General features: G+C 38.8%; 1 protein-coding gene across 2 annotated transcripts; it reads left to right on the top strand.

Annotated features, from left to right (window-relative positions):
• Positions 1–11,351: 11,351 nt before the first annotated feature.
• Positions 11,352–61,499, top strand: XRCC5 (X-ray repair cross complementing 5; the record flags this gene model as incomplete). Of its 2 annotated transcripts, XM_082285078.1 has the most annotated exons (21): positions 11,352–11,425; positions 13,753–13,866; positions 14,407–14,590; positions 16,282–16,330; positions 17,877–17,999; positions 20,711–20,899; positions 23,757–23,871; positions 25,513–25,651; positions 27,725–27,837; positions 31,314–31,376; positions 32,050–32,187; positions 32,839–32,929; positions 34,170–34,297; positions 38,340–38,536; positions 42,852–42,942; positions 44,815–44,884; positions 51,663–51,772; positions 52,281–52,377; positions 54,412–54,479; positions 59,209–59,280; positions 60,011–61,499. In XM_082285078.1, the coding sequence occupies exons 1-21, from the start codon at positions 11,408–11,410 to the stop codon at positions 60,023–60,025; spliced, it is 2,184 nt and encodes a 727-aa protein (XP_082141204.1). In that variant the 5' UTR covers positions 11,352–11,407. The 2 variants fall into 2 exon arrangements, with proteins under 2 accessions (XP_082141204.1, XP_082141203.1); XM_082285077.1 differs by lacking the exon at positions 60,011–61,499 and having other exon boundaries at positions 59,209–59,325.
• Positions 61,500–69,571: the final 8,072 nt, after the last annotated feature.

Raw genomic sequence — 69,571 nt, 5'->3', positions numbered from 1 at the left:
GGTGTCTGTTTAGCTTTAGTCACAAGGATCTATAGGAGGGGACACACTTCCATACCAAAACAAGAAGTACTTTTAACTCCACAAACATGGTTTTTGTGTCTGTGACTTGGAGCTGCTATTTACAGCTGTGTTGGGAAGACTTCTTACAGCCCCTGGGTACTTCAGGCATGTCTCTGATAAGTCAAAGGAGAATCCACCACTACAGTTCTTCAAGGTGTCTAAGTATTAAATGACACCTTTGGTTCTCTCCCACACAGTCTTATTACAGTCCTACCCTCTTGCTGGCACAGGGAAAACACTTGAGATCTTCTTTCTTCTAAGAAGGAGAGATGGATCTTTGGAAAACCCAAATGAAATTCCTGAGGCCTAGCACAGCTTCAGTGTAACAGCTCTTTGAGCCAAAAAGCTGCCTGCAGGTGATTCCCTCAAACTGGAAGTGCAACAGCTGGAAATAGCAGGAAGGTGCTTTTGGTTTAATGCCTACTGCAAACACGGCCAAGGGAACAGAATTCCCTGTGTGGCAGATGCATGTTGAGGACTTGCCGCCTCCAGTGAAGAACATAGGGGACACTCAGCTCCCTGGTGTGACAGGGTGAGATGGAGGTAGTGCACCCAGGGAATTAGCTCACTAGCCTTTGCAGTTCTCACTTCTGAGGTGCAAGGTAATCATTTTATAAGATAATGGTTAACAGTGTGAGAGACTCCAATTGAAGACCTTTGCACCAGGGAAAACACACCTGTATGACTGAACCATGTATCTCGCCAGGGGGAGAGAAGCTAATTCTGCCTACTGACTTAGAGAAGGTGCTAATTCTGCCTACTGACTTACCCACCCCATTCAGTTTCTTTGAGGACTGAAACAATCACAGCATGAGTGTGCTTTTATCCACAGTAAATCCCTCGAATTCACCCTTCTAATCCCTCCGGCCAGTGCTTTCAATCCTAAGGCCAGGATCCTGCAATTCCTTGCTAAGATTATCAGCAGAGGTTGCACCATGGATCCTTGTAACCACCCACCATGGGTACCTTTTAGAAGCTGCAACCACTAGTTAAGAAAAGCCATTCCAACCTGCTCTTGCACACTGAAGCATGCAATTACAGTAGCATTACAGAGAGAAAGAAAATAAGGATGCACAGCCCACAGTTCTGCACCTGTGATGGACACAATTTTACTCAAAATTTATGCAACCCCTTTTTGTCCCAGGCAGTGAATTATCTGTGGGATCAGTGCCCTTCCTGCTTCTTTCCAAACACTTGGTAGTGTGAGGCAGTTGTATTAATGTGTTTTCATTCCTAGATTAGATGCATATTTATTCCTTGAACAGAAAAGGGAACTCACAAAAAAAGAGAGAGAGAGTTTCAATCAAATTCAGGAGGCTAATCCACTTGGAAACACAACTTTTCAATTAATTTGGTGAATTAGAAGGGACATTGTGTTTGCTTAACTATTAAAGCATGATTTCTCTTCCAGCAGGCAGCCATGTAATAATGAGAGAGGGGTAGTGGTTCTGTGTTCGGTCCAGGTAAATTACCAGAGAGTTCAAAAAGCCCCCTAAGCATCCTTTCACATAACAGGTGAAGTGTGATTGCATGAAAACAAGCAGTCCAGAGAAACAAGGCTTGAGGGTCTCTCATGTATCCCCATTGGTCACCCAGTTCCATTAACTTTCAGTTCTCCTAATTTCATGTCATTACACGGTAACTGGAGTCTGTCAGAATGCATTAAAATACAGAGAATGCCTGAGTCAGGCCAACAATGCATTTTTTTCCCTGTGTTAAAAAAATGCCCTCACTTGAGTGCGCTAAAACATAAAACCTTACTCCCAGAGTACAGCAGCTAAAATACAGTTTGGTTTGTATCCATTGAAATTAGGTATGCCATGGATGAACTTGACCTGGAGCCCCTAAGATACACATTTTACACATGATCTCCTTGTCTTAGGGCTCCTTTTCTCAGCCATTTCTTCCAGGTGGAAACTTAGCTTCACAAGATAAAAAAAAGTGTAACTACTGATTTTGATAGTATGTTCCGCCTGCAAATAGGATAAATCCCCCACCTCCCAGGGAACATGTTCCCCCAGAGCTTGGTTTATTACAAGTTCCCCCATCAGTAATGTGCATTAAGACCAATATATTTGAAGGTGCCTTTGACTATCTTCATATATACACCAAATCCTTTCTGATCCAACAGTGATAAGGTAAGAGAATCAATCATTTCTACTACAAAATACCAGAAAACCAGTTCATTAGGATATAACACAAATATAGCTTAATTAATCTAGCCTGATTATCTGAATAACTTGCAGCTGTGATCCAAACACCCCAAATATCATATATAAACTGAATGGCTTTTACAGTGTCAGTGCTGGGCATGAATCCAACAGCTCCTGGGGTAGTCAGCCTAAGGAAAGCATGCCTTTTATTCAGTCTTTCTTTCTAAAAGACATTACTTGTCCTGAAGTATGGAAGTGGCAGTTTCTAATGATGTACTTAAATGTATCTGTAGTGAGATGCCTGTATAATTACAGGCAATTACTAGAATATCCTTCCATCATAATGGAGATTTTCCTTAACATTTTAACCATGTAAAAGTGGCATGCAGAATTAATAAACACAAGCAATTTTAACCTTCATTAATTTATTCAAATGAGCTCCTCTGTGACTTAAGAAAGAAGCAGAAATAATTCCTAGTATCTGCATGTAGTAAAGAAAAAAAGTGAAATATTTAATATAATGAGCAGTATCATCCCAGGGCACACATAGTGTCATTGCTAAATGACATCTCAGTTCTCCCCAAATACGTGTTGGTAGAGCTGCCTTCAGTGACTCACAGTGATTATAGCACTGGCTCCTCTCTAATGGAATTAAACACCGCTGGAGTGACGGACTCTAATAACGAAACAGGCTCCAAGGAAAAAGTTTCACGTCATGGTGGTGACTTCAGCCAGCCCCATGATTACAGCAGGATTGCTCTGAGGCTCCAATTCCACACTAAAACCAAGTCTCTTTTGATGGCTAAATTTGCCATTTATTTCAATAGAAAGTTATAAAAATTTTAATGTCTGTCTTGAATGTCTAGTACAGAAAAACTGCAGAAATCATTGTCTTCTTGATGACTCCCTTCCAAGGAGTTTCTGCATAAAATAACTGACAGGGAAAACTTGAAATTATTCTTCCCCTGCCTCTACATCTGACACTGCTGCATATCTGCTAGTGTAATGGGTTAGCATCAATTTACACAAATAGAAACCAAACCTAATCCCTTCTTTCCTCTCAAATATAAACTCCCTCCTTCACATTTGTGTGTTTTCCCCCAAAGCTGTACAAACTGGAAACTCACAAGAATGAAAAGATTTAAATCATGACGTCCCATCCTCCATGCTACAATGCTCCATTTTGAAAGTGCAATTAAAGCCAGTATTTTTCAAAAAATCTGAAATTTCATTCTTTCAGTCTGGTTTCAATGTGCTTCCAGGTGCAGACAAACAGATAAAAATTTAAGATGGGATCCTCTCAGCTCAGAAAGAGCCTTGTTTGGCAGCTGAAGACTCATCCCTTCCCACCGTTGAGTGGATAAGGAACAGAATCCTGTGCTGTGAGGATTAAATTAGATTATTAGCCAGCGCGTGTGCGTGTGTGCATGCGAACGTGCACAATGCTGGTGGGGGCAGGATGAAACTAAAGGGGAGGATACTAAAGGCTTATCCTTGTGCATTTGCAAAGCAAATCCTTCACGCAGTGAGTTATCCCAGCTAGCTTGTCCTGAACAATCCACTGCATGAAAGCGCTTTCCAGAGCCCCTGCAAACACAGCTGGATTGCTAATGGCTGCCAGCAAAGACACTGCACAGGCAGCGGTGTGATAACTGCTGCGAAACAAAGGGCACGTGGAGAACAAGATGGATGAGATTCTCCTTCTGCAGTAACGCCATCCGAAACAGCAGCAATCACTTGGTACTTACCACTTCTTCTTAAAACACTGGCTTTAACTTTTTTCCAAACGCTATTTGATACTCTTTTGGCTGGGCTGTTGCTTTCCCCAAAGCAAATATACCTGACGTGATCTCTCTGGTCTTCTCCAGGAACCCAGGTGCGCTGGAGTTCAGTTGAGCCCAACTATTTCTATTTGTTTGAAAGAAAATCAGATCCTACACGGCAGATCGTCCTATAAAATGTAATAAACAAAAAATTTGTTGTAACAGATTTAACAACTAATCCAGAAAACTCTGCCAGAGTTGTTTCCAGTGCAGAAATATGTCTGGGGCTTTTCAGTTACTTAGCAGTGGGAAATAGTTCGCCTCTCGTGATACCAGGCTGAGCGGCCCTTGCATCACTGCCTGCAGAAATCCTTTGGCTAATCCACGGATTTAGAACTCGTGAAGCAATCCCAGACAAAAACACAGATTTTAGATGTAGGGAAAAAAAATTTAAATCTACCTCCCCAAAAAGTAAAATGTAAGAGCACATGTGTTTTGGTGCTGTTATTGCCTGTTTTCTGCCAGAGCCACGTGCAGAAATTCCTCTGCAGTTCGGCAGTGCTTGCTGGGTGACGCTCCCTACTCCTGCGGGCTGCAGAGCTGCCTCTGCCTGGTGACTGGGATCACGTTGCCCTCCAGTGGCTGAACTGAAAAACGGGAATAAAAGGCCACTGCGGTATTTTTTTTTTTCTGCTTTAGAAATGCATCCAGAGAGGTCTACACACCATGAAATTGCAATGGAAATGCTAAGAAGTTATGTCATGCTAATTTTTAATATATGAATATAAAATTAATCCTTCCTTCTCTCCCTGTTCCTTGTAGGTATGCAATCTGGAACAATCCTCATCCACAGGAGTTCATGCTACTCTTTTTCTGGCTTGCCAGGCTTATATAGTGGGGTATTGGAGAATATTTAATGAGAAGCAAATACAGCATTTAGCTTGTCCTTATATTTGAAAGTGTAGTCAAACCCCATTTGCACAGGTTGTGCAAAGCAATCTCTCAAAAATACATGCCACTGTAACACGTAAGTTCTTCTCAAAAATACCTCTGGGGTTTTTTTTCCAATAGCATGTGATATAAATGCTGATAAACTAATCTGTGGCAACAAAGGCACAATATTTTAAAAGATACAAAAGCATAAGAAAGCTTAGTGCCCTTCTGAGATGCCTTACAGCTGATTTCTTTTTGAACATTTAGCATAATGAGGCATTTTGTTTTGAAAGTGAAGCTCCATTCAAAAACATCTGTGAGTGCTCAACACTTACACACATCTGAAGATCTGACTTATCTCAAACTGAGCACTAAGAAAATGTGATTCACACAACCAGTGCTTACTGGTGAGAGACTTGGTTCAAGTGATATGTAAATCAGATTACAAGCAACCTGTTGAACAAAACCACAGTTTAATTCTTAAAACACCATTTAGTTATCCTAATCATAAGAATTTGCTCTTTCACTCTCTTTCTCCCAATTTTTGTAACAAATGAGGCAAGAGTCTCATTACTCCTTTAGTGCACAACCCTAACTTTATCCCAATATGTATTGAAATAGACTATGATACTGCAGGACAAAAAGTACTGGGTCCTGTTGTTTAACCTGTATCACAGCATAGAGAAATACTCAGTTAAGGTTGCAAAAGAAACTTTAATGTCAGAAATTCCTGTTATTTTGGAGCTGAACTTCTGTAACTTTAAGGTTCTCTTTCCTTCTTACAGGAGAACATATTAAATAAATAAAGAAAATGAAATTACATTATATAGACTCCTCCTGACAGTTACATGAGATTCAGCTGGGATGAAACCTTTGGACCCACAGCATAAGCTTCTGCCTTTTGAGCTAATTAAATAATTGACAGCTGTGGAAGACTTATCAATTTACAAAGGTCATCTGCAATCAGGCAGCAGCACAATTAACATCAGCAGCAAGACCTGATTAGAGATAAAACAGGAAATGTCAGAGCGTGCTTAAACAGTGGAGATGTTTTTAAACCAGCTGAGCCAGGTGAATTCCATCCAAAGCAAATATAAAACTGTCCAAAGCAAGCTTTAATGATTTTCCTTGAAAATCATGTGTGTGATTACAAATATAGCCTCTACTTTGAAAAGGGATGAGAGAGGGCAAAGATGTCAGGGAGTTACAGACTCTGTGTTCCATATAGTGGAAAGCAGTATAGCAAATAATTAAGCCTTTAATAAGAGCTCAGGAGATAATAAGTAAAAGGAAAACCAGGGTGGGGGTTTAAGGACAAATGTTGTTAAATCATCTTCCCACCTCCTTTATTTTCTTTTTATTCTTTAGTAAGGCTTTGATGCTGTTTTAAATTACATTCTTCTGTGCAGGCTGGGAAGTGTTGTGTATTTTGGTGTATGACAAAATAGCTGCAAAAGCAGGTAGAGTGATATATCTAGAGCTGTGTCTAGTGATTATTCCCAGGACTGGCCACCTTGGGCCTTTCATGACCTGACTGAAGACAAAATGGTGCTTATGAAATCTGGAAATGTCACCAAAATGAGGGGGATGGCAAACACCATGGCTGAGAAGATTAGAGCTAAAAATAATTATCATTGCAATTTCATAAATGGATGGAAGGAGGAAAGAAACCAGGATTCAACTTGTTAGACAAATGTGCCATTCAGTTAATTGGGAATAGCAAACAGCAGGTGGAAGAACAACTGGATGGGCAGCAATTCTTCAGGACAGTACATGCAGGCTATAGAAGAGTGTGATTCTCAAATGTGACTCCATGATTGTGTGGAAAAGGTGAAAAACACATGGAGGAAAGGGGCTGTAACCATAGTTGGCCTGTGATTTCATGCTTTCCCTTTCTGTGGCACTTGATAAGGCCTCTGCTGGTGTATGATAGCCAGTGAAAGGGGAGTTTTTTCTGCCTGAGAAATGTGTAATCACTGCATAATCTGGAGAAGGGAAAGGGACGGGAAAGAGGAAGCTGTAAATTCAGCAGCTGGGGTGGGGGACAGTGAGGAGGAAAAGCAACAGTGACACTCTTGTAGAAGAGGAACTGCAAACATGGATCCTCTGTCTCTCATCTCCATGCAGAAAGATTTGAGGAGCTATTTCTCCTCTGCAGTGGTATGGGATAAGAGTTCTGAGTGTTCTGCTTTGAAGTAGTTTATCAGATGTGATCTGCCCATTTGCCACTATTCAGGAGCCCCTGAGCTGGAACGTGCCTGGCAGGACACACCCCAAGTCAATACACTCTCCTTACTCATTACCTCTCCTTCTTGTGTTTTTTCTTTTGTGTTTTCAGGCAAGGTTGGATGGTGTGGTATAATCATTCCTATTTTGCTTTCTAATTTTCCTACTGCAGTAATTTCTTTGTTTCCTAAGAGGTTCATTTCTTTGCATTGCATGAACTAAACTGAATATGGACAGAGCAGATAGACCAACAGATGAAAAACGTTAAATCCCCCAAAGGATTTTTTAAAAGTTATTTTTCAGTTTATTAAAGGCACAGTTTTGTAATGTGCCAAGTATTTATGAATCACAGACAGAGAACAAGCCCTGTGGACTTAGAGCTGCACCTCAAAGCTAAAGACCATTTTTGCTTTAGAGAGTGGATCTTTAAGATCTTTTTCCTGCAGGTGTATTCCACAGAAGCAACTAAAAAAAAAGACTGTGAGTTAAGCTTGCATCCCTTGGGAGGGGCCATCAGAAATCACTAAACAGACATAATAAATACTAGTGTTAGTCTGCACCACAGTTTTGGCATGTGCTTCCAAGCAGGTGTTTGGAAAGACCTCTTGGGAGAAGACAACTGTGCACCTCACAAAGCCCAGCGTGGGAGGATGCTAACAGATGTGCTTCCAAGCTCAGCTTTGTTTTGGGTGCCAATTTCCCATCTGCTTTGTCTTCCAGCTTGCTGCCAAGCTTGTAATGGTGGAAATACAAAGCTGATTGGTGTCACAGTGTGTTTGCCCTGCTTTGTTCATCTTTAGAAAATTCAGTTCATAATTCCTCAGTTCGCAGTTAGCTCCCACTTTTATGTATCAACCCAGGTAAAGAATAGGTAATGATTGCAAAGTTAATTCTATTTTTCTGTAGGAAGTTCTGCTTCATGTATCCATTTCAACAAAACTATTGGGCTAGATCTCAGATGGCTACGGTATCCATCTTTCCACCAGGCATTTATCCAAAGTTTTACCCTGTGGGTGAAGAGGGAGAAAGGCCAAGTCATCTTGCTACTTTTATATTGAAGCCATTTACATTTTCTCAGAGATGCCATAAGCAGCTGGGTCTCAGCTGTAACTCTCTGGGTAATACATTCCTTCCTGTAAAAAAACAGGGAAGCCATTTTCCTTGCTGCCTTGTAAAGGCATTGAATGAAGTTAAGCACAAGGCAGACCATTCATTTCTACTTCCCAAGAGTGTGCTTATTTAATCCAGGCTTGGCTTTTGGGGGGAATTAACCAAAAAAGGAATGAGCAGAGCAATGAATGAGAACCTCACTGACACTGAAGTGGGACTCACTTTGGTGTGAATGAGATTACAGTTGATCACCCTGGATCCTGAGTCCTCTGAGATGTCACATATTTATTATTTATACCCAGAGACCAACATTCTGTAAAACAGAAATGGACAATTAATCACAGGCAGTTTTTTCCAAGCTTTTACAAGCAAAGATCATCAAATCTTCATCCAGGCTAACAAGGCCCCAGTGCCCCCAGATGGAGTTGATTAGTCAGATCTGATGATTGCCTATAAAGGAGCTCTGTTCAGACTTGCAAAGGAAAAAGGAAATGTGGATTAAGGAACATGTTCCAGGAATGATAAGCCAGTTGTCCTTTGAAAGGTGGAAACACCTCTGAGGAAATCTGGCAGCATGGAGGTGCAAAGTGGAAATGTTTGGGTTTATTGTTTGTGTATTTTGCCAGAGAGCTAAAAGCCCCCATTTATGTCAGACTGAGAGCTGAAGGATAGGAATATCACAGATGGAGTTTCATGGTTATAGGTGTCTTTAGTTTTACTCAGACTTTGTAAGGAAATAGGGTGGGTAGTGCCTGGGCTGGGCATACAAACCTCCTGTAATCAGAGGTTCCCAGTCCTGGCCCAGATTTGGTTTTCCTGAGTAGTGTTTGCAATTACAGCTCTAGCTGCAAGAGCTTGGACCAAAGCCTGGGATTCAGCTTTCATGTAAAATCTAGGATTTAGAGAGAAGGGGCTTATGTCAATAAAACTGCTCTGTTCCAGCAGTCAGGGCTGGGGTTTTACTTTCCAACCCCAGCATAAAAATAAAATGTTCACTGATCATGATGCCTTGCAAAATGCTTTTCTGCTGGTGAGTGAAAAGCTATTGCTGATGAAATTGATGAGTTCTTGTCTCTCTGTTCTTCTCTCATGTGTGTGCACATCTCCTGTCTTGTGCCTAGAACTCAAGCTATGTTGGAAATCAGCTGGAGCGGAGTTTGCCTAGTCATGAGCCCAAGGGGGGGCTTTTGGACTAAGATAACATCAGGAATAATAATAATAGTAGTAAGCAGCCTGATTTCCTTGGCTGATTAATCTGAAATCTCCTTAGAGATATTCAGGAAGACAATGCAAGATTTTCTCTGGCAGTAGCTGACTGGGGTGTTTTGTCTACCGGTTTCCCCTAAAATGTTTGTCACATTGCCAAGCTGCTCTGTTCCTTTGATATGCAAAGTGCTGTGAAGAGAGAATCCCTCAATTATCAGTATTCCCAAAGCATGGCAATGTAGTAAGGAGGGAAAGGGGATTTTTGTCTTCAGACATCACTCAGTATAAAAAGGAAACACTTGTGTTTTTAGGGTCGTCTTCTGGTACGAGATTTTTCAAGTGTTTGTGTGGGATTTACTCTTTTGTAGCTATACTAGTATCGTCCCTTCAAGCTCTGTTTAGAGAATAATTATACATAATATGTGGGTTTTGAGATATACCTAGAAGTGAAAGAACACTGGTAATGATATTTTCAAAGGATACAGAGAAGGAAGTGAAGAACAAGAAGTACTCAGTACATGTGATCAAATACCATTCTCAAAAATCTCTGGTTATTTAATATCCAATGGGCACTAAGATATACCTGATATAGCATCTATTTAACCTGGACTTTTTAAAATCAGCGGGTTCCAGTTTTATCAAACAGCCTATATGTAGTGTGGTTCAGAAATTCTCTCTGTTGTTAATGGTGGGAGAAAGCTAGTGTTGTGCCAGCGTTTAATAAAACAATCCTGATCCACTGGCGATTCATGGGCAGAATGCAAGTTACCAGATCCTTCAGACAGCCCAAATCCCTGTCCTAGCGGTGAAGGGGAATGGCTGCTCCCCAGCAAGCTGTATCCTGTGGGATTCTGGGGTGCCGGGAAAAGGAGGCTGGAGAGCCCTAGGGACTGGCCCTCTGGGGTGGTGCGGTGGGTTTGGGCGGGATAATTTTCTTCACAGCAGTTGGTATGGGGCTGTGTTTTGGGTTTGTGCTGAACACATGGTTGATAATATAGAGGTATTTTTGTTATTGCTGAGCAGGGCTTACAGAGCCAAGGCCTTTTCTGCTTTTGGTATGGCCATGTTGGCAAAAGAGTTGGGGGTGACACAGCTGTAACAGGTGATCCCAGCTGACCAAAGGGATATTCCAGGCCATATAACATCACAGTGTATAAAGTGGGGAGAAGGAGGAAGGGGCGGTATTTGGAGTGGTGGAGTTTGTCTTCTCAAGTCACCATTACACGTGATGGGGCCCTGATTGACAGGAGATGCAGAACACCTGCCTGCCCTGGGGAAGCAGCGAATTAATGCCTTGGTTTGCTTTGCTTGTGTGCATGGCTTTTGCTTTTCTTATTAAACTGTCTTTATCTCAACCCACGAGTTTTCCAGTTTTTCCCCTTCTGATTGTCTCTGCAATCCCGCTGGTGGGGGATAAATTGAGCAGCTGTGTGGGGCTGGGCTGATGGCCGGGGTTACATCACGACGGGTGAGGGATGGGGGAACCAGGAGGTGCTCTAGGACAGGGCAGAAGAGCCTCTGACACTTGCCCTGCCACCGCCTCTCCTCAGGGACCCCAGTCCACTCACCCCAGGCTTGCCCTTGGCTACGCTCTGCTCCGCACTATGGCCAAAATGACAGCCACGCCTGCGAGATGCGGCACTTTGACGTGGGGGGAGACCCGAGGAGAAAGATGCGGGGGCCACCCGACATCTCCCTTGCCTCTCCGTAGCCCGGCCGTAGCCAGCGCAGCTTCCCCCGCAGCCCGTCCCGAAGCGGCCCCAGCCCAAGCGCGGGGCCCGGCCCGGGGCAGAGCCGGCAGCGGCCCCGCCCGCGCCCCGCCCGCCGCTAGGCGGCGCTGCCCCCGCCGCGGAACGCGAGGCGCCGCCGCCGTGTTCCCGGAGGGACGCGGGGCGGGCGGGGCGCGGTGCCGGACGGAGCGCTGAGCGCGGCGCACCGCGTCCCGGCACGAGCGCGATGGCGCCCAGCGGCAAGGTGAGGGCGGGGGGTGCGGGGGTCCCGCCGCCTCCGGGCACCCACATGCATCCATCCCTGACACCGAGTAACTCCTCCCCGTGCTGGCCGGTGGGCCGCTGGCGGTACAAAGCTGCCTAGCTCAAAGGGAATCGGTGTTCCTGCTTTAGAGCACAGTGCAGCTCCCGCAGCAGTAATTGCCATTGCTCTTGCTAAAATAATGGTAGAACTGTTTTTGCTCTGTTGAAAATGCAGTTTGTATGTGTGGTGCGTTTACGGAATCTCGTTGGTGAAAGCTGTGTTAGGTCTCTTGTGGTACAGGGCAGTTTGGTATCTGTTAAACGCAGCTTTATCTGTGCTGCTGTAGCCATCTCTCCCTTTGCTTTATTACAGCTACTTCAGCACCGAGAGGTCAGCGATAAAGACAGGCTTGTTCCATATCGCCCTTATCAGTACTTGAGCGGAGCAGGTTGGTTTAGCTCAGTGTGACAGTGCTGTCCTGCGGTCACACGTGCGGGGCATTGGGAAGGTGTCCCTTGGGACCCTGCACCTGCCAGCAGCAGCACTGGGTGAGATGCCCAGAGGTTAGGAACAGATGGAGAGATACAGAGAGGAAGGTTACCAAAAGAGGGACCTGCCCTCTTCCTGAAGGAGGATTCCACGTACCTGAACGGGCACCGAGCTTGGGCTTGCTGCCTTCCAGAGGAGCGTGTTGGCACCTGACACTCGATCGTGTGTTTTGTAAGGAAAACAGCAGCTCTTTGCTCCTGCACTTCTTTGGCTTCTCTAGTGTCACCCTCTAGTGTCATCTGTGAAGAGAGCTTTACTTCTTTTGGACAACAGGATGGATTTGGCTGCCAGCCATTGTGTGGTTTGAGGCAGGACAGCACCAAGCTGAGGAGGGTCTGCAGTTGCTGATGCTGGTAGAGTAATTCCTCAGGCTGGAGGTGGGCACTGACAAGGCTCTTGAGAGAGCACTGTAACTGCCTCTGTTCTTCTCTAAGCTTCTGCAGACCTAGCTGACTGAGGCATTCATTCCCAGCTCCCAGGCAAGCTACTGGTGAAGGCAGAGTGAGGAATAGAGTGCTAAGACTGAGTATAACCTGCCAGACAACTTGTGGAGCTCTGCTGCTAAGCCTTTTTTCTTTTCTTCTCTCTTCCTCTCCTTGGAGGATGCAGGGGATTAAACCAGTGCTTGTTAAAATGACAGGGGAGGTGCACAGTGTATTCTGGGAAAAGAAGGAGGATAAAAAAATAGCTTGAGAGCTGCTAATGCAGAGCGTTAGACTGCTAACTTGGGCAAGTTTTCCTTAACTTGGTTTTAAGACTTGTGTATTTGCGTGACAAAAAGGGTCAGGTTCTTTCAGCAGGTCTTTGGAAAGGTACTTGGAGTTGCTTGCAAGGCCTTATGCAGAGCTTAGACCAACACCTTTTCTCTCTGTTCATCCATTTTGCTTTGCAAAAGCAGACTCTGCATCTTGTGTCACTTGACAGATTTATGATTTATTGCCCACATCCTTTTGGCAGCTTCATTTCTTCTGGAATTGGATGTATTTTTTATTTTAGAACAAGTCAGCTGGCTCCAACCTTCCTGTGTTCGCGCAAACGATAATTTTTTCAGCCAGTGTAATTTAATCTACTGGCAGCCCATCAAGCAAGGTTTTTGTTGTATGTTTAGGGAACTTCGGTTTAATCCATGAGAATAAATTTGAGCTGGCCTTGGACATGCAGGGTATCATTTTGCTGAATTGCTCTTGCAACTACATTCATCTGTATGATTAATCAGGATAAGGGGAGTCTGTGAAAAACTTTAGAGGAACTTAGAATCAAATGAGAAATTGCAAGAAACAATTTTATTTAATTCTAGCTTATAAATGGATTTATGGGCAGACTTGGGCAGTGTTTCATGTAGATCAGTTAAAGAGGTGATCAGAAATGCAAAAACATGGACTAACTTGGGGGATTTAAGCCCCTAAATTGAAATTGGAATTCATCCTTGCAACTGTCAACTAAAATATCTGTTTAATTTCCTAGTGCAGAAAAGCCCTTAGATCCCTAATACATTCAGGGGGTTGTGTAGAAATTGCATGCCCTTTACAGATTATTGTGTAACAGAGGATTTTTTTTGTATTTTTCGCTGAAATGTCTGCAACATGGTACAGGATTAAATTATTTTCTTTTCAGTGCAATTCTACCAGTTCTGTCTCCCACCATTATCTCTTATTAACAGTACTGTAAAAGAAACCAGTTGTAATGTAGTTTGATTTTTTGGTTTTGTGTGTACCCTTTTAACCTTTTAAGTAATTATACTTGTATTTCATTTTTTTATTCTTACTTATTCTTTCCAGGTGGCAACAGTGCTGTGCCTGGATGTGGGCTTTACAATGAGCAGCTCTTCTCCTGGTGAAGAGTCTTCACTTGACCAAGCCAAGAAGATTATGACAAAGTTTGTGCAGCGACAGGTGTGTGTGACTTCACAGGTGTTAAAAAGGGAGAGGAAACAATAACATCTGTGAAATATTTTCCTCATTTACTAACAATTGAAATAACTGAGGAATGAGTGAGAATTGGTCTCTGTTTATGTGGGAGTGACAGTGTTCCTTGTTTTAGCTGTATTTTTCGTGCATGAGATGTGATAGTTGGGTTGGTCACCCTTTTTCTTCAGGGCAGTAGAAACTTTTCCCTAAAAGTTTCTTTCTCTAAAATATTTCAACACTTAATAATTGCCACACAGAAGACTCATTTCGAGGACGGAATCAGCCAATTTTATTTGTTTTGTCCCAGATAGCCTCTTGTCAATTTGTGAGTTTAATTATATCTAACTTTGTGAACATGCTGTAAGATTACATTTTGAGAGGATAGCATTGAATAAGTAAAAAAACCAGTAAATCCATTGTAGTTAATGTTTCAAAATGAGTTCAGCTTGCTGTAATCTGCCTAACATAGTTATGTATGAATCTACCTGTGTTTTTATACCTGTTTTGTGTTCTCTGTATCTGCAGGTTTTTGCTGAGAGTAAAGATGAAGTTGCTGTAGTTTTGTTTGGCACTAATGGCACTAGAAATGACCTTGCCAGTGAGGATCAATACCAAAACATTACTGTACATAGGTCACTAAAGCTGCCAGATTTTGATCTGCTGGAAGACATTCAAGATGTGATTAAAGCAGGCTCTGAACAGGCAGATTGTATCCTTTTGCTGCAGAGCACTTCTTGAACTGATTCAGCTACATAGGAGACAGGAAGTCAGTGTTGTGAAATTGGGCTCAGCCTCCCAAGTTTTAACTGCTATTAGAGTTGAGCTAATTTGTGGTTGTAAGTTTGTCTGAAAGCTAATTTAGCTGCTTTTTGACATTCTTTTAGGCTAACAGATATAGCCTTGGCCTTAAGGAATCATTGCTTTTATGAAGTGTTCTGTTAATGAAAGAGAACAAAGATAATAATATAATTTTAGGCCTCAAATAAGGCATGTATTTTTAAAAATAGCATTACAGAACTTGGTTTATGCTTTTTAACAAAATGAAAATGTTGTTTATTAAATAAGTCAGCAGAAGTACCAGAAACCAGACTGTCGTGGTTTAAGCCCAGCTGGCAACTCAGCCTCACACAGCTACTTGCTCACTTCCCCACCAGCTGGATGGGGAGAGACCTGAAAGGGCAAAAGGGAGAAAACTCATGGGTTGAGATAAGGACAGATTAATAGGGAAGTTAAAAGCTGTGCACACAAGCAGTGTAAAACAAGGAATTATTCACTGCTTCCCATGGACAGACAGGTGTTCAGCCATTTCCAGGAAAGCAGGGCTCCATCAGACTTAACAGTTACCTGGGAAGACAAACACCAGGACTCTGAATATCCCCCCTTCCTCCTTCTTTCTCCCAGCTTTACATGTTGAGTGTGATGCCAGGTGGTGTGGAATATCCCATTAGTCAGTTGGGGTCAGCTGTCCCTGCTGTGTCTCCTCCCAGCTTCTTGTGCCCTGCCAGCCTCCTCACTGGCAGGGTGGTACAAGAACCAGGAAAGGCCTTGGCTCTGTGCAAGCACTGTTCACCAACAACTACAACATCCCTATATCATCGTCACTGTTTCCAGCACAAATTCAAGACACAGCCCCATGCCAGCTACTTTGAAGAAAACTAGCTCTACCCCAGAGAGAGCAGAATAGAGGTTTATCAGATTTATTTATTTATAAAGTATTTCTAACATTGCTAAATATCTCTTCCTGGTTTGAATGCTGTTCATGTTTGAATGTATTCTGCTCTTAGTTACATATAAGGGGAAGAGTTTTAAAGGGTGATCCATATAGTGTTCCTTCATGTGTTTCATTTACATACAGTTCAATTTCCTGTGTTGTCTCTCTCTGGCCATAAAATGATTGCTGTGAGCTCTAGCCAGGCAGTCAGAGCTGTTTCAGAGAAGTGTGCAGCCAGCCAGCTGGCTCACACATTCCCAATGGAAACTGTGATGAGGAAGAAGTGAAGAGATTGTCAGATGCAGGTGGTTAGAAGAAAAACTTGCATCAGAAAATGGTATCATATATTGAAATTTTGTCGGTGGATTCAGAGTAACATTCTAAAGGTTAGATTGTCCCTTCATTGGACTTGAGTCTCTCATTGAAAGTTTAGAGGCTGGGATCTGAAGCAGTCTTTTTAGTGTTCCATTGGGTAAGTGGGGCAGAGACAAGATCACAATACAAACAAGTTATAGAGGAACCGCTTGCACATGAGTTATTTGCAAAGTATTTATCTCAAAAGAGTATTTCTTAACTAAAATGCGTGTTTGTCAGTCTTTGAGAGGGAGTGAAAACATAAAATTGTTTCCTAAGAAAAACACTTTTTGTTACTTGATTCATGTTCTGAGGTTTTTCTTAATTTTGCTTAGTTTTGGATGCTATTATTGTGTGTATGGACTTGCTTCAGAAGGAAACAATGTGAGTATGTAACCCGAAGCCTTTTACAGAATTTTGACTTTGCACTGATCTGATTTCTTGTCAGTCTTCTATTTCCAGTATGTATAAACATGGGAAGTGCTTTCTTAAAAAAACCCCAAAAATAAAAAATTTAAATAAACGTTAAAGATAAACAGCACACTACAGAATTTTGTCTCTGAAGAATCCTGAGACATCTGACTTCTCCAGACAATCAGAGAGCTTTCTGAGGGAACTGGCAGCTTTGTAATAGAGCCATGAGAGTATTAATGCCATTATAGAAGGCACAAAGGCTTCACTTTCTATCACATTCCTTGTGATCTGTTTTCAAAATGTGTTGCTCTGGATGTTAAAATGCTTAGGAAAGGGCTACTAAGTTTAAGTGTGATGGTACATTTTAGGAAAAAAAAAAAAAAGCAAAACTAGAAAGGTGAACTTGTTCAGCCTAAAGATTTAAAGACTGTTGGAGATGAAGTGGCTGTTTGTAAAATTTGCAGGCTGTAGGAAACAAAGGTGCAGTAGGAAAAAACACTGTTTAAGCTGAGAAAAAATGTTGACATCAGGTGTTACAAAGTTGCCAGTGAATGTATTTAGGCTGGCAAGGTGTTTCTAACACTCTCTGAACTAATGGTGCAGGGAAAGGAAAGTAACTGCACTTCCTCTCAAACCGCGGCTTGAACATGTTTCTAAAAAGGTTATATGATCTAACTGTGAGTGCAGAAGACTAGACTTGGTGATGCAACTTGTGTTTTTATGAATAAGGTCTAATCAATGTGGAAAGCTGTATCCATTTAATGGTTAAAACTGAGTTGTGAATGAAAATTACTGTGTTTGTGGCATTATAGTCTTGAATAGCTATGGAGCAACTGGTTTTGTTGTTGCCTGTATACACCAGCCGCTGTGATATGGAGTTTACCTTCATTTGAGAAAGTACTGCTGAGTAAAAAATTTAAGAAAATCACTTTTATGCTTGATTATCCAGATCAAAACTGTACCAATTCAATTGAATTTTGTTCTGTCATTGGCCAGCCTTCCTGATCTGTACTGTTACTACTTCCTAGTGTATTAAGTTGTCTTGACAGTCCATCTTCTCCAATGAATCTACTGAATTAGGTTACTAAAATGGAACCCCCACCAGCAGCAGTAATTTAAAATACATTTCCACAAGAACAGACTTACAGCTGCAAAGGAAATAACCAGTGTAATCCACAAACAGCCTAACATATTTTATTAGCATTTTATCCACATTGGTGAAAATTGGCAGAATTCCATTCATTTAGATGTAGTTAGTGATTTATACAGTCACAGGGCTAGAGTCCTCAATTTTAGGGTAGGAGGGAGAATCATATAAACATGTAGGATAAATAAAATAACCTATGATAGAACAACTTCTACCAAGTAGGTTTTTTTGCTTCTTTCATTTTGCAAGTATATTTCTTTGGTAAAAGTAATTACAACTATGTTACTTTTGTTGTTACTTTGTAAGGAAATAATTTTAAAATGGCCTTATAATATTTTCAATAAATGTAAATGTTTTTTCTATTTTAAGAGGAAAGAAATATGAGAAGAGACACATTGAACTGTTTACAGACCTTAGTAGTCCTGTCAGTGAGGATCAGCTGGGAATTATCATTGCTAACTTGAAGAAAACAGGAATTTCACTTCAGTTTTTGTAAGTATGTAAATGGCTGTTTTATACTATGCCATTTTTTAAAGTGAAATTATTCTTTCTTAATAATTATCTTGAAATAGCTGGTGATCTGCTGGTGTATGGTTTCTTTAGAGGTGTACCAGTAAGTAGTATGATTATTGTAAGTACTTCTATCAGTTTTACATACCATGAATTCCAGTTATGAACCAGGTCCCCTTGGTTAAGTGATGTGCAAATAAATGTTAAGATGATGACTTCTTCTCCACTTAAGCTTATAGCTTAGAGCCAAAGTCTAAAATGGGAGACAAAAGAACAATATAAGCAGAGAATTGGGAAACAGCCAAAAATAGTTTCAGAAACAGTGGTTTTGTCACAGCAACAGCCTAGATCCTTTTAGGTAGGGAAGTTACTGGGAAGAAATAATGAGGTAGTATTGCAGATATGAATAGCTTGATTCTGGTGTCAGTAGAAGAGCAGGTCTGAAGAGAAGGGTTATATTCACAATGACAGGCTTGGAAAATGGAAACAGTGTCTTAAGTGTTAGAACAGGAATCCCTTGACTGTCACGCTGTAGATATAGGTACTGATCTGAAGAACCAATGCTGGTGTTAAGGTCTGTATTAGCTGTTGCATGTGATGGCAGCTGGAAGCTGTGAGCCTTCTAGAAAAGTTTATTTAAAACTTTGTGTGTTGCTGTTTATAATAAATACTTACACAGGAGAAAGTTAAAGCCCTAGTTTTACTGCTGACCATGTACTTTTACCTAGATCCAGCATTCCGTAATGAACAATGTTGTGAACTTAATAATAAATTCATCTAAACTATTTGCCAACCCATCTGGAAGATAAAAGAGGGGTTAGGTAGGAAAATGTGACTGAAAATCATGGACTGATCATCCACAAAAAAATCTTTGCTTTGCTTTTGCTTAGGGGAGGCTGAATGCAAAAATGTCAGTTTCTGTCTACACAGCAAAAGCAGTTATGCTTCCAATGTGACATGCCCCTCCTGGCTTATTTGAGCTGTTGTTGGCATTGGAGGTGTGACACCATGAATCTGAGTACCTCTGCCAGTCAGAGTACATCTTTGGAGCTCTGGTATTTAGCTGCTGGTCCCTTGTCTATGAAGCACAAAGGAAATGTTGCTGTTGCAGCGTTGGCTGCAGATTTGCACCCTGTCTCCCAGCCACACGAGCAAAGGATTATTTGATTTTTACATGTACAAATGTAAAACGCTCATTTAAAAATAATTTCTTGCTATAACTTGTCCTTTTGTTGTAACCCATGCTTCCATCTCTTATGCCCTGTTTATAGATTAGGTTGTAACTTGCAGCAGATGGTTGGTTTTCCTCCCTGTTTTCAGGTGCCAAGCACATGCTGTAGTGTTGGGTATTATGTACTTCTAATCACAGCAGTCTCTGAGCATTGTAGAGTGAACGTAGCCTAACTTCTACCTATCAGAGGTTTGAAGCTTTTTGATGTTGCCATATCAACTTAAAAATACAGTTTCTGTATTTTATCAGTGGAATCTGCTTCCTAAAAAGGTACCAAACACTTTGCTGAAGCTTGATCTTTAATTTTGCTATATGTGACACTGTTGTGCTCTGTTAACTCTGCTTATTATGTGTTGCTTCATGGATAAGTTTAGTGAGGACTAATGAGGTGAAAGTATGGCAGAGATCTGTAGGCTGCTTCTGAAAAACATAATACAATGCTAAACTTATTTCACTTTGTGGAAATGTGCTAAGAGGTATCATGTGGTTCTTTCAAAATTGGAAAAGATGAAAGACCTGAAAAATCTGCAGGTGTTTCCAGGGGCACAGGGTAGAGGATCTTACACATCTTTCTCTACTGTGTTTGTTATACTTAGTTAACTCTCTCCTATGTTTTGAAGAGCAGCAAAATCATTTTATCTATAACCCCCGGCTAAACTTTAAAATCTGATTCATGAAGTGCAGGAAAAATGTGTCATCTTCAGTCAGAAATTCACCTAGTGTTCTAAGCTATTAAAATCTCAAAGAGTAACATTTGTTCCGGAAATACCTAATAGCTCCACAGCAGAGAATGTCCTGCTTGCTGGCATTTGGAGCCAATACAGAGTCACAGGCACGGATGGCCTTTAACAAGTCATCTAGAGCAATCCTCTACCTCAGACTGGGTCAGGTGTATGCCTGCCATTGCTGAGCGGTGTTTGTCTAATCTTCTGATAAAGATTTGCAGTGATGGAGATTCTTCTTTCTTCTCAGGCAGTTGGTTTTAGAGATTATAGTTGGAAATGCCTTTATCAGGTTTTTGACTACCTGACCTGACTCCGTGATGTGATTGGAGTGCAGGCAGAACACAAAGAACTGATTTTTTCCTTCCTCCCTGCAACAGCTTTGTATATTTATGTCTGTCTTGCCCTCTAATTTCCTTCTCTACAGGCTTTATTTTTATTCAGTCTCTTTTAATGGATCTTACTTTCTAATCAGCATTGACTTTACTGTCTACTCTATTCCTGTACGTGGATGTCTTTATTGATGCACGTTACTCAGAACTGGTGCATCACTCTGGTCAAGACATTACCAATGCCAAGTAGACTTGAAATACTACTGAATTTGTTTTGCAAGTCCTGTGGCTCTTTATACATCTGACTGCAGCTAGATAGAAATCGTTGATCCTGAGAACATTTTTGTTTTGATTGGTTATTTTAATAAGGAAGAAAGTCAAACTTACTGCTGCTTCTTGTGTTCTTAGTCTGCCATTTTCAGTGGGTGTTGATGATGGAAGTGGAGATACAAGTGCCAGTGTACATGCCCATATGCACAGAAACTCTTTTCCAAGAAAGGATTTAACTGAACAACAGAAGCAAGGTATTGATGTGGTGAGGAAACTGATGTATACTTTGGATGAAGAAGGAGGGCTGGAAGAAATTTATACTTTCAGGTAAATTTGGCTAATCCTTTTTATTGTACTATAGATTTACTTTCTGATTTCTTCTCCAAAAGATGAAGTTAAATAATCAGTCGTATCATAGTTTCATTGAAGTCAGTGAATTTTATGACTTAATGTACACTCAGTCCATTTCATACAGCTTCTTCAGTGGCTTTAGAATAAGTAGAAGAGCTTACAGATTTCAGGGGAAAATGAATTTTCTGTATCTCCATTTAAAGAAAAAAATCAATTTTCTTCCATTTTTAGTGTTGGAGGATTTTGGAGGGAACATTTTTATAAATGTAATTTCAAAAACATGTTTTAGAAGGAGATGGAATTTGTGACTTAGTGCAGCTTGAACATCTACATTTGATGGTAGCCTTTGTTCCTTGGTCACAGACTTCTTCTAGCTCACTAGTTTGATAAACTCCCACAAATGCTTTGAGTAAATGTTGTTTGTTGAATCCTGCTCTTTAATCACAGTCTGCTTTGCCACTGTGACAAACTATATATTTTTTCAGCAGCATTCTTAATACAAGAATTGAAAGATGATTTTTCACTTCTTGTGACTAATATATCCAAGACTTTTCCACATAGGTGTTGTCTCAGTTGGGAAACAGACAAAATGCGTCTATGTGCCTTATCATGGTCTGATGTTACTGTCTCAGTAGTTCTGTTCTACCGTTATGAAAAGTGATCTTTTGGACAGTGTGGTTTTCAGGAAGCTTAGCAGACCATGGCTGTAACATGGTTGTTAAAGGTAATTTTTAGATGAGGGTCGTCCCTGTAGGTTTGTATGCTGTAATTCATCGATTTCTTTGTGGGATTTCTTTCCCTCCCCCTGCTCAGGTGGTCAGCTTTGCACCTCAGCAGCCAGTGAAGCTGCTCCTTGAGCATTAGTGAAGAGACATGTGCCACTGTCTCTGTAATAGTCAACAGAGCAGTCTGAGTCTCTAGAAAAAAGCAGGTTTTGTCACTGCTTAGAAGACTGCACAGAAAAGCAGAATCTTTCCTGGCCCGTTTATCCTTTAGGATAATCCATATGCATGAACCTACCATGTGGCTTGGCCTCTTTATACTTTTTTTATCACAGACTCTTTCTACTCTACAAGCTGTCTTTGTGCCATACTTTCAGGGGAAATCCAAAATCTCTGGATAAATAGGCATTTGGCTAGTAGATTAAAGCTTTAGTTGCAAAAGTTGTTTAAAAATATGTGAGATTTTAGATGCAATTAAGTTGCTTATCAAGCTTTAAGAAGTCAGTCTTGCCAGTCTGTCATGATAATTGGCCAACTCAGATATACTTTCCGTTTCCCCAGATTCATTATTCCTGCTGGTAAAAATATTTCAACTCTTGTAAAAATAAATTAGCCATGCCAGGAAAGTGAGTGAGGAGATTTTGTTGTGTTGTTTTAAGTTATGATACTCGGGCTGTTAGACAGGAGGTACTTCTGCTGCCTCTGGGTTTTGGGGGAAGGGTTGCAGAGCGGAGGAGAAAGGTTGTGTTTATAAAATACAAGTGGAAATGTACATTTGCAAGGGTTTTATTGACTGTGTCATCTTTGGTAACAGGCAACATTTTTCTTCTATAAATATAAGAAATTAAAGAATAGAGATAATAAATTGAGCTTAAATTACATTTTTAGGCATTTGGCACTTATGTATTTGATCTTCGTACTCATCCTTGAATGTATGTGATGCAGTATGATGTAGTAGAAGGTTCTTTTTAAAAATCCTGTATTGATGTCTTTATTGCTAGGAAAAAAATCCTCCTTTCCTTTCCCTAAGGAAAAAAAAATTAAAAACCCAAAGCTTATCTCATTTAAAAATCCCAGTGCATTTTTGTCTTTCACTGTGCTTTTAGAATTTTGAAAAATCAACCCTGTTCATACTAGGAAACCTGAAAAGCAGAATGCCAAGTAGAAGTCTCTGCTGATGTTTTTAGGAGTTGATCTTGATTTCTGCCAGACAAGTGCTTTCATCAAGAGAGTGGTAGATTCCAGGTTTTATCACAATGTGTAAAAGATGAGTTCAGTATTGTTTTATCTTTGTTTTATCATGCAATGAAAGAAAAAAAATTGAGAGCTTTCTCTGTGTTGGAATTTTACAGCCAAATAGACAAAATAGTTTGCATTAGCTGAAAGCTGTTCTGGGGGGCAAGCCTATTTGAATTCACAATGATATATTATAAATTACTGTGAATTTTAAATTTTGGACTCCATTGCTGAAAGTTGTGCAATTAAGTTTACACTTTTTAGTATAAACTCGTTGCAGTTCGTTTTTTTGTGTTTTTTTGAACTTGTATATCTGCTGTTTAGGCTAGAAATAGTTGAAGTAACTTCCTTCACTCTGACAGAATGCTCTTAAATTAATGAGTTCATTAGTACTGTATAAAATAAAGTGTCAAAAGTTAATTTCTACATAAACAAAATCCTGTTAATTGCAACTGGATTCTTTATTTCTTCAGCTGCACTGCAGAAAGCATTTTACCACTTAGAGAGCCTTTTCTAATTTGTGTTGTTCAGATCACTACATGCCCTAATTGGGTGAGCACAGATAAATGTAAAATGCTTAAGAAGCAATTGTGTAGTTTTATCACTAGACATAACACAGTGCCTTTAAGCCTTAATGTCACACCATCATAAAGGCTCAAGATGGGGATAATCTACTGTACCACCTCTTTTTTTTTGTTATCTTTTCCCACAATGGTTAATGATAAGATTATTGATACAGTTTATTTTCTAATGCTTTATGCAATCTAATCGGAAACAGTTTGGACTCCTGCATTTCCTTAAGGAGAGTGTTTTGTCAATAATACTTTATTACAGTTTGCCAGAGTTCATTTCTGTTTTCCTGATCCTTCATTTAGAGAGAGCCTGGAACGTCTTTCAATGTTTAAGAAAATAGAAAGGAAGTCTATCCCTTGGCCCTGCCAGCTCACTATTGGTCCTAATTTGTCTATAAGGATTGTGGCCTACAAATCAGTAAGTACATAAAGTGATATGTTTTAGTGTCACTTGGCAGCAAGTTAGGTGCAGCTGCATTTTTTTTTTTTCCTTGAAGCTAAGAAAATAAAAGATAAGACAACATCCAAATAATTAGGATAGAGATTTTTATTTGCTTAGAAGCCAGTACATCTAAAATTGTGGTTAGTACATCTAAAGCTGTGGTTCCCACAGCAACTTTAACTTCACCATACACTCGTTGAATAACTGAAATTCATAAGGTACAGAAGTAGGAGTAACTGCTGTCTAGTCTGGCACTTAATGGTATTGAAGTTGATGACCCTGATTAAGAATGCTGTGATTGAAGATTTACATTCAGCATCAGTGATATGTGAGACTTTTTATATATTTCTTAAGCCCTAGACACAAGAGGAATTTTGGACGTGTGTGTAAAATGGTGGATGTAAATGTTTTACCAGCCATTGTTTCAAATCACATCTGTTGTTATTTCAGACTTGGAATAAAAGGTCTGTTTTTTCAGCTTGTTTGTACTGTTTGGCAGAGCTTGGGGCCATTCTCTTTCTTAGGGTTTATATGGCTCCTTTAATCAGTGCTAGGAAAAAGTAAGTGTATTTAAAGACATAAAATGTGCAAATTTCTAGTTAGAGAATAGTTAATAGGTAACTGTGTAGTGTGGCAGTATTGAGGGATCTGGTGAGATGGGGATTAATTATTTCGTTATTTTAACATGAAACTGAGTCTGATATTATGAAGGTGAAATGTATCTGAAATCTGAGAGATGGGTGTACTATCCTTGAAAGACATCAACTTTCGATATATAGTTATTAATAATTTTTATTAGGCTATTGTGCCAGACCTGTGCAAATAGACAGAAAGAGTCCCCTCCCAAAGACGTTTACACACAAAATAAGTAAGTTTGGGAGAATAAGCAACATGAACTGAGTGACTGGCCTGAGGGCATACAGCAGTCATACTGACATAATATATTCTGTCTTTACTGTTTTCTGCTCAGCTCTACATTTTTCTTCTCATTTACTAACTATACAATCAATTTCACTTAAGCAGAGAGAAAAGAAAGCAATTTTATTTCCCTGTAGTTGGGAAACATTCACTCATTGTAAATACTTACTCCTCCTTTCACTTCCCAGTCCCATAATGCAGCTGGGATTTTTTTTGCCTTTTGGGGAAGTTGCAGTAATATAAGGTATTTTTATCCTGTAGTGTAGTAAGCCTGATGGAAAACTTGGCCAAACAAGCTGAATGAACATTGAATCTTAGTGTATCTTTAATATATTTCTTAATGCTTTGTCAAAAGTATTTATACAGTTGGAAGTAGTAAATTGCATAGCAAGCAAGTTACACAGTATCCTGTGACCCAAAGACTTCCACAAATGGCTTAACCTACAGGTTTAATGAATAACCAGGACAAGTATGCTGTCAATATGCTACAGTTCACATTTTAGGTCTCATACAGATGAAGCAGTACTGAAAGCACTGTGGTGGCAGCCAGAGATTCGTCATTTGACACTGTCTTTATTAGTTCTTTATTGGCAAAACAATGCAGCACTCAAGCTAAGGATTTTTTTCGTGTGTTCTGGTAAGTACTCTGGATCCCACTGAAATGTTAAACATTCCTTTTCTTTGAATTCTGATATCAAGGTCACAGAAGAGAGGGTGAAAAAACTTTGGACAATTGTGGATGCTAAAACCCTCAGAAAAGAGGATGTGCAAAAAGAAACTGTTTACTGCTTGAATGATGATGATGAGACAGAGGTTCAGAAAGATGACACTATTCAAGGTACGACATCTTTATGTGCACCCTGAAGACAAGGGGAAGATAATGGCTGGACTCTTAGGTCACCCAAGGGCCTTTTAGTTCTATACCTTGAAGCCTAGCTGTGATCCTAGAATGTAAGCTCTGTAGGCTGATGGAACACAGAGACTGTTACATGAGAGTCTTTGTCTTCACATATTTTTAAAAATCTGACTTTTCCAGTAGTAAGAATAACAATAATAGGAATAATAATAATAGGACTAATAACAACAAAAACAAAACAGCAACAACAATAATAATAACAACAGATGGAACTTGGAAGGCACTACAGCTTCCTGAACTGTGCTCTGTGGAGGGCCGTACCTCACTTCTGTAGTGAGTAGTTCTGCTACCACTATTCTGTTTTTAGATCTTCAGTTGTACTGATAACATGACTGCTTTCATAGTGCTGCTTTTTTTGTAGATGAGCAACTGCTCTAGTTATTCTGCAGCTGGAAAGATGAAGCCATCAAAGGAAGATTTAGTGTTCAAGAGTACTAGCTTTGCTGTATTGAAACAGGATCAATCTGAAGTAGTGGTATGCAGAATACTTTTTCTGACCTGCAGCTTCTTTCTGAGCAGATTAGTTTCCTTAGAAGACTACAGGCCCCAGAAACAGCAGGAAATAGTGTACTTACTTGTAAAAATGGTGTTAAGCAAATCTGTTTCATTTTTTGTGATGGTATAGATATATTTTGTTACTAGTTTTTTTCCTTTCCTTTGCTGTTTCAATCCCACGGAAGTAGGGCAAGTATATTAACTATAAAGAGCAGAACTATTCAGATAACACTATTCAGAGAGTGCTGTCAACTGAATAACATAAATTGAAAATTAGAATAAGCTGTATTTTTTTATTTAATCTATTTCAATTCTAGCATTCATAGATTTTCATAGGAGTATCAGATAAAGTCCCAATGACAATGGGACCTTTTCTTTAAGCAGAAATGATGGTTAAAAGATGGTCTAGTTATGTTTTACAACTTCAGAACTATGTGTAAAAAAAATCCACTTCTTACAGAGAATGCATTTTGAAGGATTTGTGACTGTTGTCAGCTAATCTTCTGACTGGTTCAGTTAGTAAGTGGTTGTGGGATACTAGTAAAAAGAAGTGGTGAGCAGTTCAGTGTGAACAAAAGAGATAAAAGATTTCCCTGATAGTGATGTGATATTTCTTAAGCTAAAAGAGCTACTGATGCATCCTGGACTTAGATGAATCTTTTGAGAAATGTCACGATTAGGCAATATTTTGTATTTGCAGCACCAATACTGAAATTTCTTTCATTCTGCCTGTATGTTTGCTTTTCAGTTTGCAGGAAAATATATCTGCTTATAGATTTTTCACCCAGGGATTTATTTCTGTTCCTTCTACTTTCTTCACACCTGAGGATATCATCCTTAGTCTGTGGCAATATAATAAAGTGATGATGTTACAGGGAGGATATTGGAGGCTGAGATAGGAAATAAGCAGCTGGAACAGATGATACCTCTGAGAAATTACAGCTTCCTATTTTGTGGAGATATACCTGTAATGTATGGCATGGGAAGTAAAACACAGAAATATATAGAAAGACCAGTTCTGCATACAAGAGTGTTTTGGTTTTCCATTGTGTACCTTGCTTCCATTGTTAGCACATTTTATTCTCTGAGTCTCTTCTGGTGTCATCTCTTGTGCTATGATTTGTGGTATGTTTGAGGTTGCTTGTATTATGTTTGCAGAGAGTGTTGCAATCTGTTTGCTGAAATCTATTCTGATTTGCTTAAATCTATTCTGTGAGCATAACTTTGTTAGGCAAGATGTTCCCTTATTTTCTTTCCTGCTCTCTGAGGGTACTTGCGTTACATAAAATGATGTACAAGGAGTGCAACTGCTGTTCTCGAAGTACAAAATGTGTCCATGGGTGTGTGGTTTTTTTTTGCTAACAGGGAAAGTAATTTGATGAGCATGTGTGCATCGTAGCTGTGGGGCACGAGTGCATTGTTAAAATATTCAGAGAGCTAATTTCAGTGTTAAAATTGTAGGCCCATATGCTTACCAGATGCTCTTCTCTTGTTCTCCAGGTTTTCGGTATGGGAGTGATATAGTTCCTTTTTCCAAGGAAGATGAAGAGCAAATGAAATACAAAACAGAAGGAAAGTGTTTTTCTGTTTTGGGATTCACTAGATCCTCTCAGGTGTGATACTAAATGTCTTCCTATTCAACTTCCTGGGTTATTGAAGACACTTGATCTTGGTTTGAATTCACTGGAGTGTTGTATTGGGTTTCAATACTGGGAATGGGGCGTCTCCACTCAGGTATGCAGGGGTGACTTACTTGCTGATTCTAGTACATGTAAGCAATGTGGGGTCTTGCAAAGGAGAGAAGCTCATAAATGTGGCCATTGGACCCTCAAGTGAAGCCAGAGCCACTGAACTCAGATCTCTGCAAAGTGAAGACAGAGGTATTGTGGTCTCATTTAATCTCACAAACTTTAATAGTGGTGCCAGATCTGCAACAGAAGATGGTCTGTCTTTTGTTCAGCTCAGGCAGCAGCCTTTCTGGGCTTTGTCCAGCCAAGAGTATGGCTGCTTCTTAACAGAAGCTTCTTCCTCAACATTACTTTAATGTTAAAGCAAGCCTGAAAACTGACTCCATTCATTCTCAATTCCATAAGGATTCGTTTGTGAACCATGACTTGCTGCTTCTTTCTGTTGTGACAAAACATAAATTTAGAAATTTATGTTTTTATGAAATTTTAATGAAATTTATGAAAGCTTAGAACTTAGACAAACCATTCAAAACCTCTCCATATTTCTGTGAGGTGCTTGGTGTTTGTAATGCATTTATTTCTACTTGTGGTATTGACTTTGCTATTTGTTGTCCTTGATAGTTGTAAGAAACTTACTTTACGCAAGTACCTTAGTAAAAGTTATCCAGCACAAGGTGATTTCCTTCAGAAAATCCAAGACTTAAGCATTAGCAAAGCCTTAGGCAAAGGCTTAACAAAACTGTTCTTGAAGCAGGACACACGAGGAGAGAGTATAGAGATGCAAGTGCCAAGTAATTGCTGTGTGTGTTAAGCTGCTCCCCATCTTTTTCTCCAGGATATTGCACAGGGTGGCTGAAACTTTACTCATCTTGGAGTTGTCCACATGCAGTCCTCTCTTCACCAGTCAAAACTGAAATGAAATCATAGGGCAGTTCTACACCTTCTGTTCTGACAGCTCCCAGGCCTCCTGCTCTTTGAAATCTCTCACTGCCTGAACAAAGTATATCCCTTGATAAAGGCTAAGGCATCGTCACCTTTACCGTGAAGGAAAGATGCTAATGAAATAGGAAGCGTCTGTGGGAGCTTGCTCCCAAATGGATGTAACTAAACATCTTTTTACTTTACAATACAGGTGTCACAGAGACCTTGTGCATGTTGCTAGATACGTCATTAGATGCAATGCAGTGTTCCAAAACATAGTGACCGAGGAGCCGGGAAGTTATGTTGATTTACTGAAATGAGGAGCCAGCCTAACTGGAAACTGTAACCTGGTTGCTCCTCGAGGACTTTCAAAACTTAGTGGTTGAGTAATGTGGGAGCTTGTGCACTGCAAGTGACTGATGAAGGAAACATGTCATGCTTGAGCTTATGTGTTCTAAATTGGCCAGGGCCAGAGAGGTGTTAGGGAGTGCTACCTCCTGTACCAGAAACTGGATCTAATAAGTGAAATGTGTCTGAAACCAGTGTTCCAATGAGACAATTTCTTGCATCTCTTCATGCATTATGAGCCTCCAGCTGAGTCTTACTATTGTAATTTAGCTCTGCAAGATGTATTTCACTGTGTGCAGAGTTTTCTCATGCTGGAGGTTGGCCTCCTGTTTCGACTTAGTCTGACTTTATTTGAAAATGGAAACTAAGAGGAAAACAGATGAGGAATATAGTGTTCTGTGAGCAAACTGTTATTTCACATGGATTTTTATTTTCCCATCCTTGGTCAGATAGTGTGGTAATACCTTCAAATACATAGTTAATAATTGTAGGGTTGGACTTAATTTTAGGAATATTTTTCGAGTCACAAGTATACATAAAAGAATTAACAAGTTGTTTTTAAACATTTTCAGTGTACTAAATACTGATTGCTTTTGACTAATTTTTATTATGTACTTCTCTTGTCTTTGGATTTCATAACAAAAAGAAATTACATCTTAAAGTGTGCTCTGGTCCTGTAGCCAGGAGTGTGAGTAGTTATGCTGTGTAGTAGCTGCGCATCCCCTCAGTGGAATAAATTACTCAGGCATGCTTGCAGGATTAAAATAAAAGTGTATAGATAATGATATCAGGAAGTTTTTAACTGCAGCTGGAATTTTCAAGACCCATGCATTATATTAAGTTTTTCCTCCTAAATTTTGTTATTTGGAATAATAAAACTGACACTATTGAAATGTATGTTTTATATTACATTGTTTCTTTAAAAAACTTTGGTGGAAAGATAATTCAATATTGATTAGAAAAACTGGAACAGCTCCAAATACATAATTAAATAAGGACTAGAACCACCTTATATTATTTTCCTGAGTTTTTCACATCCCTCAGGAAAGAAGATCAGAGGCCGCTTAAACTTTGATTTTTAATTTATAAGCCATGCCATGTAAATCAAGAAATAGTACCTGAAAATATTACAAAGGGACAATTTCTTTTGCAAACAAAAAAAAGGTGTAGTGATACACACATCTAGTTATTTATACTACACTGAAAGTAAAATTTCCTGAGCATTTAGAGACAGAACAGGAAAGAAGGATTGCAGGCATAATAATCTGATCTGAAGAATCGTGCTGTAGTACAGTAAACAGATGTGCTCTGGTGCAGGTTGTCACTGACTTCAATGGCCTTATGGTAATTTGCTAAATAAAGAAGATAGAATAAAAAGATGAAATGAATGAAAGAAAAATTGAAGATACAATGAAGTTAGTTCTGAGACTGTAATTCGAAGAGGGTTTTTTTTTAACAAAGGTTATTTTAACCAGTGTCTGTAGCAGTGTGTGATCTTTGTGACAGGTCTTCTACGATTGCAGGGTTTGTCTGTGTGTGTGTGCGTGTGTGTGCGTCAGCTGCTGTAGCTCCAACTATTCCAGTGATGCCCCTTGCTGAAACTATTTTTTCTGTTTGTTTTTGATTCAGCCATGTTTATGAACAGAATAAACCCTGCTGACAGAAGTGCTTCTTTGCCAGCACAACTGTATATACTCCGGGTTGCTGTTGAAGTAGCTTTATTAATTAAGGATGAGACCTTTTTCAGCTCCTTTTTGATGTATCATTGCTAGAAAAATTTAGTTGCATAGATGTGGTGTCAGGTTTAGGTCCTGTATTAACTACTGTAGTTTTCCATGCTGACTTTTGAATTACTGAAGTATAATTCAGACTGGTAACAGCTGCAAGTAGCACTGTCTTTCATTCCTGCCCATCAGTAGGAAGCTATGGGAATATCCTACCCAATATGACTGAATACCCGTATTAAGTGATAAATGGAGAGGCACATATAGGGCTTCAACCTCTACGCACTGTAATTAAATTTGGTGGCTTCTGACTTGACTAATGTTAGTTGTTTTGTAATTTAATTGGTCCAGTTGCATTAGTGACCTTTTCTTTAGGTCTGGCTAACTCTTGGCCATTTGAATCTGTAGATCCAGAGGCATTACTACATGGGCAACCAGGCTCTGAAGGTCTTTGCTGCAAAAGATGATAAGGTAAGGTGAACTGAAGTTTAATGCTGAAGGTATTTTGCTGTGGAACAAAGAAGAATAGTAGTGACACTTGAAATTGTCCTGTCTTTCTGTGTTTATAATAAATACTTTTAATGCAGCTTGCAGAAATGTCCTATTTCGTTGCCCAGTAGGTTAAAAAGAAGTTGGATTAAACCGCAAATGAACACAGTATCTCATGAATAATGAAAACCTGGTAGGTACTATGTTTGAGCAAGGTTATGAGGAACCTGAAATTTGTGCTTAAGTCCATTCTCATGCAGAGCAACAGTGGGCCCTGTCACTGTGTTATTTAGAACAGACCTCCAAAGTATTGGAGGTAAAAAGCTCACTGTTGTGCTCTGATATGTTCCTTTAAGGGTCTGGCTTCCCTTCTTTTCTCTGTCTCTTGCAAAACCTCTGAGAGTTCTTCACACCTGGTGAAAAAGGTGGAACGTGCTGAATCTAAAGTTGGCTCAGCTTTGAATGGATCCACTATCGTGATGAGATTTGACCTTTCTGCTTCTTTGATTTACGAGCATGAAAAACTGCTTGTGTTAAAGTTATAGCTGAAATGGAAACTAGTCTTGACTAAATCAATGCTATTGAATTCCCTGTGAAAGATGTATTTCATAATTAAGAACTTGCATGATTCTGTAGACTTCTTTTTTCCCTCCAGAATGCAGCAGTTGCTTTTTCTGCGCTTGTTCGTGCACTGGATGAGTTGAAAGTGGTGGCTATAGTGCGTTATGCTTATGATAGAAGATGCTACCCACAAGTTGGAGTAGCTTTTCCATATATTAAGGATGCATATGAGGTAATTTTTCACTCTTACCCTTCTGCAGAGAGACCCAGAAGCAATACAGTATGTCAGAACTTTTGCAGCATATGTTTCCCCTGATCTTTCTTACGAGAGACTATTGAAAGAGCTAAATATGTATAGCATAGCTGAGCAGTGATGGAGGTGGGGGCGGACACAACAATCTTCAGACTTTTGAAGGGTATAAACATAAAGGATGGAAAGGAATTATTTGGGGTGGTATGAACTGGAGGAGGTATTTGAATAAAGAAAAAATGAGGCAGAGAAATGTTAAAAAAACCAAACCCAACTTTTGACTTTGAAATACAGTAAGCTGTGATAAAATCTCCCAAAGTGCCAATATATTGGATATTTAAAGCTTGGATAATTGGAACTCTGCACAGGAAAAAGGAATCAGATGGCTGGGGAAGTCTTTATTCCACAAGCAGAAAAATGAGTGTAGCCATTACTATGTTATAAAATATAATGCTGTGTTTTATTCCGATTAAAATTGTGTTGCTCTGTGAATATTTTAAGTGTTTTGATGCACACAGACGTTAGGCCTTCAGATTTTTCATATGTTTTATGTAGCCCTGATATGGCACTCTGGGGATATAGATTTTTTTTTTTTCCTTCAGGTTCAGTTATTCTTTCTTTCCTCTTGCACAGTGTCTCATCTATGTGCAACTACCCTACATGGAAGACCTAAGACAATATGTATTTTCATCCTTGAAAAACAGTAAAAAATGCATTCCTACAGGTAAGATATGTGCTGGTCAGCTGGAAAAGTAACCTGCTTGTTGTATTCTAAGATGCTCTAAGAGAGTTAGAATATTTGGCTCTCCAATGAAGACTTGAGTTTTGTTGTTATTTTGGCTTAGGAGAAAACCCAGGTATTTGGGCATCCATTATGGTGATGTCATCTTGAAGTGTAAATGTGCATCAAAGCTTTGCCACTTCAGTTGCAGGCTGAGCAGACCTAAGTTTGAAGGCAGTATTTCAACTGTCCTGTTAAATGACTTCTGGCTCAGGTTACAGCATCATTAGTCTCACAGGATCCTGTGACAGAGAACTGAGATTAGTCCTCTGTATCCTTTGATCTTTGAACTCATCGTGGGAATTAAATGGCCAGAACCTTGTGGGATCTACAGTGTGTGATTAGCTAGCTAGAATTAGAACAGACGCAGCTGCTCTGTTGGTGCAAAGCTGGTTCTGTAGCTGTTTGCAGCATGGCCTGTTAATATAATGTACAAAGGCAAAGACAGTATTTTCTGTGGAGTGTTATTAAACTGTGCACTTATTGGTATCCAGATTGAGATGGATGGCATCTGCAGAGAACATGCAGCCGTACAAAGCTTGACTTGCTCTTCTGAGAGTTTTGCACAGCAATGAGTCTTAAGTGGATGGAGTTTAGAATCCACTCCTGCTTCTTTCATCTGTTCTGAGATGCATTGAATGGGCACCTGCACGTCAGGGTATATATAGCGTGCTGGTTTTTCTAAAACAGTTTCTACTTTCTTGCCTGTAAGCAGTAGTTTGATAACCAATCTAAAACCTGTCTTACCAAAGCAGTAGCTGGCTATTGTGAACTGTGTTAATTTGCAATCATAACTTTAAAAATTTATATTGTGCCATTTAGTTTTGCAAACCAACTGTTCTCCTTATTTACTAAGTGGCCTATAAACCTTCTGTTGCAAATGAAAACATCTTGAAAAAGAATAAAAGTGAAAGCAGTAAGGCAACAATAATTGAGGTCTTGGGGAAAAAGAAAAAGGCTTTATGACTTAGCTCTGTAGTCCTTAAATAAAGCAGGGGTTTATTATTGTGTCCATTATCCATATTTTTATTGGCCCATCTATAGCTGCAGTGTATTCTGTGGCATGCAATGACTTGGTGAAAATCTCACATTGTGAAGCAAATCTTCATTTATAAATTGTTTCAAGAAATGCATCCATCTGCAAGGGTATTTAATCTTCCTTTGTATGTAATTGCTGCCTTAGCGGATCAGTTATCTGCTGTTGACTCACTGATTGATTCTATGAATTTGGTTCATGAAGATGGAGAAACTTTTGAGGACCTATTTAAGCCCAGCAAAATCCCAAACCCTCATTTTCAGAGGTTTTATCAGGTGAGATGAATGATACGGTATTTTTTGAAAACTTATTTTTTTAAAGACTTTTCACTTTTCTGTCTTTCTCTGATTCACACTGGAAAGATCTGCATTGTGAAAATGCTGATATAAATCTCTGGCATTAAAGCATGGGGTAAACCAGTAATTTCTGTGTTGTCCCTGACATAGATTTATTTTTAAAATTTCCAGTTTCCAGGAAGCAAAGGAAATTATACCTGTGCTGAGGTGTCTGCAACAGCATCACTGATAGTTACAGGCACATAGATTAGGCAAGTAGAAACTTGCATCTCAGTGCTCTATTGTGGACATAGATTCAGTCTTTGGCTTTTGGACAAAGAGAAAAAATGTCTGAAAATCAGGGGTATCTTCAGCTTCTCATTCTGCATCCCATCACTTTTCTGTGCATTGTTGCATCTAGCAGTGTTCCAAACCAGGTCAGTCTGTGGTGAACTGGACCAGTAATAAATGGTTAACATTGTTGACATTTAAAATGTTCTGCTGGGGTGTCGAAGCTGATGCACTTTACGAGCAAGCAGAACAGTTCACACTTCCTGCAGTTATTCTGTCAAGCTGTCTCCATTTTGATTTACATTCCTTTCGTATCACAAAGACTTCCATTGCAACTATGAGGATGAGAGACTTAATTATACATTGCAATTCAAGTGTTAAAAAAATGACACAGCAAATTCAAAAATAAGGAAAATTATGTTGCAGTTTAAGCAACTGCAGAATTGTACTGTATACAGAACCATGGAGACATATTGAATGTGTGACTCTGCTCTGAAAATTGACCAAAAATGGTATTATAGCAATCATGTTCATCATATCTCAGCAATTCCACATGATTTATTTCAGTTTACAAGTAGGAAGAGGATACTTTTTTAAATTAAGAAAACTTACCCTAGCTTCTCAAAGCCTTCCTCAGTGTTGTCAAAATAACCAAAGGATCTGAAGGTCAATGTGTGTTTCAGGATCACATGTAAACCCACTGTCTTCAAATCCTACTCTGATTGACACTCAAAGAACTCAGTGTTCTCTTCAAGTTCTGCCAGTCATATTGACAAGACAGTGTGTAACTGAATGCAAGATTTGATCAGTTGGAGGTTATTACAGGGCAAGAACTTAAAATAAACTGACCTCTGCACAACTCTTATTTTAGGAAGGATTGTTAAGCTTGGATATTACAAATACGGCTTTGCTTGTGAACAAAACATTTCCTCTGTTATATTGCTAGATGGAGTTTTGCATTCTTTTGGTTTAGTGGATTTCACCTATCAGTGAAAGATGGTTTTTTAGGTGTGCTATTTGTCTTCTGAAACAATGTGATGATGATGTTCTGGCACTTGACTCAATTGCTGCTGGAAGGGAGTAACTGAGCAACTTGCCAATTTCCTTAGAGGATAGTAGGATTTTGTAAGGGTGAATGCTACTGATAGAAAAAGTATTTGTTGACTGTTTGAATATGTGGGGTAGGATACAGTTTCTGTCCTTGCTGTTTAGAAGACCCTAAATTGTCAGTGTCTTAGTGCTTTCTTTTGGCCACACACAGCCCCATTTGTTTACTGCAAAATTGCTATTAATCTGTGTAAGTTGTTCTCTGTTTTGCTTCAAAAATGTTCCAGATTCTTAGTATTTTGCTCTTAGGCCAAGTGGCACTGCTGGTTCCTTAAGAACTATGTAGAAAAATTCTGCATCATCTTTTAACTGTAGCCAGTAAGTGGATTGGGCTGAACAGAACCTATAAACGGTTTTGAAAATAACTCAGAAGAAAAGGATGAACTCCTACTTCATTTCCTTGCTTTGTTGACTCATGAAGATATTTGGAATGATAAGTGACAAGAGCCAGAATTTAAACAAAAACATCAAGCTAAATTATATCTCTGGAAGTAGTGGTAGACATCAGGAAGTGACAGAGTGGGTGAAAAGTAGTAGTTAATGCTTGCTGGAGTGGAAGATGAGGAATATCCTATATTCCAGACTTCCGACTTTTATTCCTTGCTTCCAGAAAAACCTAAGTGATCTTCTGTAGCTTTTGTAGTGGCAGACTTCCAACATTATTGTTTAAATTGTCGCTCTTAAATACAGGGATTTGAAGCACCTAAGACATTTGGGGAATGCAATGCATTTTATTTGCTAGCCAAATAGACAAATTGCTCAACAGAGATGGACCTGTTGGTCTCTTGGTGTATATTTGTCATTGCTTATCACAGAATTAGTGATACGAAGCCCACTTCATTTCATCCATTGACCAGTATCTTGGTGTGACCCCTGGTCCTGAAAGCTGGCTATGTCCCTGAAAGTGGAAATGTAAGGAAATCAGGAAGAGCAGTCAGGAGCTAGTGCCTTGCTGACAACGTGCATGAATAGAACAGTGAGTCTGGAAGGCAGTGACAGTGTGGGTTGCCTTTTAGCTGTGAAGGTAGGAGTGGTTCTTGCTGGATGCAGAAGGAAGGGGAAGCAAGGTTAAGAGGGACTGTTGGTTTAGAAACTCCAGGTTGTCTGTTTAACTTAGTCTCCATTTAGCACCTGAGTTTTGACAGTACCTGCCATCTCAGGTTTTGGAGGTAGTCATCAATTTTAAAAGCAAAAGTGGATGCTGTGGCCACTCAGTCTGCTCAGCTCCTTGGCTGCACACATGAAGAGTTCAGTTACAAAAGCCTGAAACATAGGCATAACAGGGGACTTAGGTTTTTTGCTTCGTCAGTTTAATTCAATTACCTAATGTTGTTTTATATTGGGGTTTTTTTTTGTATCAAAAGAGCCATTACTGCAGCTTCCAGCAATGCTTTTACTCTCTTTCAAAATAATTGTGCCTTAAATCATTACAAGTGTTTCCAAATCAGTAGCCTTGTACAACTGCCTCCTTTTGACAGTATGTTCTAATATGGACTGGAATCTTAATGGCAGCCTGAAAACACATCAGTATTATGTGTCACATATTGTCTGGATTTTCTTTATTGGCAGCTTTCCAGTGTGAATAGGGGCTTTTATTTGCTTTGGTTTTGTTTTTTAAATTAATGTTATGTCTGACAGCCAACAGAGGAGCAAGTCTCTGCTGTATTCCTAGTTTACTGAGTAGTTACATTCACAGTGGTGTTTAATGCACCCAGTACAATGGACATGGAAAAAATTTGTCTCCTGTGGACATCACATGTTTTGATGTGTTTGTGTGCATGCATTGGTATCTGTGTGTATATTTGTAAATGCACATACCTCTCTACTGCCATCCTACACTTCACAAAATTGTAAAGATACTTACTTTGTTTTCAAAACCCTCCATGGAATTTCTATAGCCTGCCTCATTAACCTTGTCTCTCCCCCTCTGCTTGGCTCCCTGACTGTGTGCACTGACTCTACACTTGGGTGAAAAATCCTTCTCTGTAGCTCTCACCATCTGTTCCAGCTTTGTGCATCTGTCAGGCCCCTTCATTCCCTACTCCTTTCAAAGCTAAGTTCCAAACATACCTATATTCTGTGTCTCACCTGTGCAAGTTTAGTATTCTCTTTCCATTTGCTCTTAAACTGGTGAACATTCCTCCTGTATGCATACTGAGTTTAATTGACCAGGAAGAAATATTTTCTTGGAGGCATATTAAACTGTTACAATAACTGGAATGTCTGGTTGGGATAGATCTCATTACTGAATTTTGAAATGTTTAGAAATCTCTCCCGTGTGACTGTTTTATAATAGAACTGCTTTTTAAAGGTAGAGTGAAGCTAAAAATATGAACAGTTGCAGATGACTGTTTCATTCCTGGGATTTTTGTAATAATTTTTATAGAACTCATTCCAGTGAGTGTGGGAAGACTCATCTGCATCAGTATTCTTGTTTGATATCACTAATAATCTCCTTAAACAGTTGATCATAGACTCTCAATCCACTGTGAGACAGAATATTTTTCAGCAATACAAAGATAGTATGTTTAATATGGAAGATATTTTGCACATACCATATGGTGTCAGGCGTACAGGCATTACATGAAAGGTCTTTAATATAATTGGAAGTTTTACTTTGGTCAGACTGTTTTGTTTCTTGCAGTGTTTGCAGCACAAGGCTTTTCACCCCAATAAGCCACTGCCACCAATTGAACAGCACCTTTTAGAAATGCTGGAGATGCCTTGTGTGGTAAGAGAAAGGTGTCAGGCTCCTCTTGAAAGAGTAAAAGCACTTTTCCCCCTAAAGGAAGTTGGCAAGAAAAAAGAAGAGAAGACTGTACAAGACATCTTCAAAGACAAGTAAGTTGGAGAAGTATTACAGATGTTTTGGAAACTTTTTGGTTTTTTACACTTCAAGTTGTTTTTGCTGGATGAAGCAGGCTTAGAGTCGTTGAATGGAAAATCGATGAATTCCACACTGGAAAAAATGCTGATGGATAGAGAATATTGTGGTGTCACAGAATGTCTGGAGTATTTTGTGAATAGTGGTGGTAATTTCTTGCAGTGTAGGACACACTAGGAACCAGTGTGTAAGTTCCTCATGTCTGTATTTGCTGTCACAGAATCACAAAATCCATCAGGTTGGAGTGGACCACAGGAGGCTGCTTGGTCAACCTGCTGCTCAAAGCAGGACTATCAGTGAGATCTAAGTAGGGCTTCATCCAGTCTGGCCTTGAAAAACTTCAGGGTTTGAGCATCCTTTCTGGACAACCTGTTGCATTGCTTCCTGTTTCCTGGTCAGACAGTTTGTCCTAGAGCTGGTTGTAAAACAGTTCAAATAACAGTAAGAGAGGGTCTAATTTAGTTTAGAATAAATGCCATGGAACTTTCAATTAACCATGAAGTTGAGCCTTTCTTCTCAGCATGCTTGATTTAGGTAATTCTCTAGCTTTCATTTTGAATATCAGAAGAAAAGTGTTTCATTATAATCTGCTGTGCAATTAATGTGGTTGTCTCAAAAAAATCAAGCTGTTATGGACTCTTCCTGGAACAGTTATTGTTTGAACAGTTTTAAGACAGGGTATTTTTGTTGTTATTGAATATACTGTGCTTAGTTTATTTTTGCTGCAAATGGGAAGAATAAATGCTAAATTTCTACTGCAGTGGTACTGTCACTCTTGCCAAATCAATTTGCTCAAACAAAATCTGGTTCTTAGAAATTAATTTATTGAAATCTGTAATATAACTAGTAGGTCCCTGAAATGTTGGGGTGTTCTCAGTTAGCTCCTTCTCCCTTTGTTCTGTCATTTTAGGTTCAGTGCTTTCAGCACTAGGAACGACATCTTTGAGGTGTTTTGAGCTCTTGCTTAGCTGAGCTGTTATACATCCTTTACTTTGGGTCAGGTAGAGCCTCCTCAGCATATTTGCTTTGGGAAGACATGACACAGGACTCCTCGTTTTGCTGCTTAAGACTAATGACTACATTTCTCTCTACAGACTGGGAAATACCTGGCTTTTTTTTGTTGTTGTTGCTGATTTCAGTGTGTTCCTGTTGCCTTGGTGTGTCTGTGAATTCATACTGATTGAATTCTCTTTTTCTTACTCCGTGCCTCAGTTTCTCTGGGTTTATGTACATCTGTACATTTATATGTGTATTTTAAAAAGTGATAGAGGCAGTTTAGAAATACAAGGTAAAAAATTTGGGCTCAAACAAGCTAGAGAGAGAATTTAAACAAAAAGCAGTGACCCATTACTGGTAGTTGTTTTAAAATATGTCTTCCCAAAAGCATCTGGCAAGCAAGAAGGAAATCTATTTTGTTTAAAAACTGGTTTCCTTTACAGCTGCTTTTTCACCTCTCTAAAAGTAATTTAGATAGAAATTGATGTAGGGCATTAAAATGATTTTTAAAAAAAATATCTGTAAAGGAAGTGAAAGGATACAGACTCAACTATGCAAAGAAGAATGAATGATAGTAAGATTTTCAAAAAAATGCAGAAAAAATGGTATTGCTGTATCAATGAATGGAACTGGTAGTATTTTATCATTGCTACAACAGCAGTCTTAACTGTATGGTTTTGTTCTGTGTTTGGGGAAAAGCTGAAATGATTTAATTTATTCACTAGTAAAGAAAAGTACATCATTCTGCAATAGTGACTAAGGAAAATATTAAACAACAGAGGCAGTGGCACAGGTTGCCCAGAGAAGCTGTGGATGCCCCCTTCCTGGCAGTGTTCAAGGCCAGGCTGGATGGGGCTTTAGGCAGCCTGGTTTAGTGGGAGGCGTCTCTGCCCATGGCAGGGGCGTTGGAAGTAGGGGATCTTAAGGGTCCCTTCCAACCTAAACCATTCTGTGATTATAAATGCTATGGTTCTATGAGATTCAACTTATTAAAACTCAGGTATAGGTTGCACTGAAGTATTTGGGAAAAGTTGTCTAGAAGATGTGTTGACCATTATTTTTGTGTTCTAAAACTGATTTGTATCTCCTGTCATCGTGTTGACCAGATTCTTCTGTTAATTTTTAAGGTCTCATGGGACTAAAGCAGCATAATTATAGGCATGATATCTTAATAGAGATTTTAAGTATTCATTTGTGTCACTTTTGCTTAAGATCTGCTTAAAATAATTTAGTTTAAAAAAATTCCTGCAAAATAGAAGACATTTTACTTTTTCCTTCTTAGGTTGGCTGTGGAGAGGCTGTTACCTTATCCATCTTTGTAGGATGTGAGAGGCTTCTATATTAATGTAGAAGTGGGTGTTTTAAATTAATCTTGTATTTTATTAATTTTTCCCAAATAGTAATTGCACGTTTTGCAGTTTAAAAATACTGCTAATCAGTGCATATTCTAAATGTCAGATCCTTGGCTGGTATAAATGGCTATGGATTCATTAGTTTCTGCTGTGCTGCACTGATTAATGACAACTGTAGATTTGGTCCTAGGATGTTAAATGCAGTATCATCATTTATTTTCTCCTTCCTCCAATCCCAAAGCATTTTGAATCAGTAAAAATAATGCAGGAAGAAAAAGAAGAAATTTAATTGCCATATACTTCTGGAGGAAAATAATCTAAAAGAGAATTTTTGTTGTTTTTTACAACCTTTCATCAAACCATGTCAATATACAAGATTTTTGGTTCCAGTAGAGGTTCTAAACTCTCTGGTGTTGATAAGTATCAGTTTCTCCTTTTACAGAGAGACACACTGGCTGTTCAAAACAATCAAGCAACTTGTTCAAGGTTAGCCAGAAAGTCAGCAGAGCTGAGAATGAAGCAAAGGTATCCTATCTTTGTCCTTAGGCATAACTAAAGTCATCATTTCTCCTAGAGTGATAAGTAAGGTTATGCTGAATGGCAGGAGTTGCTGAGGAGAAGGGATTTCATTTCGATAGTGACAGAATTAAGTAAAGGACAGAGAAGACTGCTGAAACAAAGTGAGATAGACAGTGATTGTAAAATAGGGGAGGAGTGTGCTATAGAAAGCAAAAAGGAAGACTCCACAAGTTCTTTCTAATAGCTGATTGCTTCTGTAACATGCAATGCAGTTTTTGCAATCAGTTCTAATCTTGTAGAATGAAAAATGGCTCCTAGTCCAGGATCTCTGGCTTTGCCCTTCATCATCAAGCAGTTTCTTCTTTTCACAACAGTAGAATTTTTCAGAAAAACTTGTTACTTTGTTTTGGGATTCCTTGAACACAATCCCGCCCTTTGGGTTGCTGAGTAGCTTTCAGTCGTTCTTAAACCGAAATCAATTCGTCTGTGTCAGTAGCCTGACAGCATCTGATTTTCTTCCCCTTCTGTGATTGTCTGGATTTTCTTGTGTTGCTGAGATGTGCTCTAAAGTGTAGCATGTTAGATGTTAGAATTAAGTTCCTAGTTTGAATGTATACCTTGCTGTATGTTACCTGTAAGAACAAAGCAAGAAAGTAGCCCAAAATCACAATTAGCTTTTTAAAATAATAGATAGTCTTTTGAAAGATGTAGCTTAAATAATAAATAATAAATAGCTTAAATAAAATAATGAATAGTCTTTTGAGATGTAGCTTAAAATGTCCTAAGAGTTCTGATCTGCTTAACTGGAATTTGTCTAGCAGGTTTTAACAAATATAAGTGGAAGTTTACAGAGCTCTCATATACTGGTGGAGAATAGGGGTCATTAGACTCAAAAGCCATTGTGTAAACAGGTTTGTATTAGCTATAAATTCCAAGACAGGAGCTAGCAGTTAGTGATTGAACAGTAAATTAATGTCTTACTAAAATGGTAAATTTTCACTGACATTTCATTTTAGAAGAAAATCTAGTGAAAATACCAAATGTCACATTATATACTGGAAATTATTGAGGTTAACTCAACATAGAAGTTCCAAATAAAGTGAATAGAAATATTCTGTATTTAGAAAGGTGAAGAAGGTCTGTATAAGGAAATTCACACCTGAAATAAGCATGAATAATCTCATAGCTTCAACAGTGATACCTTTGGTTTATGCTAAGATAAAGTTTAATCTCTGTTTCTACTGTATGGTTTGTGCAGCCTGGGGGAAAAATGAGGCATGGTTAAGTGTTGATTTTGGAACAGTTATGTAATGAAGTTTAGTTCAGCGCATATTTCATTAGTTTACTGACTCCCTAGTTAGTAGGCAGGACAATTTACATTCATTTTTGTCCTTCTCATTTGCAGCGAAGATGAACCCAGCCTTAAGAAACCAAAAATTGAAGATGAGGAAGGGAGCTTTAGCATCATGAAACTTGCTGAAGGCAATATCACCTCTGTAAGCATGTTTTACAGATCTGATTATTAAAGGGGAAGATTAATTCTCTAAGTCTATTATGGTGAATGTATAGAATTCCTGATAAAAGGAAGGTTTCTAGCTGAAACGTGACTGAAATACTGTCTACTTGTACATTTGAGACTCGCTGCTAGAGATTGTAAAGACAACTTTCTCTGCCCTTAGGCATGTGTAAGCACAAGTTTCTATCAGTTGTGGATATTTTAGGACAAAATTCTCTCCTGGTGTTTAGAACTCTAAAAGGAAAGCCTGAGGATCTGCAGAAAACAGAATTGGAGCTCAGTAGTTGTAAATTTTGTTCTTGCTGTCTTTCATATCTTCTGCAACACAGATGTTGCCTCTGTGTATTTAATCAAAGGTATTGCTGTGATTTTAGACATTGTTCTCTGCATTAATTGGGGGTCTAAATCAGAAATTTGGCTTAATCTTGCCACTGGATTGATGCCATGATGATTTTTTGCCTTTTCTTTTATACCCCTTTTATACCTTTTTATAACTTCCGTATTCTTGATGGTTTTTAGCCTACATTCTTGGACTTGTTTATTCAGCCAGGAGACTAAACATTTTAGAAGCTTCATAGCTAGGGATCAGTGTGCTCCAGACCCCAAGGTCCTCTCCAGAACACATCCTGTAAACTAAGATAGAACCATCCAGGGGAAGGTTCCTTGGGGAGGGAGGCTCACTTGAGCCTCTCATTGGGGAATCTTTGATAGATATGCTAATTAGTAAAACCTTTAACGTTACACCTGATCTATTGGGGGTGTGCATTGTGGTGGGCATTAAGGTGCATTCAACCTGGACGTGATGCACCTAAGGATCCTTGAAATAAATACCAAGGTAAAATCCCTTTTTTCCTTCTAACTGTGTTTGATTCTTGATTTTAAGACCAGGAAAAGGCATCAACTTCTAACTTAATTCTGTGGGTAGATGAAACCTGTGTCATAACTGTGCACCTTCCTTTATTCGATGTTTTCTTATTATTAAAAAAATAATTAATATTGAGCTAACTTCATTTGTTTTCCAATGTGCTATTCTTTAAGGTTCATTTTGAAAAATGCATTATTGATACTTAGAAAAATATTTAAAATCTAAAAAGATATCAATGTTCTGCACTCCTAATATAAATTTCTGATATTTCCTGAAAAGTGATGTTGCCAGATTTAAAAGAAACACGACAAGATCAAGCAAACTTAATGAAAGGTCCATGAGTTATTTTGACAACAAAGCATAAAAATTTTTCAAAAATTAGGAGAATTCCAATTGCTGATAGGAAATTTTAAGCAATGTAGGGTTGTTAGTTTTCTTCCCCTCAAGTTAATGCATCTATTTTTCAGTGTTTATTTATATTTGACCTGGTTTTAGTTCCTTTGAAAGGTTTCTACACTTTGCCCATTTAGAGCTTTGGCTTTAAGATGTCAGACTGTGCCAGAAAGCCTAGATGGTTTAAGTGCAAGCTTTTAATTTTCAGGCTCCTATTGGGGTAGCAAACCACTGATGCTGTACCCACGTGCCTGGGAGCTCCCACTCCACACTAAGCATCTGGTGAGATTAGGGAGGTCTAAGAGGTCTGTGCTTCAGAAGATCTCAAAACTGAACTAGCAGATAACCTGAATTGTGCTTATGTCCTCTCAGCACCAGAGAAGTGGTCAACTTGTAACAGTGCAGCGGAGTGAGTTCATCTTGCTCATGTCATAACCAACCATTGCCAGGTGTACTGTGCAGTACTTGCATTTGTGAATCTGAATGCAGAGAAGTGCAGAGCTTCTGTTTTCATATTAAACATTCTAGTTGCCTGACAAGAAGAAAGAGATGAATATTGGCAGACAGTTGAATTGGTTTTTGTACTTTTTTTAGGTAGGCAGCGTTAACCCAGCAGAAGACTTCCGAGTTCTGGTGAGGAAGAAAAATGCTGACTTCAAAGATGGTAAATGACTTTTGTCTATCTTAATTATATTAGTAGCACCTTCAGGGTTCAGTAAATGCAATCCATTTATCTGAACATAAGTTTCTAGTGCAGTGTGCGTTGCTGTGCAATTTACAGGTTAGCTTGTAGTGCCACTCAGCCAAGGAAGGTGTCATTTGTAATTCCCTTGTCAATACTTTCTTTCCCCAATTAAAAGTCTTAGGTAGCTGTGTTTGGGTAAGAAGGCACTAGACAGCTACATTGAGGCACCTGAGCAACCCCTCAGGTGTTTGTGACAGAAGATCCCTTGGTATTCACTGGCTTCCTCATTCAGAATGAACCCCAGCTTCTCATTGCTAGGATCTTTCTGGCCTGAAGTGGAGGGCTGTTGGCTGTGCACAGTTCCATGAACAAAAGAGAGACTCTCATGCCTGGGACTTAAATCTTTACATGGAAAGATCATTTCTTACTGCTTGTGAGTGAAAGAAAGCGCAGGTGAATTCAGAGTGGAATAAGCAGTTAGTATGTGTAATCTGAAAGTTGAGAGGAGACTCTGTGTATGCTGACTCTTCTCAGAGATGAAGAAGAACACGAAGCACAGGTCAAGCAGTCTTGCATGGCCTAAGTCTGAAAATGCAATGGAATTATCATTTGTTTGTATGGTATTTCCCTCCTGGAGTAGCTATACAAAGATATATATAATCCAAAGGTGTCTTAAAAAGAATGCACAAGATGGATGGGCAATTTGAAGGTTGTGGCAGGGTAAACCTGATCTGCCAAATAGCCACTAATGTCGCATTCCTTTTCAAAGAAAGATTTGCAGAGCTACTTAAGTGAGGTGCTGGGTATTTCAACAAGGCCTTTGGTCCTTTTGGATGTAGTTTGAGGAGTGTGTTGAGCAGCATATTGAGTTGTGGTACCATCTGTTAAAACCTACATAGCTATTTATCTCCAGAATTTCCAGACCTCTAAGCCAGCTAGCTAGCTTTTTTTGCATGTATTTTTCATTCGATCCAGAAGAAATTACTTATTTAAAAAATATTTAGAATTGTGTTCTTAAATCTCAGATATATTAAGATGCAGTAAAAAAGCATTGTACAATACATTAGAATACAGAAACTGTGAAACAGTTGACTACTTTGTTATGGTGATAAATACTATAATGTAGGAAAGCTTTAAGGCAGAAATAAGTATAGTGATTACTCTTGAAGGTGGTTTAACTAGGAAGAGTGCTTAAATATGTCCACTTGGTAGTTGTGCTGGAGATAACTGCAGTACATGTTTGGAAGGTTATGAAATTTTGAGCAATTTGCTTTTATTCTATGTAATCTGCTCTGTAATGATAAGGTGTAGTTAAACTGAATGTAGTGCAGTCACCCATTTAAAGGAGAGATAGAAGCCACTATAAATAAAAACATGCTTTGCATATTATCTCTTTCTTCTGGATAATCCTTTTTGTGCTTTAGAGCCTTTTAGGTAGCTTAACACATTCAACATTGCAGGCATGTTTTTAATGGCTTGCTGTATTGCACTTTGGTTGTGTAAATAGTAAACTCTGCCTTAAAACTATTCAGTGGTTCAAAAGAGTTTTTTTAGTATAATTTTATGTCATGTAATGATGAAACTTTTTTCCCCCTGCTAGAACGTAAGAAATATAAAATTTCTTTGCAGAAAAGATTAATCCGTGGCATTCAAATACTTTATTGTAAAAAAAGGTAGCATTTTATGTGTCAGGATGCAGACAGGAGAACTACTAAGTTGCATTCTGTTTTTCTTTCTTGTATTAAAAAAACATCTACTATATCTTCCTAACTGAATAGAGCTTACATTCACCTTTTAAAGTAACAGCAGTCCTTCCACAGGGAGGAGAAGGACCTTTCAAATGTTTGATTGGAGGTGGGTTGTTTTTTAGTAGATAGAGAAGTTGTAGCAGTAGGAATAGCTGTACTTTAAACACTGACACTACACTAGCTTTTTAATTAAGCTGCAGGTTAATGGCACACCCACACCAATATTATAAAGGTAGCAGTACCAGAGGATGGCAAGGGGATTATTTTTCTTTTTCTTCTGCACAAGCTTGTAGGAAGTCCTGATGGTATATTTATCATTGAAAATAGGTACCACTACATTTCCTGCAGTGCCTTCACTGGGATTTGTTTATCAGGGTTTGTACCTTTCATAGCAGAAGTCTTAAGTGTAAGCTAGTCCATGTCTGATGCTGTATGAGAACTGGGCCACTAATGCCTGAATATATGTCTCTAGAAAATCAAAGATTTTCAGATTGGTAAGGGTCTTAGAGATAGATTTTCTGGACTGGCAGCTCAATTCCTGAAACAATAACGGACTTTGGTTTTACCTGACAACTTTGTAATTTATTACAGTAGGGAGCTGCTTAAGGGTTACATGGTGAGTTATGTTTGATGGTATCAGCTTGCTGATTAACATTGATGCTCATGAAACTAGAATTGTGTTCCCCTCTAGACATCCTTACTTTCTTATTTGCATTCCTGGCCAGAGAGATGTCATTTTATGCAGATCTTATTTTGAGCAAGTCACAAGTGTACAGTCATCACAAAGAGATGTCTTCTCATAACAGCTTCTGACGTTTTTGTCAATGACTGCACATAAAATAGATTAGCTTACCTGAATAGAATCTAATCATTGCTCCCAATGAGTTTCTTCACTGTTGTGGCTTCAGAGAAGACTCTCAAATGCAGTCAGTGCTTGCCCTCTTTGTAATGCCAAAGGAGTAGCTACGTGACTACCAGTTCATTCTTGTATTTTAAGGTTTCCATCCATGTCTGCATCTCTGGAGAGCACAACATGTCTGATGTGTTGGGTTGTATTTTCATAGGCTTCTGTAGAAGATAGAATCAGGGGAGTAGAAAAAGATATTGACACATACATAGTATTTTCTTTGATTTGTAAATTTTCTATGTGAGTTTATAGGCCACATTTCATTGCATCTTACAGGACTCCTGTCTGAGAACATGATGTCTGAAATCCTGTGGCTGGAAAAGCTTTTTTACTTTACCAATTGTCAGCTGGGAGAGAAATCTGCAATGGCAGCTCAGCAGTTTATGGACTAAGAAAAAATGTCCAGAGACAAATTGCATTAAGCTCTTAGTTTTATATTTATAGTAAGTTTGTTAATATTTTTATTCCTAGGCATTTCTAGAAAAATGTAGTTAATGGAGTCAGTAACTGCATGTGAACAAGGATGATATTTTATTGCAAGATTTTCTGTAGAAATAAGTATAGTTAATTACCTTTCTGGACCTAAGATAGTTTTTAAAAAAGCTAATACTTAATTTCATTTTTTGTTGGCATGTTTTTGCAGTTTGTCTGCATTTTTATGTTACCGGATGTTTTTGTGTGTTTCAGAGACTATTCATACTCTACTTCTAGGCAGGCCAAATGCAATGACTGGTTTGATGAAAATGATTCAGTCATTAAAAGAGTTTTTGCAAACCAAATACTTGAGTATATAGAATCACTTTGAAGTTTTCTGTAGATCTTCACAGAGACGATGAAGCCAGGTTTGTCTTTGAAGAGCATAGTGATTGGTTGAGACTCAAAGCTCTGAGTTGCAACAAACAGAATTTGAATTAGATGTTGTGGGGAAAAAGATAATAAAGATCACAATGATGGGATTCAAACACAGAAAAGGGGACTCCATCTTAGGAGCTACATGGAACTCAAGTCTGGAGCACTGAGCCACCTGTTTCACAGTGAACCCTGTATTTAGCAGGGATTTGGGTCATACATCCTTCAGACATCCAGCCTAAATAATTCTGATCCATACCCTCAGGACATTTAGAGACACCATTTCAAAACTGAACAGCGCCTCATACGGTATTGGAGTAGTTTAACAGAACTTGATCTTAAAATTCTTATTTCTTGGCTTAAAGATGAAGGAGGTCCTTAAAAATTAGTACCATTTTCAGTTCAGAATTTCTTTCTTCTTTTCAGTTCTAGAAAGATGATACAGAGCAGTATTTTAAAATTAATTATCGGGCGTTTTAACTGATTTGTCAGTGAATCGTACTTTAAGCACTGTCCATGAATACAAATCATTGCCACGAGCAGCACGTAAATCAGATTAACAACGGGAGTCTTTTGTCTAGAGGAAGAATTATTGTCTTAACCTGATTCATTTTTTTAGGGGGAAAAAAATCCCCAAGGAATTGAACTTGGACTGTAATAATAGACAGTTTTGGCTATTTTTATTGTGTCATCTGATTGGTATAGTAATCAAGACCAAGAGCTGAACTGAACAAACATGAAAATATAACTGCACTTTTGTACTGTAGCTTTTCAGAGATAACAAGTGAATATAATTGTTCGTGGCGTATTTCACAAAAAATGACAGCACTGGTGAATGTATTTTGGAGTAGCAAATGTATCTGAATGCCAGAGGGGAAGGGATTAAATTCTGCTAGAACTGGAAGATTTTAAATTCCATGGGTTTTTCTCCCCTGCAGTTCTCCAACCCCTAATAACTATATTTGTTATCTAACCAGTCAGGTACAGTAGAAGGAGGAAAGAGGAGATTAAAATTTCTTGGGATGTTCTGCAGAATGTGGTGGTTATTAGGAGTTCTAGAAATTCCAGTTAATGCAAAATGTAGAAGTCTGTTAGTTCACTTCCTTAAATGTGTGTGGAATGAGGAAGTTGGGAGAGAAGAAAAAAGTTATAATTACACAGAAGTGGCCTGAATAGGTTGTCAGTTTGTGACTCAAGGGCCTGCTCTTCAAAACCTCAATGCCTGAGATTTGTCTGGGACACATCAGAGTTAATGCTTATCACAGCTTAGTTAAAAAGACATCTTTATGCAGAACATGCCTTGCTCCAAAAACAGGGACATCTATTTTTTGCAGCATCCAGACCCAAAGATTCAGACTAATGAAAAGGCAGCAGGAAATCAGCGAAGTTCTTGGATTAGAAGTGTAAAGGAACAGCAACCACTTCAAGAATTTCCTTATCTACTGTCTTTAGTATAGCTTTTGGCCCCCTGAAGTAATTTGGTAGTCTAATCAGAGCATAGGAATTTTTATCTATTTTAGATTCATCAATCATTGGCCTATCATTTAAGGGAAACCCGATGGACAGAATAACTCTTTAGACAAGCTATTTCAGGATGTTAGAGGAATCTGACTTTAAATACTGTTACCATGTAAGCTGTTTGCTGCATGTGTTATGGACTCTCAGTGCCTGGTAAAACATTGCAGGTTTCCTTTGGTTCCTTACAACAGGTTTCAAAAGGAGGCACGTCACAGTCAGTAGCAAGAAAGTGGGTTTTTTTCTGATGGCTGCCAGGGCAATCAAATGGAAAGGGATTTAAAAAAATTAAATGCAAAAGAAGTAGTAGAGTATCTGATAATTTCAAACAGTATGCTGGAATCATCCTGACAATAAAGACTTTTATTGCACCCTCATAGTGCCTGGGGTTTTAATTTAACACATCAATGAGAAGGCAGTGTTTAAAAAAAACACCACCACCACTGAAAACACCAGCAGGACTTGCTTTTATTAGTGCAATTCATAAGAAATTAGAACATTTAATGAGAAAATCATTAACCATGAATAAAATGGACTGGCTTTACTTGGGAAGCTTAAGTGGTGAGACTTCAATTTAGTTTGTCAGCTACTGATGAAATAAATACAGTGAGCTGATTACCTCTGGCACTGTAGTCACTTTAGCACTTTCTTGTGCAGTAGCTGCTGTTGGGCAGAACCATTATCTGCCTCCTTTTCTAGAAACCATTAAAAGCTCGTGGGAGAATATCAAACATGCCTTGTTTCGCTCTATTCAGAGATGTTGTCCTTCAGATTCAGTTCAATTAGGCATTTAATAGAAAATAATATAACAGCCAGTGCTGTGCATGCTCACAGTGAGCAGAGTGGAACACAGTACTTAAACAATGACTCCTTCTTGGTGTTTTTACCTCTTGTTTCTTCCACCACTCTGGCAGGTGATTTTCTTTTTTGATGCTTCCATAGCTGGGATACTTGAAGTGACATCTATGCCCATAACATCTGGAGCTGGGAAGGGCTATAGGTCAGGGGAGAGGTTCTGCTAATCCACTAACTGGTCTTTAACAGTACAAGAACAGGACAAGCAGATGCTGTGACTTGTTCAGAAAGCTTTCCTGAATTTTTTCCCTCAATGGCAACAATGCTGTTAATCTCCCTTGATAGACATCCTCACTGTTTACCTCTACTTCTTTCTGTCAGGCACGCACAGTTTATAATCTCTGTAATCGTAACATCTTTGCCCTGATGAAAAATTACCAAACTGCCTGTACAAGAGACAAGACATACTGTGAGGTCAATAACAGCAACATCTTTTAACTGCAATCACCCTACGCATGCTGGTTTGACATTATTTTACCTTTTTCATAAATTTAATGCTTTTATTCAAATATGCATCTATTGCAAAGGATGTTTAGGGAATATGCTTGTGTTGTAGAACATTAACCTCCCTAAGCTTTAGAATCCCAAATTTTTATCAAACAAATCAGGCCACTGCATTTTTTCTAGGCTTTCAGGGAAAAGTATACCTTGGACATGCTTGAGGTTCTTCCTAGTATATCTGGCTTTTCCAGAGAGGCTGAAATAATTGTCACTAGCTTAGATAACAATTATCAACTTGTGTAGCTTGAGGCAGTGTGGGTATGATTAACTATTTAGATGCCTTCGGAGTAGAAAAAGAGAGATGTAAAAGAAAAGGGTTTTATTTCCTTGAGAGTGTGCATTCTGTGATTGATTGATTGATTGATTTCTCCTTGTCTTCCAGTGAGTCAGCAGTTGATAAACCGCATTGACCAGTTCCTGGAAAATAAAGGTTCACAGTACTACATGAAAGGGATTGACTGTATCAGAGTTTTTAGAGAGGAGGCCATGAAGGTAATGTTATTGTGTGAATACTCTTATCTCTTTCAAATTAAAGGCACGATGGGCCTATTTTCTGTATTAGAAACTTGAAAATGTATTGCTGCAGCAAAAAGAATTTAACTTTAAATATGTTTCAAATTTTAGAAATAGAGTTGCATTTTATGGGGGTTTTTATTCTTACTGGAATGGGGACTAGCATCTCTGGTATTATTTGCTGTTGTTTGTTTTCTTTGAAACATAAAACAGAAGGCTTATGACCTGATGCTTGTGCAAGGAAAAGATGTAATCCTACAATTTTCTTCTTCAACAAAGCTAATTACAAGAAAGTCTTACTAGCTTTCTGAAAGGCAGTTTTTGTGGCTCACCTTTCCTTAGAACTCATGGTTTTAATAGAAATAAAAACCAAATTCTATAGACTTTTGTGTTCACTGTGTTAAATGACTTCATGAAGAGTTAAATTTGCAGTGCTCTTTAATAGTTTTAGTATTTCTTGTTTACAGTTGCTGTTCTGTTTTTTCAGCTGTCCAAGGTGCAGTGCTTTAATGACTTTCTGCAGGCCCTGAAATCAAAGTTGGAAGATAAAGCGTTAGCTGATTTCTGGGATATCATGATACAAGGTAGGATGGCATTTCAAAAAAATTAGACAATTTCTCGTTGTATTATGCATTTACCCATTAAGTAAGAAAACTTTGTTAGCAGTGGGGCACTTAGACTAACCCCACTGCAGCATTTTGATATGCTTCATTCCTGCAGCCTATTTAAAAAAAAAAACCCCTAACAACTTTCATATTGCAGCATCCTTTTCTGCAGTAATAGTTTCATATCAGCATTATTCATAATGCACTTCCAAGTCTTGTTGAAATGGTAAATTAATTGTGGAAGAAGAAACACAAATTAAATGTTATGGGGTACAGAGAAGAAGACGCAATTTCAGCTGAATTTTCAGAATAAATGGGAAAAATTCATGCAGTAGAGCTATAAAAAGATTCTTGCAGTTTAAGCTTCCAAAACATCATAGATAGCGTTGAAATGTGTCACTGATCATTTTGTATTTAAGTAACCTGAAGGGCAGAATATGTGGTGATACGGCACCTACCTATGATTAAACTGGGTGATACAAGGCAGTGCCATTCTAAAAGGCATTCAGAGACTACGCAAGAGATAAATAAAGGAACATTTTCACAAATACAAAACATAGTGGCCTAAAAAAAAAAATCTTTTACATCATTCTCTTGTTTTTATATGGAACCAATGCTAAGAAAATGTTAAATGCCCACCTGTATCTCTTAAGGGTGCATGCTATAAAATGCAGTGATGTGCTTTTGTATAGTACCATTCAAAGTGGTGAACTCCAGACGTGCTGTAATGTCTTCTTCATCCAACTCCTTTGAAATACAGGATGGGAATTTGTTTAGCAATGTGAAAAAACTGTCACAGGACAACACTGACAAGAATATTATATTCAGTAGTGCTGTAGGGGACCTTCTCCATATAAATTTGGAAAAAGAAACCAATAAACTTTGAAAACAGCAACTTGGGTCTTTTAAAAGCCATGAATAATTTTTAGTTAGTATAAATCAGACTTTTTGACAAACTGGAGTACATTTTTGAGGGAAAAATCAAACAAACACAAAGAGAGATGATATTTTCATACAGCATAGATTATCTTCCTTTAAGAACATGGTGAAACGAAATCTTGATGCTTTATGCATAATCTGGCTGCTCCAGTAGGCAGCTGAAATTGCTTTTTACTTGCTGCTACCAAGAGCAGAAGTCCTGTTTTCTCTCCTTCTTGCCTCATCACCCGTCACGTCTTTTCTACTAAATGTGGTGTGCGTTAGGCCTTGTCGTGAGTGACTGCAGTCACCAAAAGAGGATGGATGTAAGTTAATGAGTTAGTGGCTCAGAAGAAAGGGAGATCTGTTTGACAAGTTCCTTTGTTTCATGAAACCCCTGCCATGTGGCTCTCTGGGCACATGAAGGTGATACTGCGCTTATGCCGCTGCTGAAATTCTTATGCGTCTCCTATTCTTTGCTCTCACACCCACAGCTGCTTTTTCAGGCACAAGCATTTGTGTGGCCAAGTGATGAGCTAGACTGGAAAAACCGTTGGGGTCAAAAGAAATAGAGATTTTTTCAATGTTTTTTTTTGGGGGGGTGGGACATCACTGCACAGGGTGGTGCTGCTGGCACAAGCAAGGAGCAAAGTGGGGCAGGACCAGTACTTTGGTAGTCAGACTAGGTAATTACAGCACAAGTGTCTGAATGCTAGGAGTTAATATTTTCTGAGGACCTAAGAGCATGCTGTGAAAGACTAAAAGTGTAATTTCGAATAGATTGTCAGCATTTCATCTGTGATCTATGATTTTAGTGTCTCATTAGTTTGATTGTCACAATATTAGCAGTTTCCTAAATGGATACTTCCACAAGCTTATGAATATGCTCATTAATTTATTTTTATATCATATTTTATATCATAGTTGACTCATTTATGCAAGTCACATTTTCCTTTGAGCAATACTCTTTTTTTTGCTGGTGATGATGACACATCCAGAAGTTGGAACGTGAAACACTTTTTTCACTTCTAACATTAGGTGAGTTTTTGGGAAGCCTTCTAATGATATTTTTATATGTCTTTTTTTTTTTTTCAGACAGAATTTCTTTGATCACTAAAGATGAAGCAGAGGAAAGTTCGGTGACTGGTGAAGAGGCTGAAAAGGTACCTTTTTTTTTAATGAGCATCTGTTTGTGTAGAGCCCTTGCCATGGAACTGAAGAATTTCTTATGTGGATAAATCTTCAGCTGAATGAAATAAGATCCATATGAAGAAATAAGAATGTTCTTTTGCAACACAATTGAAACTTCCACATTTCAGAGCAAAAATACCTTAGCATGTACTACAATGTTTTACTTTAATTGGTCTTTTAAAAGTAGCATGTAGTGAAATTATCTGAAAATATCCTCTAGAAAGAATAGGAACTTCAGCAACTCAGTGTAGTGGAACAGCAGAGTACTGTTTACCTGTGTAAGATCACTATTTGAACTTCACAGAAAGAAATGTGTTCTCACTGGTAGAATGAGTTCAAAAATCCAATACCTTTTTTTTTGAAAGGTTTTGTGAACTCCAACAATTCAAGTTGTTGTGTCTAGTTTTCACCATACGTACAGTGATACCAGTATTTTCCACTTTATGCAGCTCTTGTGGATTGGTGGACATCATACATGATGCTGGGGGTATTATTGGTGACCATATTAGATCCTTTTGGAAATGGGGGTTTTGGACTATTTGCAGGTATAATTTCTACACATACATAGCATTTCAGTAACTGCAGTGATGAGTGAAGGATGTCCAGGTTACAAAGGACTGAATTCTAACAGGCAAAATGGTGCCTTGTCTTTGGAGGGAAGCAGAATTCAGATCTGCTGTCAAAAAATGTATTTGTGTGGAGAGGATAAGAGGGATGTTTTTGTATCAGGCTGCTAGTTTAGGTGAAAGGTCCTTGTATCACAGACCCCCAAAGTTAAACCTGTGGCTAAATCACTATTTTGCAGAGAAGTAGCTTTTATAAAAGATGCCCCATTGATTTTTGCAACTTCCAGGCCTTCCATTAGCAATAGCCAGAAATGGGTAGAAGTAGGTTCTCTATGAGTTAGTTAATGAGCAGAAAAAGGTTGTATTTTAGAAACTGCTTTTTTCATCTGTAACAATTTACCTCAAGGTGAAGAAGGCACAGAAATGTCATGAAAATGAAAAGCTTACAAACTAAGAGTCCAGAAAGCTGAGCACATGTGCAGGATACAAATGACTGAGTATGATGGTTTTTCTAGACATGAAGGACCTACTGGCTATTTCTCATTACACATGAATGTATAGAGCAACTTTTCCCCCAGTGGTGGTTTTAAAGAGTATCAGTCTTTATCTACTTCAAGTGCTATGAATTTACTTGGAAACTTCCTCAGACAATATTGTTCTTGAGAACTTTACTTTCTGGTCTGAAACTACCACTGATGCTCAAAAAATGTGCTAATGCTGTGTGAAATAGCCAGTGTTCCTTAAGGAAATCTCTACTAATCACCAAGACCTTGCAGCATACCATTGTCTTCACTGTGAGCTTGTGGTGGCTAAAAAATACTGTGCCTGCATAGGAATGCAGCACAAATTATAGAGTACCACGGACTAGATTCACAGCTGCCAGGCTAAGCTGGAGCAAAGCAGCTGTAGACTGACTGCAAATTTACATTTCTGTTAACCATCATCCTACAATCACCATACATTGTAATACAGGAAACTATTTTGTGATTGATTGAAGGTCATTTTGTGATTGATTGATTGATTGAAGGTCATGCAATAACTGTATCTTCCCATTAAATTGGGGGAATAAGAGATATTGCATGAAATCAGGTCTGCTGCAGAGTTCTCTAGCATGGCAGTTACCTTAACTTCCAGAGTAATTGGGTTTCATCCTTTGCTGACTAAGCAGTTGGCAATTCCAGGTATTCACTAGATGACCACTTCCCTACACACTGTCCAAATCCAAACCCAGAACCTGATTTCCCATGTCTGTTAAGGGCTCATGACTTTTTCATTAAGAAACTGGGAGACTGCATATTCTTGGAGTAAGATCTGCAGGGATAGAATATTTTATCTTGATGTTGTGGGGCTGGTATAAAATCTAGTCCTCTTTGGTCCAATTAAACCCTGCCACAGGTTTCCTGTGTGATACAAAGCCAGCATTCCTAGGTCTACAGCAGATTGCAAAAGTGGTTGATTTGTGTTCTGTACCGAAGGCAATACCTTTCACTAAAGGGTTATATTGGATTTTTTTCAAATATCTCCCAACAGAGTAAGGTCCATGTTTTCTTCACCTCTGTAGAGGTTATGTGCAATCCTGTAGGTCATGGGCTTGTCTATCAGTATAGTCCTGTGTGACACAAGAGCCCTTTCTCTTACGTGCTGTTTACTAGCTGCTAGTAGTTTCAGGACTGTTTTGTCTGTAAGATTACAGGTTTTATAGGGTTGCTGTCTGCAGGAAAAAGAAAGACTTACCAAGCTGCTTATTAGACAGGTCAAAGTTTCCTTTTTCTTTTTGCTTGATGTAGGTTATCCACGCATATTTTCCTCTCACTGAGAAAAATGTTTTTTTTTTTTCCCCTGTAACAGTGGAGATACTCTTTTTAGAGCACGAGGATGGTAGGTTAAAAGAGCAGGAATGTCAAGTGCTTTTTCTGGTTGCTTTGGGGAAGATAATGGATTTCAGCACAGCTATTATATGTAATTTGCGTTTGCATAAATGTAAAACAGGTTTTCAGAAAAAAAACCCAACTTTGGATGTTCGGCATTTGATGGAAACTTCAGGTTTCAATTTACTGCAAATCTTCATTGTACATTTCTCTAGCTTCTGGCTTCCTTTGTGTAATTCAGTGTGAGAAAGCTGACGGTAAAAATTTCGCAAAATATGCTACTTTCGGAAAAAGCATTTGACTCTTAAATATGAAAAAAGGAAATTTGATCTGGCACAAAAAGCCTTTCAGAGCTGACAAATGTCATTAGGTTTTAGTTTCAAGTATGTGCTTTATATTACTACTAGATTAAGGTCTCTTCCAACAAAAAAGATACACAGACATAACGGCATCCTGAAATTCTAATTCCTTCTGGCCCTGTCACATTCCCTGCCTCTTTTTTTTTCAGCTACAGAATCTCTATGATAAGTTAAACTCAGCATGTTAAAACATGAATGTTGTCTGTGGAGTGAGATTTCTACATTCCTCTTGGATGTTGCTGTTCAGGGTGTAGGAAAGGTCTGACCTTTGGTCACTGAGACTACGGGGCAGAGGTTGCCTGTATCCTCTGTCTTTGGTGTTATCCAAACATGATGTATTTGCTTTTCATCCTAGAGGATGCAAAAGGAAAGTCACAGAGTTTTACCCCATGTCTAAAGGTGTTACTAGGGTTCTAGAGAAGGATCAGAATATTTTATTTATTTAAAATAATGTTTAAGCTTTTCACATTACAAGTGTATTGTCTCAGAGATTGGTGATGTTGATAGGGATCCCAGGGCCTTTTCCACAACCTCTCTGGCTGATGCAGTTGAAGTCCCCAGCTGAACAGCAGCTCCATTTTAGCACAAAAGAGTTATCTAAGCAGGTATTTATAGTCTGTTTAATGTGTACTTAGCTGTTCTCTTTCATCATCTGGAGTTATACTGAAGTTGTTTCTGACTTAAGGGTGACAGAACTCAGTGTTGGAATGTGGCTTTTCCTCCTCAGCTTCACATCTATGTTTTATTGGGGGGCAGGATTGTTTCTGGCTCTGTATATTCATTCTGGTGCATTTTAATAAGAAAAGAAAAAGATTTTATATTAAGGATATTGGTAAAAATGTAGTAACTAAGACTTGTAGACAACTGGATGCTTTTTAAAATAAGAGTTAAGTATTGCTATTTTTTTTCCTACGATTTTAGTTGGGGTATTTTTAGGCTAAGAGGAAAGTCTGTGAAATAATTTGGAGGTGGTTGTACTCCAGATATTGCCTGTATGTTTGATTTCAGTTTTTATAGTATCTGAGTAACTTACCTTTCTCTTCTGTTTATGAATGTCATGCTTTAAGTGAAGTGCATATGGTGAGTTGTATCAGCAGCTACAGCAATGCAATTTTACATAATGAATTTTCTGTTTTTAAGACTGGCATTCTAACAGTCTAGCATGTTAGAGGTTTGGGGTTTTTTTTAAATTCATGTCTTTGTTCATTTGGTAAGTGTTAATTGAATTAAATGGGGAAGCTTGTAAGTTCAACACAGAACTAGAATGCTGTGTGTAGGAAATGTCTTAAAGAAGCCATTGGTCAGCTCATGTGTGTATTCATATCGGGGGGGGGGGGCAGTTTGTTATCCTTGAGCATTCTGTAGCTGCACACAATATTTTTAAGAACATAAAGCTGGTCAAATTGTAACAGATAAAATTTCCATCTAACCCAGAATCCCATGTCTGATGGTGGACAAAAAGGGATGGGTAGAGAAAAATGCATAGTTCCAGGCTCCAGCCATTGATGTCTCAAAAACTTTTTGTGCCTGAGGTTGTTTCTGTGGACTTAGTAGACTTCAAATGATTTCTCTTCTATGCACCTTGCTTATCTCCCCCTGAGACTAGGGAATAATATTTGCAGCATCCTTATCACTGGGTGTTCTACAACCATAACCATGTGTTGTCTCAAGAACCATATCCCTTTGTCTGGTTTTTGACACACTTCACCAAAAATTCCTTTAAAAGCAAGTCTTATGAAGTTTTGTTGTAGTTTAAGATGGTTTTGGAGGGGGGAAACCGTAAAAATTTTCTTCCTGATTTTTAAGTACAGGTAGGTTTGTTTTGATATACAGAGGAGACATTCTGTTAATCTAATATTAAAGGTTTTCAGTTTTGTCAGTATCATATAAATACATTTGTATTTTTAGTTCTTGGCTCCAAAAGAACTGAAAAATGAAATTCTGCCTCCTACAGATGAAGGTGGTGATGTCGATGATCTGGTGAGTACCATAAAGATATGCTGTGGCTTTAGAATTAAGCTCTAAGTGAAAGGTACAATGAGAGAGCCAAGTGCTTCTTAAAACAGTAGATATTAGAGTGCATGGCTTAAAAACACCTAAGGAATTGAATCAGAAGAGCCATGTGAAATTACTTACTTGCTATTGTAAAACTTAGCCAGGTGTGTAATTTCATGATGGCAAATACTACGTTATGTAGTAACATAGGTGTTTACGTGGGTGAAATGTGTCCTCTAGATTGTTTCAAAAGGCCATGCATTTGATAGTGGATTGGTATAATTTACTATAATAACATTTTTTAAAGTTTGTAGATCTTGAACAGTTAGTTATATGGGTTGAAAACTGAAATTCAAGGATATCAGGTTTTTTAATTAATATTTTAGCCATCTTTTACGGGCTGACTCATTACAAATCTGTCTCCAAGGCTTAAGCTGATGATGTAGATGGTTTTAAAGAACCTTTGATAACAGACAGATTTCTACTTTAGGACTGTACTTTAAAAATCTATAAATTGCACATATGATGATGTGAAGATGAGATTTTTAGGTTTGATTTTGTACTTTATAGCAGATTAGTATTAAATTCTGTGCAATCCATTTATGTTCCATGATAAGGATTTCCAAATTTGCTTTGTTTTCTCAGCACTAAACACATGTATGAAATAATTTCAATTCAATGCTGCTTCTTTCAAATCTGTTTCTTCTGTTTGCAGCTGGATATGATGTGACTGGTGATATATGGTGACTATACAAGCAAAGTTTTGGAAGGGCTCTCTCTTTGAGATGGGGCACAAAAGAAGATGCTAATGAGAAGACAGTACATTCATCTTTATTTTCTCAAATGAGAACAGAAATCCCAGAGACATTTCCAGCTGGTATAAATGTCATCTGACTTTTCAAAACTAGAACAGAATATTGGAATTGTCTGAAATATTTGGGAAGTAATGATATCTTTAAGGCTTTTTTTTTTTTTTTTTTTTTCTTTAGAACACTGAATTTAGCTTGTCCTTTGTATTGCTTTCAGCTAAACACTACTAAATTTAATGAGAACTGCTCTGGTGCCTGAAATTCTTGTTACATTTCCTGGGAAGGAAGACAGAAATGTCACAGCAAGGTTATCAGGTAATACTGAGTATTTAGTGGAGGTAACCTTGTAGCTTTATTGTTACAGAAAGGAAAGCATCTCTATTTTCATGCTTTAAGAAAACCAACCAACTCAAAACAAATAAAAAAACAAGATAGTGCAAAAAAAACCAAGCCCAACAAAGCACCACAGAAATCACCAGAGAGGCTTGTGGGAAAAAATTCTAGGCCGGGGACTCACAAGTTAATAGTTTGAAATACACAACAGAATCTAAAGCACACAGCAGAGCCAAGTGTGCTGATTTTGCCACACTGTCTGCAGATCAGTAATTATGGTCATGTCTGTACTACAGGTGCTTTATCCAGTCAGCTCAGCAGCCACTCAAGGTCTCTGTCCCTTTCTGTTACACATTTTCCTGTTTTGTGAGCTGGCATTTTTGATTTTTTAGACTTTTAACTAGTACAGTTACTGTAGACTCCTGGTGCTGAAAGGAAGAGTGACTCAGTTCTATCTCCATTTCATACACTGTTGAGAACTGCAAACCCAGAGTGGAAGAAGCCATGACAGCTGTACACTGATAGCTGTGATAGATAAGTGATAATAGTTAAATACTGGTAACCAGGATGGAGTAATGTCTACACAGAGCAATCCAAACTAGTCAAACACTGCTTAGAAAGAGACATTCAAATCTGATTACAGAGCTGAAGAGACAGTAATGACACCTTCACACATACTTGTCTGTTACAACCAGATTAATTCCTTTATAAGCTGTTCTTTCATTATTATTAATGTATAAATATACTGTGCAAAATGGTATTAAGATCATATAGAAAGGAAAAAACATGATCTGTAGTTGCAAAATGTTGTGGAATATCTGCACTTTATACTGGCCAACAGCTCCTGTGTGGGAAGCAGCAATTGCTTTTTGCCCGTGCTTCCTTACAAAGCGCCCTATTCTGTCCTCTCTTGCATCCTATCCTGACTGAGTTGAAAGCATTTCTCAAGTGCAGATGGCAGGGAGCAAGTGATCTTTGTAGATCTTTATAGCTTTTGTGTCACCAGAAGATATTTTTCTCAACTGTAAATAAGAATTATTTGATCAGCGTTTTGAATGTCTTTTAAGGTCAATTTATGGTGTATACTGGCTGGGGGTTTCTTTTACACTTTTTTCTTGTTTGTTTAATAAAAGTATTTTAAAGGTTGGTTTTTGCCTTCAGAGCCATGTTTGCTAAAATCAGGTGACTACTTATGCAGTACCTAAAGGAAACTATCAGAAGCCCCTTTTCTGGGCCTACAACACAAACACTGAATATCAAAATCCCTTTACAGAAGCAGAGTATACTTATTCTGTTCTTTACAAACTCTAAACTTTGCAACACCCCAGTAAAGTAGTTTTTACTGTGTTGCAGAGATGATGAGAAAATCTTGGTCAAGACCACATAGAATATGGAACCTGGGGACCAGAATATGGAATTACTTTGTTTCTTTTGATTTAGTTGACCACATTTCTAGAGTGTATTGCTTCTGTCAAGGAATAGACATGTAGTTTGTGGAGAATTGCTGCATAGATCTTGTTGCTACCTGTACAGTACAGTATGTACAGGTAGGCTCAGTGTGGTGATTGAGTTGCTAGTACTGAAAATAGGAATGAGAATTTATGACTCAAAAGTGAATTCTTGGAAGGCAAGAAAAGCATCTTTCATTGTACCCAGCCTTCTGAGTATCAGTCTTCAGAAGCTTCTGATCTTAGTGAGGGTCTGTCACATCAGCAGCCTGATTTTACATTTGTTCTTTGGCAAAGGGACAGCTTTCAGGTTCTTTTTCAATGACTGGAAGAGATCTTGCATTTAGTTCAAACTCACGTTTTCAGTTACAAATTCTGACATACTGTTTAGTAGGCTCACTGTTTACATTGAGAATTCTCCTTTTCAATTGCCACACTGACCAGTCCTCGAAGCACTGGAGCAGTTAGCTGTCCACTTCAAAAGCAGCTATAAAGGAAACACAGTGTGCATTTGTTTTCTTGCAAGCAGCAGAACATCCCTTGTCAGGTACTTTATAGCCAGCGAAATTATCAGTGTCTACAAAAAAGAAGACTGATTTTTGTTATATATTACTGGTTTATTTTCTCTTTTCCCCTGGAAATAATGCCTCTCTGGAAAGCTCTTTGAATGCTAATGATATGGGGCAGTAACCTTACTTAGCTTTGTTTGCCAAGAGATCAAAGCTTATGATTGTTGTCTGTGTCTTTCAGTTAATCTGCTGCTCATTGGGCAGAATCAGCTTTGATGGAGTGGCAGTGATTTCAGCATTATGTTTTTAAAGTTTTTTGTAAAAGTTGATGCTGGGAAGAGGTGAAAGGAAAAGGAATGATGAGTTCAGCCTCAGGAGTTTCTCCCCTCTTCGTCTGGCCCAGCAGCTGAGAGTTCCAGCCAACAGCCTAATAATTGTGTCACATCAGCCTAGTCTCCAGGTCCTCTTCTTTCTTCTCTTCCTTAATTAGAAGAGGTGTGTGGACTAAAAGAATATATTTTGCAGTGTGGACTTCGGGAGGTGGAGAGTATACAAAGGTATTATACCAGGAAGTGTAAGTAATATGTGAGGGAGCTGGGATCGTAGCATGGAACTGAGAATACTCCACAGAAAAGGACAAAATACTGGGTTTGGGAGTCATAGAGGAAGACTAAGACTCTTCTGGTGACACTATACAGTGAATCTGTAAGTATCTAGGCTATATCAGTTCTGCAGGCAAAGCTTGTTGCTCTGTCACTGGGTAGTGGGGGTCTGCTAACTGGGTTATGCAGTTCTCAAGTTTGATCTCATTCCTTTTTGTACTCAGAAACCAAACTTGTCCTCTTGGACAGTTGTCAATATGCCACAGTAATAAAAAGTAACTTCTAGAGTGTTATGTAGTTGAAGACTTGTGATTTGTGTGATACTAACCAGGTTGAAATGAATGTCAGGTCAACATGTTTGGAGCATTCTGAAAGCAAGGCTTTGTCCTTGGAAGGTGGCACAGAAGTGTTACACGTACCATCAAAGCACTTCTAATGTGAAGAGACCTGTTCTGCTGCACTCTGGTCTCTTAATGCCAGGGTGGATTTGCATCTTGCTAACTTTCCTGGTATTTGGGTTTTGACAGAATTGTCTATTTGATATTGGAGCAGGGTCTTTGGAATTAGAAAACGAGGAAGGAAAATCAGTTATCTCAGTTGTGAATTCTACAGACATAGGCCATTTTTATATTTTGCATTTGCACATGATGAAAGGCAAGGGAGGAATTCCCTTGTGATCTCAGTGGGGTTGGGGATAATCTGGAAAGAAGAGTTTTGTCTTGCATGTTGCTAAGCTGGCAAATACACTGGTGGATGTTGCTGCTGTGCTTGTAAGCAATAGGGTGGGTTTGGGTTTGTTCAGCCTCACCGCCATAGTGTGAAATAAGCAGTTAACTTCTGCTGTTGGTTTGTGACAGTGGAAAACACATTTCCACTAAACTTTCAGCTTTGCTTCCTTTCCACTTCCATCTTCATTCTGCTCTTGGTACCTTTACAATAATGGAGCCCAGTGCTGGGAGCACTTGTGAATGTCACATGTAGGGAACCTCCAAGTTTTCTTGTGTCTCTTTCGAGATGCGGGTTACAAAGATTTTTTTAAAAACCCAAAATGTTCTAGCAGGGGACTGGAGGTCCACCCAGGCTTGTGTTTCTAAAGGCTGTGAAGAACTATCACATAGAAAAAACAGTTCTTTCAGCAAGCCCTCACTGTGTAAAGGTGCTGGTAAAGGAAGGCAGCATTGACTTCTGCAAGAGATGATTTGCTTTTCTGGGGGGTGGAGTTCATGTATAGCATTTCTCTGCACTGTTTTGAAGGCAGCTCTAGGAGAAGTTCTGCACCAATTTGGACTCTTCTCTTGTGATTACTGAACCTGAAAAGTTTAGAGGAATAGATTACCACATATTAAAGAAAATAAAGGAAACCAGAATAGGTGAAGTTTTCTTTTGTAATACGGTCATAATGTGATATGAAGAACTAAAATAGATATATTTAAAAAGGAAAGGCTGTGTTTTAGTCTCTCTTACCTTTCCCAAAGGATCAAAAACCACATTGAACTCCGCATAAAAATTTGGCGTAGAGGCAGAGATACTCTTTACAAGAAAATTACTTGGAAAACATTTGAACAAATCTTAGCTTGATTGTATTTTTCCATGCAGCAAGTTTGGTAAGTGGAAAGATTAGTGTCCTGTCTTCCCCCTTTTACTGTTTTGGAATAGCGTTTGCACTTATGAAAATAAAAGAACTAAACAGGAACTAGAAAACCTCTCCGTTTTGTTTTTACAAACCAGACATAACTTTAGTGCATCTGTGAGATGAGTGCCTTAAAATAGAGTCTTTGCTCATCTGACTCTGCACATACTGCACTTTTATGATTTAAGCTGGATAGAAGTTAATCTGCTTCCTCCCAATAAACTTTGTGAAGACAGCATGACTAAGACATAGTAAAATTAATTCTGTTCCTTCTGATGCCTTGCCAGCACAAGTCTCAACAGTTGACCATCAAAAGCACCTCTTTTGCCAGCACACTAAAATACTTACAGTACTTTTTGCTGTTACCAAATAATGAATTATTCCACAGCACTAAAAAGTACTCAGATTTGGTCACATATATATATTTACTGGTACATTAATTCTTAGGACCTCTCTATATGCACCAAGTCAGCTGTATGGACTGCTATGAAAGTTTGGGGAGCCTATAATGGAATTAGTAGGTTGACCATGGAAATATATTCATTGTTGCTTTAAATATATCAAACCAAAGGATTGTTTTTCTTCATGGTATTACTGGGTTCCAACTCTGTCTCATCCTTTCTTCCTATTTTAACATGCAGTAATAGGCAGTAATAACTGTCATTTTCTTTTCCTCCAGAAGGGAGTGAATCTTGCAGCTTTCAAGATATTAACAAAAAGCAGAAATGCCTCCAGTGTAAGGTATAACTAGAAACATTTTCTGTCTGTTGTCTGAGACAATGCATAAAGGGAGCACAAGCCCCTGAGGAGACCAACTGTGGTGCAGGTATTTTTGCCTGAAGCATGTGAATCAGACATAATGCTAGGTAAAGAAAGGTAAAATAGCTGTTAATACCTGATTGTTTGGGTTTTATCTGACTTGGATGTATGAGAATGCCTTCTACAGCCTGCTAATGCAAGTAGTCAAATGGCAAAGGTTTTCTCCCCATGGAGTGAGTACACCTACAATGTGAAGAAACACCCCCCTGTACTATGCTGACTTTTCACAAGAGTTACAGGAGCTATATCAGAACGCTTAGGGACCCTTTGCTTACTCAGAAAGGAGGGAGTGGGGTGGAGAGAATTTTTCTGTGGTCCCAAGCAGGCAAGTATTGAAGGGCCTGATCTGAATGAGAGCCAGCCAAGAGCATTTCCCTGTGATGCCTTAGCACTGTGCATGTAAGTCCTGTGTGAATTTGATCTCCTAGTCCACAGCTGTCCTGAATGTTGAGAAGGTGTCACTTCTCTGCCTGCAAAGGATAAAAAATGGATCAGCAAAGGTGCACTGAGAAATCATATGATTTTTGTCTAGTGATTGTGATGTAGATTCCTCCCTATTACTCCTTGAGATCTTTCAGTAGTTACCACCTGTAGGATCTCTACATTTCAGTTTAGCACCAAGGTTTAGAAGGCCGAATCCTCTCCAAGAAGAGCACAGCATAAGTGATAGTAATCCACCTTTCACAGAACTGTGCTGGGCACTGTACAAATTTGTGTATCATCTGAATCCCACCTTTAACTAACATCTGATCTTCTAGCAGCTCAACTTGCTGATTCACTTCATTTTCTTGGGCAGGCTGGGGGGAATTTATCAAAGCTAACATCAGCCAGCAAGTATATCCTTTTTGTCCCTGAGTAAGAGGAATAAAGATTTTGGGAAGGAAAGTAGGTATGGTGATAGGGAAATTGCATATGTTTAATGAACTTGCTTTTGTTTTATGTGCTATCACTTAAAGTACCAGGACTATCAGTGTGTTTTGTAGCTATTAAGCCATTGCTTATCTGGTATGGGTTGTGCTTTGCAGACAGTAACATTATCTTTGGATAAATGCACTTACTGCAGAAATGCCTTGAAGAGACAGAGATAGGGAAGGTTTCTGTCTTTAGTACTTTTGCTGGCTAACAAACAAGGAAAACTTGGAGAGCACCTGCACTTACAGGGACCATAAGAATAGCTAAGCTGGTTGGGTTTGGTGCACGTTGTTTGTAAGGGGTCTGTGGCTTTGTCACAAGGGGTGGTTCAAAACTCTGAGATCTGGTGTTCAGGCTTCTTGGGAGATAAAGGAGGTATTCTAGATGAGGTGTGTTCTATCAGAGGTGAATCCTCAATGATTCCATCTAAATCAGCCTGTAAATTAAACAGTCAGAGAAACAGGCTGTCCTCTGTAGCTGCATTAAAATTTTTTCATTGTCTTATTTCCTAAGAATGTAAGAGAGCTAATATGGTTCACTAGAAGAGGATAGCAACAATAGGGTTTTATTCCTAGTTGTGTTGAAGGCTTATTAGGGGCCATTTATTCACAGTTCCACAGAATATCCTGAGTTGGAAGGGACCCACAAGAATGATTGAGTCCAACTTTTAAGTGAATGGCCCATACAGGGATTGAACCCACAACCTTGGTGTTACTAACACCATGCTCTGACCAAAAATTTCTCTGCCTCTTGATTATTCTCCCTCTGCAATTGTGTAAATTTGTTTAGTTATGATGTCTCCTAGGGAAGGCAATTTAAAGTTTTTTGGTGGACTTTGGTTGGATGAGACTTCATACCCAGAGGGTATGTCAGTGCAAAAGTTTTATGACAGAAGATTTGGGGGATGGGAAAAAATGAAGAAAAAAAAGTGAGTTATTGTGATATTCCCTGGGCATGAGAACATCATCATTAGTCTTGAGGAGAAATGGAACAGTAGGAGTTCCATTAAGTGTCCCACAGGCACCAGGAATATGTGAGAGGCAGACATTAAACAGACAAAGACTCAGGTATTCTGGAGAAATGGAGAAGTTGTTATTCCACTTAATGACTTTGAAAGGCAAGGAGAGGAAACAGATGAGGTTTCAAAGCTTATTATTGAAAAGAACAGCCTTTCTATATCTCTTTTCACATTCCAGAAAGAATGATCTGCTTTACATAATGATCATTTACTTACAGTTCTCCCAGACACACACATACTGACCTATTTAAAAATGCAAATGGTCGCAAAGTTCCCTTCAGGCAGCAGTGACAAAATCAATGTAGGAGGAAAAGGGTTAGTCCAGCAAGACAATCTGTAATTGGGTTGTAGCTTGTATGCAAGAGATTTCTCCACAGTCCTCAGGAAATGGGAGCAATATAGGCTTTAGCATTCGAATGACTCACAGCTCAAGGTTTACACATGAGATTGTGTGTAACCCCTGTAAACCTAAAGCTGATGATGATTCAGAAGTAAGAACTGTGATGAGACAGTGGACATGTGAAAAAGAACAAACAAACATGATGAGAGAAAAACACGCAGGAATGACTTTTAGCTACTAACAGGTCACTGTAACTTAAAATACAAGAATGACACATACCCAAGGGGACCACTGGAAACCAAGGGAACCAGATTACAGGTATATGTTACAGACTGAGTGTGTGCTGGAAGGCAGGACCAGCTTCACCTTCTAGACAGCTGTATACTCCTCAAGGAAAGATTATTCTGTAGAATCTAGTTCTTCGCAGAAGAGCTGTGGGCAGTTTCAGAGATTTACTGAGGGGTAAAAAGAATTGAAATGCCAAGTTGCAACTACATAGAGAAACCTATGCTAGGTATCCAAAGCAAAGTATTTCCTTAAGTTTATCTGCTGGAGTTTTGTGCAGGAATTTCCTTGTGGTGGAATCTGGTCTTTAGGTTGCCAGTATCTGGTCTTGAAAAATTGCTCTAGGCCAGGCTGCAAATGATTTGTGACTGGTACAAAAACGTCCTATGGGATGAGCACAACTGAAGAAAATGCAGTTCTATCACTCACTCAGTAGCTGCAGAATGGCAAGAATTGTTGGGATGTAATTCTATATTTTGTTAGGCTTTAAGTCATAGAATAGTTTGGGTTGGAAGGGGCCTTGAAAAATCTTCTAGTCCAGCCCCTCTGCAATGTTTCTTTAAAGAAACAATCAACCCCACTTTACAATTCCTAGAAGAGCAAATGCATCTGAAGATAATGTACCCTTGGCTGTAGTCTTTGTTGTACAAAAATTTCCTAAAGTCTCTGAGGATTTCCTGTGCTCTCAGAGACAGGCAAAAACCAGGCAATGGGGCAGAAGTTGATGTCTTCATTGCACTACAGTTTTCCTCTGGATAGCAGTGACTGCACAGATGATACTGAGGTAAAATCCCCAGGTACACCTAGAACTGGCAGCCTGGTTCTACATGCTCTGGTGGCAGGGTGCAGGGAAGCTTGCATGACTGTGGTGAATGCTCTTCCTCTACACTTCTGGGATTTGTTTGGTACCCAACAAACCAGGCATGTCTGTGGAGCACAAATTGTTCCCTGCATGAATTAAAGGCATCAAGGGAGCTGAGAGAGGAAGAGAAGGGAAAGGCAACTCAAAAAGTGTATACAGTTTGAGATCAGATATTAGCTGAAAAAACAGTTCTGCTATGTTGCAGCTCCAGCCATATAATTCCCCCTCCAGCCTGTTTTGCAGCTGTGCTTCATTCCCAGCTCTTACCTTCAGATAAAATCACCAATGTGTGCTACACTTCCAGGTTTGGGAGTCAAAACCCAAAACTCACCTCTCCAGAAAGGTACCAATGGGGTTCCAAGGCACCATTCTTTGGGGTCATAGCTATTTCTCCAATGCTGCATGGTAGACCTCCTGCCAATCTGTTGTGCTAGGCTGCTCCATTATAGTTTTTCTTGTTCTTGCTGTACAGCTAATCTCTGCTTTTTGAGGCCAGTGTCAACCTGATGACCTACAATTATCTCTCCCAGAGTTTTCTTGTGATGACTAGTTCCTGAAAGTCATTTTGGATGATAAGGGGAGAAAACTTGCATTATGGTTCTGCTATATGAGCAATTATGGTGTTAAGCATATGTATTCAATTCATGTCCAGAAACTTCTATGAGTAATGAACCAAGGATTCAAGTTTCCCTGCTGCTGAATTTCTAGC

The sequence above is a fragment of the Coloeus monedula genome (genome assembly GCF_965178545.1).
Source record: "Coloeus monedula genome assembly, chromosome: 7".
NCBI classification, from domain to species: domain Eukaryota; kingdom Metazoa; phylum Chordata; class Aves; order Passeriformes; family Corvidae; genus Coloeus; species Coloeus monedula.
This window is presented reverse-complemented; position numbering and strand designations above follow the sequence as displayed.